At 39.8% G+C, this 72,089-nt stretch overlaps 2 protein-coding genes across 7 annotated transcripts; both read right to left on the bottom strand.

The window, feature by feature from the left end:
- Nucleotides 1-21,076: 21,076 nt before the first annotated feature.
- impg2a (interphotoreceptor matrix proteoglycan 2a) lies at nt 21,077-47,191 on the bottom strand. 4 transcript variants are annotated; one of them, XM_026145621.1, is made up of 23 exons: nt 47,107-47,191; nt 46,861-46,971; nt 46,530-46,760; nt 45,268-45,434; nt 45,154-45,179; nt 45,008-45,040; nt 43,445-43,491; nt 43,058-43,122; nt 42,815-42,970; nt 41,717-41,775; nt 41,568-41,588; nt 38,800-39,011; nt 36,609-36,652; nt 34,559-34,730; nt 33,447-34,387; nt 33,065-33,352; nt 32,739-32,958; nt 31,759-31,969; nt 30,163-30,351; nt 28,037-28,238; nt 27,473-27,552; nt 26,822-26,885; nt 21,077-23,611 (listed from the first exon to the last, which is right to left on the bottom strand). In XM_026145621.1, exons 1-22 carry the CDS (start codon nt 47,171-47,173, stop codon nt 26,843-26,845), a joined length of 3,585 nt encoding a protein of 1,194 aa, XP_026001406.1. In that variant the 5' UTR covers nt 47,174-47,191; the 3' UTR covers nt 21,077-23,611; nt 26,822-26,842. The 4 variants fall into 4 exon arrangements, with proteins under 4 accessions (XP_026001406.1, XP_026001408.1, XP_026001409.1 ...); XM_026145623.1 differs by having other exon boundaries at nt 26,827-26,885; XM_026145624.1 differs by having other exon boundaries at nt 38,800-39,008.
- A 1,259-nt stretch (nt 47,192-48,450) lies between these two features.
- On the bottom strand, nt 48,451-68,789 carry LOC113007854 (sentrin-specific protease 7). Of its 3 annotated transcripts, none has more exons than XM_026144854.1 (23): nt 68,549-68,789; nt 64,446-64,530; nt 63,538-63,603; nt 63,344-63,459; nt 62,317-62,571; nt 61,807-61,931; nt 61,362-61,462; nt 58,832-59,162; nt 57,344-57,492; nt 56,190-56,324; nt 56,068-56,101; nt 55,268-55,495; nt 54,740-55,149; nt 54,458-54,585; nt 52,519-52,635; nt 52,286-52,402; nt 51,818-51,913; nt 51,534-51,721; nt 51,379-51,425; nt 51,248-51,291; nt 50,217-50,285; nt 49,954-50,104; nt 48,451-49,870 (listed from the first exon to the last, which is right to left on the bottom strand). In XM_026144854.1, exons 1-23 carry the CDS (start codon nt 68,758-68,760, stop codon nt 49,715-49,717), a joined length of 3,360 nt encoding a protein of 1,119 aa, XP_026000639.1. In that variant the 5' UTR covers nt 68,761-68,789; the 3' UTR covers nt 48,451-49,714. The 3 variants fall into 3 exon arrangements, with proteins under 3 accessions (XP_026000639.1, XP_026000640.1, XP_026000641.1); XM_026144856.1 differs by having other exon boundaries at nt 48,452-49,870; nt 68,492-68,616; XM_026144855.1 differs by lacking the exon at nt 63,538-63,603.
- Nucleotides 68,790-72,089: the final 3,300 nt, after the last annotated feature.

Here is a 72,089-nt window from a genome sequence, read left to right as displayed (position 1 = left end):
TTAAAAATCACAAAACAGATGTGCACGATGGTAAAATCATTTTCAGGCTGCCATCTTTTGAGTAAAAATCCAGCATCACATTTTGTTTTAAAGTTAAGACACATGATGAAATAATGTTTTATGGTGGAACATTGGCGGGCTATGAGGGTCCTGTACAATACACAAGTCCTGCAGAGTAGGTCGGTGTGCACACAGTGGAGCAATAACAGAAGGCCTTCAGAAATCAACAAATAAACTGTTTAGATGTGTTTATACACAGTACACGGCTGCACAGCTTCATTGCATCTTTCATTGTTTGTGAAAGTTAACACTGCATTTTTGTGTTGCAAATAGTCATAAATTTCACAAAGATGAGACTGTGGCTTAGAACAAATGTGAAGAGTTCAAACAGACGTCTCAATTCAGATGTATTTGATTATGTTTCACAAAACAAATTTGCTTTGAATTCTGGGTAAATTAAACATGGCCGGGTTGCTTTGTCAGCCATTGTTCTTTAACTGCTCAGCTGTTGTTTTTCTAACTGAAAATACTTCATTTTTATTGTTTCAGGGGTTTCTACTGCAAAGATTCAGCAAAGACCTATGCATCTATACAATAAAGCTTACAAAAAATGTTTGCTGAGATGAGGTGGCCTTTTAGCTTGGCTCAGCACTTGAGTATATTGAGTTGAGTATATTGTCCTTATGACTTAATCTTATTTTGTTGAACTTGGATTCGGTTTGACATTTCTTTGATAAAACGCCATCTTTACATTTGTGAAAGTATTTAACTTAGATTAAACTTGTGTCATTGTCACTTCATCCTTATGACCTCCACTGTGTGATAACCTTTGCCAGAGACTCAAACATCCTCAGCATCCACTATCTCAACCAGGAAATTGTTTTCTTTCTGCAGACTTTGTTATAATGGTTCTTTAATGGTTCTTTTTGATCACAAAGTCACATCATCACCATGATCTGTGTTAGGAGACACCTTGAAATATTTTACAGCCTCTCACTTGCCATCAAAAGGAAAAGGGGGGAAAAAAGAACTAAAAAGAGCTTGAGCCACCAGAGAAACAGATACAAAATACAAATAAAAAATATATAAAAATTTTAAAAGAGAAGGATGAAGGAGACATAATTTCTAACTGAAGTAAGTTTTTTTTTCCGGGTTTGGTGATAAGACTATACTAAAGCCGTCTTTTGTCTCTGTGCTGTTTTTGCTGCTTTGAGTTAGGAGAAATAAATCACAGGATCAAACTAAGGGAAGCTTTAGCAAATGCCTTTGGTTGGGGAAGTGGAAAATAATTATCCACTCCACACCACATCATCAAATCATTGCTGAACAGAACATGAAAACCACAGTTTACACTAAAGCCTGTGACACCTTAAGGAAAAAAACAAACAACCAAATGCACCCTCTTTCCATTTTTCTGTCCATTTATCTGCTAAACTGTCTGGACTGCAAAGCAGAAAAATAAGAGAGGCTCTTCCAATAAAGAATTTAGCTGGATACAACCCAGAGTAAATCAACATACGGCAGATGATGAAGTAAGACACACTAAATGGATACACAGTAGTACTTGTTCAACCTCACAGGAGATGCATATAACTTACCACAGGTGTCCCTGTAGGGTTTAATCCATTTGTCTTCATGTCAAAGGGTTGAGGGTTGGCGCAGGAGCAGTGCTGGTTACGGCATCGTTCACTGGCAGGGTTAAGGTTATAATTTATTCACAGAATGATAGATCGAGGGAAAGGAAGAGAGAAAGATAGAAAGAATTGGATTGTTTAAGCCACAGAAAACAATAGTTAATAGACAAAACTGATTCTGTGCCCAGGTTGAAACAAAGGCAAAGGCATATTTTGTCTTGGAATGCATGGAATATGAAGGAAAACAATCAGATCTGAAAGTCCAGTTTTCTCTTTTCAAACTCTTTTCCCACAGTTTATTCTAACTGCCCTTGTTTAGGCTGTCCATGTGGCAGATGGGAAACATGAATTGTATATTTGAAAGAAATAAAGAAACAAGAGGTCACATGATAGATAAGACCTAAGTTTATTTTTATGTTTCCACCTGAAAAAATGTTCCCAGTTCAGTCATTGTCAACTCTGCAGCTGTGAGGGCGGAATGGGCAATCTTGGACTGAAAAACAAGTCTTCTGGTCCCAATCACCACGGAAGAGTGAGACGGGAAAAACATTACTGCTTCTTAATCAGCCAATCAACAGTAAATGCCAACCTTGTAAAAACGTCTGTGGATGTTAATATTACCAAATGTGAGGCAACAAAAATGAAACACAAAAATGCATTTTAGTCATAGTATTGAGGCTAACTTCAAACTGGCATGCTCCGTTTCTCGAAATTTAGATGTACAGCTTTGTCCTTATACATAATGACGGCCATTAAGTCGTCATTATATATAAGGTGAGCACATTGGAAACGTAATCACACAACAAAAGTGAAACTGCAATTGCAAAAGGTCAGAATTAGCCAGAAAGTCTGTACAGCAGTTAACTCACAGAGAAAAATATCAGCCAATCAGAGCACCATATCTTGTCCCCAAAAGTGATCAGTTGTGAGGAGGTGAAATAATATAATACACAAAAGATACACAGAAAACGATCATCTAAGTACACCCTGAAAAACTAATGAAGCAAAATATCAAGTTGCAATACCTGAATCTAGAAAATCTATCATCTATTATCTGATGCCAGGACTTCCAGTTTAGCCAGCAGATATTTAAACCAAGTGCGACAGATTTCAGGCAATTCTGTGCTGCGGGTTTCCAATGAGCCCTGCGGCAGACTTGTCCAAAGATTACCCCAACTCTCGCCCTACAAGCTGAGCTCCCACCCCAACCCTGGAAAAGATAAGCAGAAGAAAACATGAATTGCTGGGTAGGTTGTCTAATGACAACCAAAGCTTTTATGATTAGATTTTAGCAAATGCAAGCCCACTTTTGCACATTACATAAACCTTTTACCTGCATATTACCAAAGCTTGCTCAAACGCGAGAGCAGTCAGAGTACTATTGGCAGGCTAAACAGGCTAAGCTCCTTGTTTCTGTTTTAAAAATCTTGGCCTTCACCTACATAATCTACACATTCTTGTCCAGAAACCTTTATAAAGATAAAAACCACAGTCACACATGACCATGCAAGAGAAAGTGAAAACGCTTTCCTATGTACACCCAATAATCAAAAAGCAGCATTATCATTTGTTTATCATAAAGAATATTAATTATAGCCACTTTCTATGATCACATTAGCTTTTCCTCACAGTTTTGGTGAACACTATCAGATTAGGACAACTTCTTTAAACTGTTTAGAACACATAGCACACAGAGGTCTGGCCATGATGAACCCAATCAGTACAGAGTGGTGCATCTAAGTAAAACACTCTGTTTTTCCTCAGGAGCAGCATCTGAAGTGAATCTAAGAGACAGCTGAAGATGGGCCAGTAAAGCAAAGTTGTTGCTTGAAGCAGAATTCCTGGTGAAGAGGGATATCCTTAAATTGCCAGAGAGAAACTCATGAGCCAGTGGTCTGTGTTGTTTACTATGTTTTCAATCTTCTCCAATGGTAAAAAATTCACATTGACTCACAGTGTCAGTTTTCTGCTCTGAAGGGGAGGATTATAAAGCATACTCTTATATAAAAGAAAAGAGATTTGGCATTTGAAAATATGTTTAACATGTAATTAAAACTGAAGTATTGTCACGATCCACAGTGGCAGACCGAGTGGAAAGTGTGTGGAGGACTCAGGTGCAGACACAGGCGAAGACACGAAACTGAGTTCAAACGAAAAGCGAGCCTTTATTTTGGCTGATGACATGGAGGTCAAACAAGGCAGAAGCACAGTGACGAAACTAAACTATAACTAAACTGGGAAACTGGTACTATGATGCCACAGAAAACTATGAATACAAACATGGTGGGTGAGAACACAGACGACGCGACACTGAACACAGCAAGGCTGAGGACTAAATACACACATGAGGTGATCAGGGAAAGTGGAGACACATGGGGATACAGCTGACTACAATGAAACATAATGACAACACAGGGGAGAGTAAACTAGATGCAGTGAACAAAGAACAGACTCTTTCAAAATAAAACAGGAAACACGGAGATGCCTCGTTTATTTGTTATTTTTCTTCCAAAACTTCCAGACTTTCATATAATTTTTTAAAACATGTTCACAATTTCTCTGGTTTTTCTGAAGAGGTTTTCTTTGGTCATTGGGTAGTTTTTCACTCATTTTCAGTCAAGTCTCTGAACCTGATCATTTTCAGAGGAAAACCTCGACCATCAAAAAAAAAAAAAAAAACCCCTAAATGAGAGAGCACTTGGTTTTGGGGGGACATCTGCTGTGACTGGTTTGGGAGAGAGGAGAAAGACAGGATAAACCAACACAGACCTATGAATCATTCATAGAAAAGGCACCTAACTCAAGAGATGAACCAGTGTTCTGTCTACTTACAGCAGACAACTCAACATTTTTAAATTGTATTTTTAGGCACTTTGTTACTAGCAGCACATTCACTGAATTCATTTATTCCCATTTCTTTAGTAATAATTGAACAATTCCTTAGATAAAACAAGAGCTTTTAGTCAAAAAGTTGGGTGTGCAGTGTGTCCTTAAAAAACTGGGGAAGCTGGACAAAAGGAGGACAAAGGAAGAAGTGGCAAAACTATCTACAACAGACGAACAGTATCTAAAAGCCCTGTCCTTGGGAAATAGGACAAAAAAATCAGCAAGGACTTGACATGGGACCTTGGAGATACAGCTGGACCTTCATTGGATCTACTATCTGCTGATCACTGAATACTCATCACACATGGTCTCAGTGGAAGGGTGGCTGTCAAGAAGCTATTCTAAAGGGAAACAGTGAGAAAAAGATGAAGAACGCCAAATTACGCAAGAACTGGAATGAAAATCAGCAGCAATAGGTCTTATGGATCAAAATTTGAACTTTTGGGTGAAATTGTCATCAATATGAATGAAGGAGGTCAGAAGAAAGGTACAACAATGAGCGTCTACAGCCATCTATAAAACGTGATGGAGGTAATGCATTTCAGTTAGTGATGCTAGAGATCTTGTCCAAAACTGATGGTATGGATGCAGAACCATCAGACTTCACCCATCTGGAAATCATCTGATTGGCAAAGGCTTCATTTTTCAGGGTGACAATGAGAGTGTAGAAAGATAGATAAACATAATGGAACACCATCGGTTATGGATTGGCATCCCCAGAACCAAGACCTCAACATTGTTGAAGCACTGTGGGATCATCTTGATAGAGAACAGAACAAAAGGCAGAAACATCCATCTTTGAATCTCCTTCAAGACGTCTCGAGAACTATTCCTGAAGACTACTTAAAGAAATTGTAAGAACACTTCCCTAAGAGAGATTGTGTTGAAGAATAAGGGAAGTCATACCAGATACTGACTTTTGTAAAGTACAGTGTGAAATTTTGAATGTCACTAATAGTAGAAAAGCACTATAAAATTCCAGTCCATTTAGTCTATGTTCCTGCCACAGAAACATAAACATTATTCTCAGTCACACAAACACTGAAAACCATATCAAACATCCATAAAGGTTAAAGCATAAGGATAAATTAAATGAGCACTTCTAAATCAGTGAGCTTTAACATTTAGATTCCCATATGTCCTTGCACTTGCCTTTGAGAAAAACTTTCTGCTGTAAAAAACACAAGTGAAAACCATTAGAGAGTTCTGGCACAAACCCTAACATCACCTAAAAATGAACAACTGTATCCAGCAAAACGAACTGTGAATAAATACACACCAGAAAGGCCCCTACGTAAAGTGAAGTACAGTAGATTGCAATGAACTGCAGACAACCTGACAGCATGTGCAGCATGTGGGAGATATTCTCCATGGCAGCATTCAGATCCAGGTCTGTAACGACCATGCTAATGCTTGATTGTGTTTAATTTGATACAAATGAGGACATTATCCAGCAATTTACCAGGAGCAAGTTCTACACAATATTTCACTTCATTACCAAACGGGATAATATGACTGGCAGGTCATCTGTAACATATGTGAAAACTGAACTGTGAATTTCTTTAAACCTTTTTCTTTCCCGCTCTCTCAGGGGACTGTACTCGAGAGATGTGGTGCCGGTGTCATAAAGTATGCTTCCCTGAAAAACTGCTGAAAGATTTCTGACAGAAACAGGCCAACATCTAATTGGGCCTGGAGAAGAGGAGAATTCTAGCTCTTAACTCTTTTTTTTATTCATCCCTGTGTTTCCCATTAAAATAGTTTCCAGCCACTGAAAAAAGGATTTGAAACAGCCAGCCTCAGGTAGTACCTGCTAGAGCATTTGCCAGACCATTGGGATGAACTCTAGACCTGGTTCTGACGTTTAACTCTTTCCAATAACATTTAAAACCTTAAATTAAAAAAAAAAAAATCCATGCACATTCAACCACTATTTTTTAGGCCACCACACACTGAAAGCGCACATTTTTTTAGAAAATATATAGTGATTATCTTCAAAATCAGAGAGCATAATATATGATATAAACAATAACAATAGACAACACAAAAGTCTTACTTTTATTATCTGTTCTGTCACTTAGAGGTCTAAACATAACGCTTCAGTAAATCTAAATCTAAGTTAGACTAGCAACAGATGTTTAAACGTTAAACAGAACGCGTCTCATCGTATCTGAATTAGTCTTAGTGCCGTTGATAGTCATGTGGAAAATGTGTTGTGTGTGAAAATAGGACATTTGACAAAGGAAAGAATGTACAGTAAATGGTTCCAGTTGTGGGGTGGCTCATGATTTTGATCCAGCTGTCAGAAGAAAATTATGTTTATGGGGCCATTTTTTCACTAATTTGAATCAGCACATTAGAAATGCAAATAAACAATAACTGTAGGAAAAATGAAAAGTAAAATAAAATTAGAAAGTAAAAGTGATAGATTTCAGTCTAAAATGTTCAGGTAATATCCTGTCCCTCACAAAAGTAAGGAACCACGGACCTTTTATTCTCTTAATGTGTAGACATCTGTTTCATTTCAGCTCACTGCGAGAGTCTCTAGTGTGGTAGCAAGCAGGACATAAGGGTAAAACATACATGTTACCCCTCAGCCCCTTGCAGACACACCTATGGTAGCAATTTCAAAATCCTAGGTGACTTCCTTCTTGAGTTATCGCATTCACAAGATTTTCAGCAAACTTAACGTCTGACCTTTAATAAGTCGAGATCAATGAGATTCAAACTCGTCCCAGATTTTTGGTAGATACACCTAAATTATCAATTTGAAGTTTGAGGGATTCCTCTTTCGCTCTTTCACACACACACACACACACACACACACACACACACACACACACACACACACACACACACACACACACACACACACACACACACACACACACACACAGCAAAATTGCATATTTGTTAGTGTACCTCTGTGTATCATCTTAGTTTACTTTGTTACAGAAGCAGCAGTTGGAGACCCAGTGTGTCTGTTTACTTCATCCTCGACTTTTTCCCCCACCCCCATTCTTTTTTCTCACCCTTTACTTTTTTTATTTCAATAACGAGGAGGCTACAGAAAGTCTTCGGTGTTCCTCTTGGGAAAGAAAATATGTTTCGAACAACAAAGCAGGACAGGACAGGTTAATAAAAAATACATAAATAAATTTTAAAAAATTGAAGCTCCTAACGTCACCTCTTTTTCCAGTTGTCGCATTTACAAAGTGGGTCCACGCCACCCACCGGCTATTTAGGGCTGAGAGGTAAAAAGGAGTGAAGCAGCTGAAAGAGAACCAGACAAATTTTATGACAGCTTTACCGTCAACTGAAATTTCCCTACTTCTTTTCACAAGTTAAAGAGTCAGAGTACAGAGCTATTTTAGTGAACTCAGCTTTGGAATATTCTTAAACTACATTTGCAGCATGCATTTTGTCCTAGTAAATAAAATATTAAAGTCTCTGTGAAAAGTTTCAGAGAATAAACAATTTTAAACCGAATATGTCCATTGTCTGTCTAAAAGTACATTTAGTAGTTGACAATGACAGTGAGGTCACTGTACTGATTTAATGGAACAGGAGATTCACATCACGGATGTGCAGCTGATGAATCTGCAGCAACTGTCTGATGCTATTACATCAATATGGACCAAAATCTGTGAGGAATGTTTCCAGCACCTTGTTGAATCTGTACCATGAATAATTAAGGCAGTTTTAAAGGCAAAAGGGGCTCCAACCTGGTACTCGCCTGGTATGTCGCTAAATGACTTAATATAAAAGTTTAATTCTTTGAGTTAGTATGGTTAGTAGTTTCTGAACACACAGAAGAAGAATAGAAGAGCAAATACATCTAGGTCTAATTGTAAGCAGGCGATTAATGTGCAGACTGGAAAAAGTGTCTCTGCTTCCAAGTGCCACAATCACCCCAGCTGGCCCTTCTCTCTCTCGCAGGTCTCTTACATTTTTCATAACATTCTTTAATCCACCTGGCCGACTACGCACACAGCATATCCAGACACATGCAAACATATGTACGCACACACACACAGACGCAATTACTTACAGTAAGTTTGCACTGTATTCCCAGTAGATGGATCCATGACCTCGCAGTGTCAACAGACCATAGAGAAAGATCCTTCAGCAATCAGTGAATGAAGGACAATGAGGACACGAAGAGGTCGCACACATAAATATATTGTGTTACATTATACATGATACATCACACAAGTGAGTTGTTTATCTCCAGCTGACAGGTTGGTGTGCAAGCTGCAATGTCTTGATTTCACACACACACACACACACACACACATTGGTTGAAGACTTGGAAAATGTATTTGGGCACAGGATCATCTGGTTTCAATATGTCTGTCACAAACAACTCTTAATATTGGCCAGATAGCAAAAAGATTTTTTAGCACTGCTAAGATCAGCAGTTGGCCAAAGAGCTCATCACTTCCTAAACCGAGCAGAGAAAATAGAAATATATGCCTTTATTCATTCCGCATAACAGCACATGTATCATATCAAATAAAAATGTGTATTAGCTTCAGGTACTTATTATACATTCAAGCTTTTTTTAACTCTTAGTAAGATATGAAGACGCTTCAACTCTCATTTCTGATGGCGCATCATTCCAGTTACTGCTGATTTGGAATAAACAAGAATGATTTGATTTCTATGATGCTAGTAAAATCCATCAATATTTTTTCAGTTTTTCTCTTATTTCAGTAGGCCATGCATCTATAGTATTGACCACCCATGTATATTGTGGATCAATATTAGATTTTTCATTTTAATATGTCAGCGAACAATGGTATTTGTCGCCGATTTACTTGTTTTCTATCCTTTCACTCGAATTTTGAATGTTCAGTCGCTTACCCCTGGCCCTTCTCATCTTGTGCTTTCCCTACTGGCTGCCTCGCTGGCTATGTTGTTATTGTTCATATCCTTAAAATCAGCTGCTTCCCCAGAGAGCATCTCATCCCACCATCAGATGCACTCCAACTCAGCTGCCTTGGACAGCAGCTGGAGGCAGCAGTCGTTCACCTTCTTCTCTGGAGATGTGCTGAGAGCTGGAAAGCCACCCTAACGTCATCCGCTGCAGTCCAAGACAGTGAAGCTGTTAAAATAAAAGCAAAAAAGAAACTTTAATTTAATTATTTGATAATTTATTCAAGAAAGCATGTACAGCACAAATAAAAATATATACATACACCACTCCCTGACTTCCTACCAAAATCTAAATCTGTGTGAAATAATAAAAGACAATATTTTTTTTAAAAACATAATCCACCACATAAACCACGTGCTGGCTTCTGTTTAATTATGTGTTATGTTCTGGCACTTCTCCTGGTTATCTACCAAGCCAGCAGGAAGTCAGTGCACTCAACCAAAACCCAATCAGACACATAATCCCCAGTAAAACCACAATGTGTCAACTTCAGTGGAGAGACTTTATTTTTATTTTTTTTTAAATGCAAAACCCTCAGCCTGGACGTTAACATGTACTGTTAAAGCAGATGAATGGTATCTAATTGTTATGACAGTTGAACATCTGTTAAAACACACCTGAAAGTAATTCTGCCTCGCTTAAGGTTAAATTGTCTAAGGTTAAGATCAGATATATTCTGCAGACACTTTATGTGCCACCAAGCCACCATGCCTTTATCACATCCTTTTATCATGTCCTTTTTCACAAGGGGGTGTAGACAATAAAAGACAAAAGAGACTTGGGCAATTACAGGAGGCAGAAAAAAGGGCAAAAGTTAGAGGGAAAAGCAGATCTGTGAGGAAAAAGCTACATGAACCATGATACTCTTTCAAACGGTTATTGTAATCACTGCTAATGTAAAACATCCCCTCCTGTTGAGCCCAGAATGTCTTTTTATGTGTTAGATTTGTAGGTAAGCTATGGTTTCCTCCACAAAGCACAATGTATCTAAAACATTATCACTCTTGACCCCAGATATGATAAGACGTACCTTAACAGAAGGGCCAAGCAAAAAAAACTAAGGGTCTGAAACAGAGCAGTGGTACAGAATCTGCTTTCCTTCACCTCCCCTCTGAAGCGCTCCGTAAGTGAGATCGCATGTCTTCCTTAATGCCTCTGCTCTTATTTATTAAGACAGAGCCTGCACTCAGCTACCTTAGCTTAGCATAACAACTGGAAACAGAGGAAAAACAGCCAGCTTGGTTTTATCTAGAGGTAACGTCTGACTAGGAGACACTCAAGAGCTCACTTTATATCTATATGCAGGGCTAATTATGTGAAGTAACTTCCTGTCAAACCATTTCTTCCCAAGAATTCACTTTCCAAATACTCCTGGCAAAAGGATTCATTTTGTAATACACAGGTTTTTGTTCTGAGGTTTGTGGTATTAGAAACACTGATGTTATCACCAATTTGTTGATTAGTGAACTTAATATGTCAGGACTGTTCCAACCATCAGCCATCAGTCATTTCCTAATTTTTTCATTAAAAGAACAAGTCTTGACCACAGTTCTTGCTAGGAAGCAAACAGAGGTGTCCAGGTAACTGAAAAACACATCAGCACAACTTTTTCTTTTTTTGAACTATTTTTCACTTTTGCAACCATGCCTCATGGTACAGATCGAGGGAATATGGCAATTACAAATAGTGGAAAGTGCCTAGTAAAGAACCATGATTGGCTGGTCCATGCATGTCTAGAACAAAAGAAGCACGAAACACTAAAAACTGACTGTAATGTGACATGCATGCTTATTTTGTGTTCAGAGTAAGAACACACAGTAGTAAAGGAGTGTGAGTGCAGTTTTCTAATAATGAATATAGTTCTGTTTTTCAGACTAAGAATAAATTCATAATTTTAAGTGTTAGGTGCCTATACAAAAACAAAGAGATCTGCTTTCTATAACTATTGTTCATTGTAACACTGGCCAATAAAAGATTAATTCCTTATGCACTTTTGGTGGACGTGAATAAGAACTCAATGTGAAAAAAAAAAGAAAATACTGATAATAAACTATAGGGAGAAACTTTATCCTTTCAGAAATAATGGTTTTAAAAAGAGAAGAAGTGAATGGAATTAATGAACCCATTTGACCCTGAAATAAATTTGGCTCTCGATGGTTTTGCGTGAGTAGTCAACGTTAAAAATCTGTTACAGCAAACAGAGGCTCAGCTTTGGCTTTGATCATTGTTTGACTTTAATTTTAAACACAGTTTTCTCACAGATAAACTATACTCAGGACAGACATTCATCCACTGATCCACTTTCTGCCACTTATCCTAGGCTGGGTCATGAGGGCAGCAGTCTAAGCAGAATACCCCAGTTCTCTCTCTCCCTGGCCACCTCCTCTATCTCATCCAGGGGGACATCAAGCAGTTCCCAAGGCTGCCAAAAGATATCATCTCTGCAGAATATCCTGAGTCTTCTACAGGCCCTCTCCCTTTATGGACATGTTTGAAACACCTCAACCAAGAAATACCCAGAAGACATCTAAATAAGATGCCCCAACCACCCAAATTGGGTCCTTTCAATGTGGAGAAATACCAGCTCTCCACAGTGACTGAGCCTCTCACCTTATAGCTGCTTGTATTGGCATTCTCTTTCTTTCAGTCACTACTTAAAACTTGTGAGTCCATGGAAGCCAGAGTTTTGTAATTTCACTCAGAAAGCTGACTAAAAAAGGAGGAATGTTTGAAACTTTGATCTCACTTTGAGTGACCGTCTTCCCTCATTAACAGTACGGAGCAGACCGTTCCAACCAAAAACAACAAAGATCCAGATGTCATAAAGCCATTGCTTTAAAAAACTATAACCTCACATTCAGACATTATTAAGGAACTTTGTTACTTTGTTATTAGGGATTTTTCCCCTATTTTTAGGATTTAACAGTGTTGCTACTGAAATCTAAATAGGGTAATACAGTGAGCTCAAAGGCCATTCAAGCAGCTTCTTCCTAATGCAAACAAGCAATACATGTCTCCCTCTATAAGCTGATGCGCCAGAGGTTTCCCTGCGGCATCCTTTTCCCTATGAACCATTTGTTCCCACTCACCCCGAGGAGGACTCTGCTGACAGAAAGTCTGGAACAAGATAGCTGAGATCATGTTTTTCACACTCTTGTATTTCCAGTTCAGTTATAAATAATGCAGTCTCCATTACACACATGTAACTGAAAAGGATCATAATTGGAAAAAGTGTTGGAAAAAAGTATTCACTTTGCATTTTTTATGTCACTGGGGACAAATCCCTCACTACATCAAAGGTTTGTTGTTGTTTTTTTAAACCTGTGACTATTCCAGCCTATGACTGAACCTTTAGTGTTTGAACAACATACCAACAATCACCAAAACAAAGGAACAAATGGTGCCAACAAATCAAACTGATACTGAAAAATACTCAGCTGGTTAGTGCTGCTGCCAAAAATCCTGCTCCGAGCCTAACCCTGATTAAAGAAGGATGAGAATCAAAGCTGTTTGTGACAGAAAGACTTGTGACCTAAGATAAGCCTGTGCTTCTGTAGAGAAGGTATAGCGGATAATCTTAAAAAAAATCAGTTACTACATGAAAATTAATAACACCAATCAGTGTTAGCGAGGAAAAATGACTTCCTGCAAGCTCCACACCACCTGTGTGGGCAGCTGCACTGGAGCATCGGACTTGTGAAAGGTCAAGCACAGGTGAGGAAAGCGCAAAACTACAAGTCAAGTATTTTCTGTGGGGACACACCTCACTCAGAGTGTAGCTTGAGTTCATCTGACAATGCTATACATTTGTGATAAAATCTTTGACTCTAACAATGCACAACCGCACAAATTTGCTTTGTCTGGATGCTTTTAGAATGGAATCGCATTCCTCTGAAGAAGAAAAAAAAAAAGAGTAGAAAACAGTATCCTAACTGTTTTCCTTTCCGACTTCTTTAGACACCTCTGTTTCACAGCTAAAGGCATTACACTCATCACACAGACACTGAACTACTTCCCAAGAGCTCATCCCTGAACATCTGTGTCGTATAAATCACTCGCAGAGAAGTTACCTCACAAAACACCAGGTCTCAGGGTGACAGAGTGAGAGCGAGAGAAGCCCTAGGCTGTGACTGCCAAGCAAGAAAAGGAATCTAACACGCAAAATGCAATACATCATTTTAATCGCCAAAATACTGGAATTATGCTCAGAGAGGGATTTGTGGATAGATTCAGGCTGAAAAATGAGGGATGCAACAACAAAATGAAATCAACACGCTGTTGTGCTAAAATGTATCTCCAGACTCTAGTGCAGAGACATCCAAGGCTAAACTCTATAATGAATTATATCAAGCAAATATTCTACCTGACTGATACCTGGATGAAGCCCATCTACTGCCTAAGATTTGGTGTCAGCATTATGATCCAAAAAAGTTTTTATGGAAAACCAAATGCAGAATGACACACATTTATGTGATTTCATGGGCCACAGAGCAGAGGGGCAATACAGAAAAGAGTGAAGAGTCTGATGATGGCTTACAATATTATTATTATGATATTATTACTCTTATTATTGTTTGTTAAACAAAAACTTGACCAGTCCCGTTAGCAAGCAAACCAGGAAAACTGGCACATTTTTAGCATTTATGCAAAGCACATTTTAAAAGCATTGTATCATGCTCAGAACAACATCATCTACTTCTTTAACAAATGTACTTCATTAAAAAGATTACCATTCAAATATGACACCATCATGTTGTTTGTCAATGGACTAAAATGATATTTTTATAGTAGAGCAGGACCTATGCATCGCAGGGGACACATAAAAATAATATGTATAAAATCAGTCCCATATTTATCTCCTACTTATTTGTATAAATAAATAGGAGAAATATAAATATTAAACGACTGCAACAGCTATTTTTCCAAGATGACTGATCACTTTGCCAACAGCACAAACAGACCAAACAATTCTGCAGCATGTTAATTTCAGATACTGTCCATGTCTATTAGTGAGCAATCTTCTCTCTTTTCCTGCCTTTCTTGGCACATTAACTCCAACTCATGGTACCACCAGTAGGACACTGCCTCATGTCAACAACATATAGCTAAGATACAAACAAAATAAAGAAGCGCTCATGGAAACTTGACTCCAGAGCGCCACTGGATATATTTTTTCTCTTTTTCTTTTTTTAAATACTGCAGAAATAAAAGGCCAATCGTTTCCCAAAGTTCAGCCACACGTAAAGTTTGTATGCTTTCACAGTGATTACAGAGACGTGAAACAGTGAGCTAAACAATGCCAATTCACACAACCATCTGTTGAAACTGAGCCGCTTGGTCTAGTTTTAAAACTGAGAAGGCTGTGGCCTGTGGCAATGTCCATCAACTCAGTGAGACAGCTAAAGGTGACATAGATGCATATGAACCCATTACATGCAATACACTGCTGGTGAAGCACGTGGACTGAAACAGAGAAGTACTAAAGCCATGTGCCTTTTCTGACTCTTTCCTTGATCTGATTTGCTCTCGCCTTCCATCCCTCAAACTCGCTCCCACAAGAGATACACTGGAAACAATTATGGGTCTTGATCAGGCATACAGAGAAAAAAAAGTAATGACAAGGAGGGACCTGGTGAAAGGAGCAGGAGAGAATGAATAATAAGAAAGACAATGCTATTAAAAGTGATAAAGTTCTAATACAACTTGATCATAAATGTCTAGGGCTGACCCGAACACCATTTCTTTGGCTCCAGAGATTTTCGCACAGCAGGATCGCAGACTGACAGGAATATAAGTGTCCACCACCAGCCTGCATGTAGGAAACAACTTCAGCTAGGAGGAAACTCTTTTTCACATCTACAGGAGACAAAATGCAACATGTTTCATAACAAGGTTGTTCATGTTTTCCAAAGTTTCTAGTGGGGCTCATTTGGAGTCTTTGCTGGGCTAATTCTGGCCCCGGGGCCTTATGTTTGACACCCCTGACCTGACTGTAGTACTTCACTGACAAGCTGCTAATACCTAAACAAATTGATGCAAAACACCTGTTTATACTTCAAGGAATGCTGTGAATTATGGTTCGACACGATGGATGCTCATGCGCTGTCCCTGTTTGATGTGTGTGAAATTACTGATCCAAAGATAATAGAAATTGAAAAGAGGTCCTGCAAGTAGTTAAAACTGCTCTGGAGTCCAGCTGCTCTGAAGGCCAGCCACTTTGAAGTATAACATACAGCACAGTACATTAGCAGGCTTCCTCCTGCGGTACTAAAAGAGGCCAACACAAAGGAAATTGTTGGATTTTAGAAGGAGGCTTAATTTGAACACCACTCTAGAAAAGGTAGAGGTGGTGAAGAGCTGCAACAGAGTGGACTAGAAGTGTAACACTGAGGCTGTGTACAAAAAAGGACAGAGCAGGCTCTACTTGACAAAGTTCAGGTCTTTTAATGTGTGCAGCAAAATGTAAAATGTTGCATATTTTCTCGGTGTTGCCAGTGCAACTTTGCAGTTGTGGTAGCATCACAAGAGCCAGTGACACCAGGAGGCTAAACAAGCTGATTAGAAAGCCTGGCTCAGTGTTGTGTAGCCCCTACAACACTTGAGAGAAGGATGTTTCAAAAACCGCTGAACATACTGGACAACACCTGTCACAGCACACCAGTCAAATAGAAAAACTTTCAGCAGCAGGCTCCTTAACCTCCTAGGACCTGGCTTCCACATATGTGAACATCACATTTTGGGTTATTTAGACTAAAATACTAAATTTTGCTCTACATGGGCCTGATATCCACTTACGAGGACATAATACTGCTACTGTTCTATCAAAAATTTAAACGAATATCCTCATATGTGGCTCTTATTTTTCTTAAAAACAAAAATAAGGTTAAAAAAATCTGGTAATTCTTTGTTTTTACATTCATCGGGCCCCAATATGCCCAAATATCAAAGAGAAATTACAAATGCATGTCGTGGAAGAGTTCCTGTCTTAGGAGGTTAAACTACAAATAAGTACAGAAAATAGGAAATCTAACTTAACTATGTAATGATTTTAAGACACACTAGTTCATTGGGAAAGAAAGATGTAACTCACTGTTTGATGTTAAAGTCCGTTTTCTTCTGTCGTTGATGGCCCTGCTGCCCTGGTTGTTTGTTATTTAGGTGACAGCATCCCAACACTGCTAGCTAAAATACAAAACAAAAAACCGAAGCTAATAGCTGCCCGTTTCTGTTTTTGTTAGTTTTCCTTTGGTAATAATGTATGGCCACAGACTGACTTATTTCACATTTAACGTTTTAACGTTAACAGTTACTTTGTTGAAATAAATGGATTACACGGCGGTATTTTCCTGTTTCATATTGTCACGGGTCAGGACTCTTTGGGTTTTGTTTGACAGCTATGTTCTGTTGTTGCAGGCGGCAGCGTTACGGTTACCACGGTTACAGGGTGACTGTGTGTTTCCTGGGTGAGAGAGCGCCTTTTTGTTGTTGTTGTTGTTGTTGTGCTAAGCTAATAGGCAGAATGCTACAGGCATATCCCTAAAGAATGTAGCCTCATGGGCAGTATAGTCCGTGCTGCAGGGAGAATGGACTGCCATACACGTTATGTGTCTGTGAGCGTGAGGAGGGAGAAAAGGGAGAGTGGAAAAGTACGAGTTGTCATCGAGCTGAAACGGGAGCTGGAAGCATGTAAGTATAATAATAACCACTGCAGCCAAGAAGAGTGCCTGACGAGCCCAGTTGTAAGTAAGCTATTAAGACTCGACTGTACACTGTGTTCGTGTTTTCCTCCGAAAACAATAAGTTCCGTTGGAGCAGCCTTTCAACGCCTCTCTCTGTCTCTCACTAGCAAAGTTGACCCAGACAACAAGCTATTTTTTGGCTAAGAGCCCAACACGGAACGACGTATTGACCAGAGGTCCCTTTACTATGGTTCGGAGCTGCGGACCTTCAGTAATAGTAATAACTCACATTCATGTAGTTGTAAAAAGCATGATAATATATTAAGTAATTCAAAGTATTCAGAATACGTTACTCTCATTGAGTAACGTAACAGAATACGATACAAAATACATTTTGGGGCATGTATTCTGTAATCTGTAGTGGAATACATTTTAAAAGTAACCTTCCCAACACTGACCACAGAACACCACCGAGCCACTGTTCCAGGCATGCGGATGACACTTATGTGAAAAACAAGTCATTGGACATGCCACAAATCACTGAACACATTAACTCAGTGGACAAACATATCAAGTTCACCAGAGAGGATATAAAAAAAAGACAGACTTGCATGACTAGAGTGTGAAATTACCATTTACCATTACCATAAACCAATGCGTACAGTATTTGAAATTTGACTCTTATAATCCATTGGAGCACAAACTGGGTGTCATCTGGACACAACAACACAGAGACACAGTGGCAAGGGAAGCAGAATATCCTGTCCAAAAGGCCCTGAGTAAATGTGGTTATCCCAGGTGGCCATTTGTCAAAACTGAGAAAATGCCTAAAGAATTCTCCAGGCAATCCAGGAGAGAAAAAGGGCAACTCCAGCCTAAGATATAAACTGGGGAAACCAAACAACTTCTGGCTAAGCAGATATCACAACACAGAAAAGCTGCCTCATCAGAGCCAGTCTTTCAATGATGAGGATGTGCATTTCCTCTTGGACAGGGAGAAAGGCTGCTTTGAGCAGAGTCAGGGAAGCTATCTATGTGAAAAGGGAACAATCATCTCTGAAGCAGGGAGAGGGCCTAAGAGTACATCTTTCCTGACTTTACGGTGCTGTGATTGCTGCCATTCCACAAATCTCTGTGAATAGTACTCATAGTCAGTTAGGCAATTTGCATATTGACAATAACGAAGCTGAGCTCGTTGTTCGTTGTTAGGCAGGGGTGCTAGTTTGAGTCATTGTGAAACTGTAGTGTTCATATGGCTGGGAAAACCTTCAGTAAACCGAGACTGAAAAAGTCAGTTCTTTGACTGATGAAGCTTTTCTCCCACTAAAATCACTGCGTCCAGATGAACAAAATCAACTTTCTGGCATGTGCCCAAACAATATAATACATGTACAATAGAAACATACATGCAAATTATTTCAAAACTGATGTCATGTTTAAGTGAGCTCAGAGAAACTATGAAACAGATAAAATACACAAAAAGGCCATCTAGGCTAAAGACTGAATCTTATATTTTCCTGTTTTCACATTTTATAGGCATTGACACCCACTGATCTTCACCCAAAGCCACCAAATGGTCCGAAAATGATAATTTATTACTCCTTATTTTACTGTGATTACTCATACAGCAGGGTTACAAGGTTTACGAAAATCCAAACCTTTTTCTGAAGAAATTGGTTTGTCATAAATTAGAGACACCCGCATAATTGGCAGTAGGTTGAACAGACGTCAGCCACAGCAGTTCAGGAGTTTCCCCTCACTGCTGGAACTTCATATGTGTTTGTCAATCTTCTAATGAAATTACTTGGTGTTTTCCCTTTTTCGCTCATGTTGCCCAGCTATGAATCAATGTCAACCTGATAAACAGTCCAAACTGGAAATGATCAAGATTCATTCAGTGCTCCTTCCCATTTTTATTAATATTTAACACTCTGAGACCAAAAGTAGGCACACCCTCCTGCTTGATTACCATGGTGATTCAGCTTTTCTAATATTAAAATTAAGTGATGTTATTGCTGACAGCTGGAACACCCACTGACCTCACCAAACCACACCAAATACAATCCAAACCTCTGGAACAATAGCTCATACCAAAAACATAACAAAAAGAGGGCAGCTGCATCCAATTTTCTATGTATGCAGCACATTGACACACTGTTCAGATCTGTATTGTTTCACCAGACTAATGGTATGTTTACACAGTGTCCCAGGCTTGTGCATAGGCGTTAAATTACGCAGCCAGATCCTGGATCTGTATATATGTGTATGTCACAGACTGATTACTCATACATACTAATTTAGAAACTGTCATGTAGTAGACAAACCTGCAGTGCTGAGGTTTGTCTGCTCTTCAGATTATGTGGGATAGCCTCATACTCTACAGGAGAAAGTAAAATTATTAGCGAAATCTTTGTACAAGCAGCAATGGGAGTATTAATATTTAAGTGTCTGTTCAGAACTGTACTAATATATTCAAGTTCTATCTCATTTTTCTCAGAGTCGAAAGAGACTAAAGTATGGTGTTCAGAATGTCGGAGAATTATTGAGTCTGTTATAGGACTGTTGCTATTTCAGCTGTGTCAACATGCAAGCAGTATTTTTTAAACATACTCCAGACAGACAACATCAAACTCACCTCTCAGTCCTGGCAGATCAACTAATAAAAGCTGGTCTCAGTGCCAGCACACATCATGTAGTCATTCAGCTTCTTCTACATTCCTTCTTCATATCCAACTGGCAAATGCTATTTAAGGCACACAACTTCAGCTGCCTTAGACTGCCTGCCAGCAGTCGCTGCACATATGCAAGCCACTTTGCAACCCACCTCCTCCTTTTGATGTCATGTCTGACACCTGCAAGGTCCGCTGAGCTCAGTATGTTTGGATCTTGCATCAGCTGCTGTTCTGTCTAACGACAGAGCAATGCCACCAAATATAAATGAAAGCAGATATTTACTCACTGCCCACTTGAAAAGGTACATTTTGCTAGTACTGGGTTGGACCCCCTTTTGCTTTCATAACTACCTTAATTCTTCATAGAATAGATGTAACAGGGTGCTGGAAACAATTTTTCCTTAGTGGTATGATAGCAGTAGATAGATGTGTCAGCCCCACAAGCAGCAGCTTGAACTGCATAGATCCATGCTTTTTGACTCATCAGACCAGCCAACGTCTTCTTTGACCAATTTTGATGAGTTGGTGAAAATCCTTACTTTCCTGTTTTTAGCTGACAGGAGTGATACCAGGCGTGCTCTGCAGCTGTAGCCCATCTGCTTAAAGATTTGATGTGTTTTGATACAGTGATGCTCTTCTGCATACTTGTAACGAGTGGTTATTTGACTTACTGTTACCTTCCAATCAGCTCAAAGCAGTCAGGGCGTTCTTCTCTTACTTCTGAAATTAAAACATTTTCAACCAAAGAACATGTCAGATAAGTATTCCCTTTTAGAGCATTCATTGTAAACCCTAAGATGGTTGTGTGGGAAAATCCTAGTAGATCAGCAGTTCCTGGTATGGACCTATGGACCAGACCATCTGACACCATGACAATCTGACAATCATGTCACGTTCAAAGTCACTGAAATCACTTTCCTTCCTGATGTTTGGTTTGAAATTCAGCAGGTCATCTTGGCCATCTCTGCTTAGCTAAATGTACTGAATTGCTGCCATGTGACTGGCTGATACACATTTTCATTAACTGCAGCAGTTGAATAGGTGTACCTAACAATGTGGCTGATGAATATAAATAGCAATGTTCTTTTAACAAGATTCCTGCTGACTGAAATGTAATATTTGCTGCTAGGTTTATGCTTAGCAGTTGCCAACATGACATCGTAATTTGCAGACAGTGTGTAAATAATGTCCAGTACCATGGTGGTAAATGGAAAGTAAAATTTTAACGTAAATGTGCTTCGTGATTCTTCACACAGGAGTGGATTCTTCATTTTATAATAAAATATTTTATTTTTGTACTTGTTACACCTTATTAGTCCTTTACACAGCTGCACAGCATGATAACACTGTTAACATGGTGTCATCAGTATAAAAAGAAAATGTTGAAACACTGCAAACACACACAATTTACATCCTACAGGACAACTGCTATTTTAATGGCAGGACACTGTATGTGATGATTGGCTTGTTTGTCCAGGTAGCGGATGTTATAAATGGTGGTGGTAAAAACTGTATGCAGACAAAAAAAAGCATACATATACAAATTGAAAATAAGTTGCAAAAGGCATGACAATATCATAAGAGTCCGTTCCACCAGTGTTGTTTTTCTCACTTGTGTAGAGCTCTAACAGAAGACCAAAGGATGGGATATGTGCTATGTAAACAAGAAGCTAGGACATTATTTATATCCAACATTATAATATTGTGGCCTCCTATAACAGAATCAGCGGATAAACTGGATGACGATAAAAACTAACTGGGTTGTAGCTATTAGGGTCCTCTAAAAGGACCAAAAGGGTCAAGTCCAACAAATCCAGGGAGGAATGGATGGGAATGCCAAAGAAAGCACTGGGTTTAGTCTGTCAGAAGGTTTCAGATTAAAGAAGAGTATCGTGGCCAGATAAGCAGACAAAGGACAGATCACTTTTTTAAAAAATCGCTGGTAACCGTACAGCTTCTCTCAGCAGAAGACATAGCTTGAGGTCATCTTTCCAAAGAGCATATGTTGTTTATCAGTTCGCTCATCCTAGTTTTTCCTGTTCTTCCAGTTTGCATTGCATTTTACATCTGAAAGCACATCATTTGGTCAAATCCCTGGGCCGCTTGCCTTGGAGCATTTTTCCACTGAAACGTGTTTTCACTTATTTCTGAGCTGTAGAAGGTTCATGCTCTCTGCCTTTCTTCCCTCACCAGCATTTTTTTCACTCTTGTCTGCTTTGTCATACACTATAAACAAACACCAAAGTTTGTCATTTATGAAGAGAAACAGAAACAGTCTAACACTTAACAAGTTCGCTGCTTTTGGCCACCTTAAAGGAATAGTTTGATTTTGTCACATACATTGTTCCTGGAGTATGTTTAGAGGAAGATGAATACCTCTTCGATATCTGCACATCCAAACGTACAAAAACTGAATATAAGCAGAAACTTTATTGCCTGGCTCTGTCTGGAGCACCGCTAAAGGCAAATCCACATATAAAGTTTTTCAAGTGGCGAAAACCCTCTTTTTATGTTTTTGTTCTTTGACGCACATAGTGAAGCATATTTTTGTACAGACGGCTATAAAGATGTAACAAATCTTCAATATTTATATAACACTATATGTAGAAAAGTACTTGCCCACCTACACATTACATCTGGACGACCTGCTCAGCCAATGAGACCTATGACACGAAGCTCTTGGCGCACAGTTACGGTGCTGATGTTAACAACAGAGGAGGTTTGGAGTTTTTGTTACACCAATTTCAGTTGATTGTAGTGGGAAGAAATTTTATGAAGTGATTTGTTGTACGGTGGCATCATATCCTCAAAATCAGAGAACTCATTACAAAGACCCATTCTTTCACAAATGCTTGTGAAGGCAGACTGTGTGGCTATTTTTCAGCTATTTCACCTGTCGCAATTGGACTGAAGACAAATGAATTCAAAGATTAATACTGTTCTCTTTACACATAGTTGTAGTTGTGGCCTTTTAGCTTTTTTTCAGGAATTACTGATCAGAATTCCACTGCCAGCTTTCTGGTTTCACTTTGACAAGTAAATTTCCCAAATAAAACTAAAAAAAATCTACATAAAAACACGCTCGTCTTGAGTTAATATGTTAAAGCCAACCTGACAGACTCTGTCAGAAACTGAGAAGCGTACATCTGAAAATGCTGAACTATCCTTTTAATGTAGGATAATATCCAAATATACATAATTGGTTTATTGGTGTTGCTTTTAAATTGTAAAAGCGAATCATTGCAGACCTACATTTCAAAGAGCATTTAATATTAAAATAGCACCATTTACTAAAAAAGTTGCTTTCTCAGTATCTCTCTGAGAATCCCTACTGTAAAGAGAAAAATCTTCCCTACCAGACATCAGTTTAGCTATATACATACAATACATACATATTCACATGTATTTATGTTCTTCCCTTTTAAGAATGGACAGGTAGGCATGATGAAAAGAGCCCATACTAAATAAAAATACTACTTGATGCAGTTCATCTGTCAAAATTTCAAGTAACAGGATGCGGTCTACTTTTCCTTGCAGGGAAATGTCCGATGAATAAGCAGCAGACGCATCCCCTGATGTCACAACAAGCTCACCCTGTCAAGAGAAGGCACTGAGGGCGGAGGAAGAAGCATCAGCACCTCTGCCCTCGCACAGGCAGAGACGGACGCAGACTTTTTGTGGAGAGACGTATGCTGTGAGACAGTCCAGTTTAAGCAGTGCAATCCAGGCTCTGAGAATTGTGGCAAAGAAAAGATGACAGTCTTGACGGGGAGCTTGACGTTGAGAAACACAGGTGCGTTTCTGTGAAGGGTGAGAGGAGTGTCTGTATGAAAGTTACAAACAAAACAAAATATACAGTATGGTACACACTCAAAACTATATAGTTACTATATTTTGCCTTTGAATGTATTATCTCTAATGATTGAGCACATGCTCTTGATTCAGCAAAATGAATTTAACATTAAGTTTTAGGAAATGTCTTATTTCTCTGTGATTCATGTGCAATATGCTGTGAGTGCACTGGTGAGCCAGGCTTTAATAGTTTGGAATTGTTGGAAATATGTAAATTTGGTTTTTGGGGACAGATGAAAAGACTGATATCGATCTTATTTCACCATATGAAGCTGAATCCAGCAGCCACTTAACTGCTCCTATACTAGTAATAGTGCTGTACTCAACCACTCATAAAAACAAAGAAAACAGTCCGATGTTTTACATTTTGTTTTAGTCTGCACTAATTTAAAAAGAATATAAAAAGCATACATTAAAAAATGCTGAACAAGTTGTTGAAAATCATTTAAATCCTGAGTGATTTTAATTTCTTCCACATCTGCAGAGAGCCAGTAACCCATGGGTCATTGAAAATGGAAAAGCAAAATGGAAAAGTATGACGTCATTTATCATTATCTACTGTACTTTATCTACTGCACGCTCAGTTTCTTCCCATCTACGGTGCGGTTTACACCAACCTAGGCAATCTGCTCTGGTAATCAATCAATTCGTTTGGAGTATTAAACCCCCCTTGTCATTTACTTGCCCTTTATCTTTTTTATCTTTTGTTTTCCTGCTCTTATGTACAAAATAGATAATAATCAGCTTCCTGAATTCTCGTTATCTAAATTTTCTTTACTGAAAAAGATAAATTACAATAAGTTAAGAATTAACTGTTGCTGTTCTTAAATGTATGAGAAATTACATTTCTTTTCTTACTTGATCACCATTCTTAAGAACTATATCGAGGAGTATTGTTAAAAGGAGTATTGTTTGCTTTCAGGAGCAAAGTGAAGGAGGAGATGAAAGCAGCACAGCGGGAGGTGAAACGCTGCCTGAGGGAAGCAAAGGACACCTACAGGAGGAAGGTGGAGCAGAAGTTGGAGAGGAACAATATGAGGGAGGTCTGGAATGGTGTGAAAACCATCACAGGCCACAACACCAAGAAAAGCACAGTGGGGGGGACTGTGGAGAAGGCAAACGAACTCAACAACTTCTTCAACAGGTTTGACCAGCCCACAACCCCCCCACCCTCACCCTCACCTTCACTACAGAGTCCAATCCCCACTCTCCTACCTCCCTCGCTTCCCCCCCTTCCTGACACCATGACACCCCCCTCCTCCAATCCCTCTCTCAGCAGCAAGACATCTCCCCCCCTCCCCTCCTCCCAAACATCTCCCAGTGTCACAGTGGATCAGGTCAGGAGACAACTGAGGAAGCTTCGCCCCAGAAAGGCAGCAGGCCCAGACAAGGTGTGTCCTAGGATGCTAAAGGCGTGTGCTGCTGAACTTGGGGAGCCGCTACAACGAGTCTTCAACCTCAGTCTGCGACTGGGGAGAGTGCCCGCCCTATGGAAGACATCCTGCATCGTCCCGGTCCCCAAAAGGAACCGGCCCAATGAGCTGAATGACTTCCGACCGGTGGCACTGACGTCACATCTTATGAAGACTCTAGAGCGGCTCTTCCTCAACCACAGGTACAACATGCCCAGGACCCACTACAGTTTGCATACAAGGTGGGTGTCGGAGTGGAGGATGCCATCCTGTACCTCCTACACAGAGCCCACTCACACCTGGATGGGGGAAAAGGCACGGTCAGGATCCTGTTTCTGGACTTTTCCAGTGCCTTTAATACCATCCGGCCCTGTATGCTTCAGGAAAAACTGAACAGGATGGAGGTGGACCCCTGCCTGGTGGCTTGGATCTCCGACTACCTCACCGACAGACCACAGTACGTCAGGCTGAAGGACATCACGTCTGACACAGTGGTCAGCAGCACAGGAGCACCACAGGGAACTGTGCTGTCCCCTCTTCTCTTCACCCTGTACACCTCTGACTTCTGCTACAACTCTGAATTATGCCATATTCAGAAGTTTGCAGACGACACAGCCATCATGGGGTGTATCTGGGATGATCAGGAAGAGAAGTCTGGTGAGGAACTTTGTCGCATGGAGTCACACAAACCACCTGCAACTCAACACCTCAAAGACTAAGGAACTGGTTGTGGACTTCGGGAGGTCTAGAGCAGGTCCACTGCCGGTTCAGATAGAGGGGGAGGAGGTGGAGGTGGTCAACAAGTACAAGTACCTCGGGCTGTGGGTGGACAATAAACTGGACTGGTCATGCAACACAGAGCACCTGTATAAAAAAGCCCAAAGCCGACTGTACTTCCTCAGGAGGCTGAGGTCTTTTAACATCTGCAGGAAGCTCCTGAGGATGTTTTACCAGTCGGTGGTTGCTGGAGTACTTTTCTATGCTGTGGTGTGCTGGGGGAGCAGCACAGCAAAGAGGGACTCATCCAGGCTGGAGAAACTGATCAGGAGGGCTAGCTCTGTGGTCGGCATGAAGCTGGACACTCTGGTGACAGTGGCAGAGAAAAGGACATTAAAGAAACTGATGGACATTATGGACAATGCCAGGCATCCTCTGCACACAGCCATTAACAACCAGAAGAGTCTGTTCAGTGACAGGTTGCTTCTCCCAAAGACAAGAACTAACAGACTTAAAAACTCCTTTGTCCCACACGCCATCAGACTGTTTAACTCCTCTCTGGAGGGGAGAGGGAGGGGAAACAGGAGGACAAAGGAGGGGGGAACAACTAAGCTGTAGTGCCTCTTCACCTCACTGTGCAATACCTTTTGTGCAATACTTTTGTAAATAGTCAACAGTGCAATAGACCTCAATACTTGAAATGTGCAATTCACTTGTATTTTTATTTTTTATTCCTATTTATTCTATTTATCCCCTTCGTATATTTTATTTATATTGTCTCTGTATTTATATATATGTGTGTGTGTGTGTGTGTGTGTGTGTGTGTGTGTGTGTGTGTGTGTGTGTGTGTGTGTGTGTGTGTGTGTGTGTGTGTGTATTTATATATATAATATTCTGTAACTCTGTAACTTCTGTCGGTGCTGTGCTTTTTTGGAAATCGAATTTCCCAGAGGAACCCACCCGAGGGATTAATAAAGTTCTATCTAATCTAATCTAAAAAAGAACAAGCGTTCAGATTAAGGCAAAATACCTCACTGTTCACAGGACGGCTTCATATCTGTGTAGAGGAGCTCTCTCTCTGGGTATCCAGGACACTGTAGTACATGCAGAGGCATAGAAAAAGCATATATTAACCTTTATTTATGCAAGAAGTGAAACTCTTATTTTTGGGAAAGTCTTGGGCTTGGATGGGCAGGATTACATGGGAGAGAGCACACACACTCCACACAGAAGTGCCCAGCTTGGGTTCAAATCCAGGACTCCTTTGCTGTGAGAAAACAGTGCTAATCACTGAGCCACCATGCTGTAACATTAGATAATATCATTAGATACTTCTGAGGTTGATAAGTTACTTTATTACATTCAACATGGAACTACAATTTCACTCAGCTTGGTTTGGAGGTGATCTATTACCAGATACGGCTTAAAAACAATCAGTACCACGGGGAAACTGCTATCGCCAGGCAAGCTGGCAGTGGAATACATGTCTGCATCTTGTAATGGTTTCAACCTCACTGTATCAGTTCCAGGTCTGGCTGGTGACAATTTAGGAATGATAAATGTGTCCTGTTGGCCTCCTGTATCTCAAACTCGCTTCCCCTTCTCCTCACAGCCTGGTTTGTTTGGCCCGTTTCTTTATCTGATCATAGTCCAAAAAGAGGATAACAAGTGAGCCGCTTACGCTTGGTGCTGCCGTACAAAGTCTGCAAACTGCCGGTCCTTAGCGTAGAGCTCAATGATGCGTATCCTGTCTTGGATTTCCTACAGAAAAACAGGATATATGTCCAGAAGGAACATTACATCACAGGCAGATAAACAGTAAACTCAACAGGCTGCAGCTTAGTGAAAACATGACATCAGAAAAAAGCCACAAAGAATTTTAAGTCAACAAAAGGCAGATGGCAATAAAAACCCGATATTAATTATTTTTCATCATAGACAGGTAAAACGTGTAATTAATATGTATTGCTCTTGGTGTGTAACTTCCTCAAAATTCCCAGCTGCACTGCACTCTTTTTTTGTTTTTTGGCCCAAACAGCAACAGCAATTTTCTCACAAAATTCGAGCCAAACAGTCTTCTGAGTGTTGTATAAACTTAAGCCTGGTGTTTTATGTGTACAGAGTAGACAGGGTGACTTGGGAATTACTTCTGCTTACTAATCCAAGAGTTAAAAGAAATAATGAGGTAAAGAAAAGACAACCCTCTCTTCTAATTCAACCACTGGACTGTAGTTCTCTCACGAACCTCCCTAGTCAGTTCGCTGTTCTCATAGATGTGTCGTATCTCCTCGCTGCTGAAGTCAGTGGAGGCCTCAGCGCTGGCACTGCTGTACACGGGAGCTTCAGGGTAGCGGCGGTAGTAGTGACTGTAGCCTGTGGTCGCTTCACTCTCATACATGGGGTTGTACTTGGTCGCCCTCTCTAAAGATGGGAGACTCTCTGCTCGCCTGCAAAATGACACAAACAGTGAAGTCAGTCGCATGGTAGAGAAAGGGTGGGAAACAGAGTCACACATCCAGGAGGAAGAAGTCAGGAAAAGAGCTCCGCGGCCATGAAAAATGTTATTGTACGTTTCATCAATAACTTGTGCCCATTAGAAAGTAGTACATGGGAATAAGAAGTTGTAGCACTTATTGATGAGTGGCTATGAGAAATGCAGTCTGTTGTTGACTCACTATAGCAGCCAAGCTCCATAGGGCTATTATAACACGTAAGGCATGGATGAATTTGACAAATGTTGTTTAGCAGAAGCTTTAAATAATGACAAAAACAGATGTGGACCAGATATGAAAATATTGCATGCAATATGCTGCAGTTTTACAAAGGAGAAATGAACCTTGTCTACTCCTCGCTCGCTGAACTAGCACACACTCTCTAATGAGGGTGTTCTGATTGCTCTGTATAGGATCCAGTGTGTGCCAAATTCAAGCGACTGCCTTGACATGTGATAGGGTAAAATGAATTCAACAATAAAGCCTCTCAAAATCAAAATATAATGGAATTAAAACTAATTTATCCATGCTTCATGCGTAATAATAGCATTATAGAGTTCACATAGTGTGGCCAGTAAACAACAGACTAGTTATCTTGAGGCCACGCATTATTAACACACACACACACACACACACACATTTTTATTCATCAGCTACACAATGATTTACATCCTCCGTAACACTGTGGGTCTCAGTAAATAAGATGTTATTGTGGAATAGCCTTTATTAGGCTTAGATAAGCCAGCCTGCTTGTGCCAGAAAGTCAGATTCCAGACTAGTAGAAAGCCTAATGTGTTATGTGTTTAAGGCTTTTCAGCAATAGATCAGCACCATATCTGATCAGTTAATTGGCTGAGGTCAGCACAGTCATTCTCCACAGACAGGTCCGGGATCCATGCCAGACAGATCTTTGTGTGTGTGTGTGTGTGTGTGTGTGTGTGTGTGTGTGTGTGTGTGTGTGTGTGTGTGTGTGTGTGTCAGAGGAATTCAGGAAAGGAGCAAAGCAGGACACTCCAAACATCCAGGCAGCAGGAGACGATGGCTGTACCACTGTAAGTTTAGAAGGATAAAGAGATGGTACAGTGGAAACTTTGACTGTGGCGACTGGCCTGGGATTTCTCAACTTAGTCTGTCCCCTCAAGAAAATAACCACGCTGATTGCATGGAAGAGGGTTGGTCATCAAACAGACTAAATTTAAGTATTTCTCTTCACTATCAAACCATAAAGTATGGTTTCTTTCCATTTAAGACTGACTGACAAAAGGATTTAGTGTTAATTTTCCTATTTTAATCAAATTTAATATCCATTTAAAGACTGAACCATGAAATAATTGTCAGAAAAAAAATTTCTGGCAATTTTTTTGAATAAATAAATAATGATTTGCATATATGATTTTTAATTGGTATCACACAAAACTCAGGTATCAAATACGATAGACCAGGTGTTAACATTTTCCACTGTAGCATGCACCATACGCACTAAATACAGCTCCAAATCTTAACTGAAACTATTTAAACTGTTAAATGTGGCTTCAGTGGATGAATCTGTAAATGAAAAACTGAAGTTCTGTGAAATATGCATTATATTGATACTCAGGTGTGGAGTGCACTGAAAAGCTGGTTTCTCAGTCGTGAACATGCCCTTGAGCCTTCTGAATGGTTTGCCCACTGTAGAAATCTAAATCCAACAGCTTTACAGAGAGGCAGCGAGATTAAAAGCACAGTCATAATTACTAAAGTCAAACAACATTACAAATATCCTGTAAACTCTTAACTGCAACAGAAATCCAAATTCTTTCATTATTAAACCATCCCCATGTGCTCTGTGGTGTTGAAATGACTCTTTGGGTACTAACAGCATTTGACGTGCACTCCTTACCGTATGGGGTCCTCTGACTCATCCTTGTCATACTGATCCCGTAAAGTCCTGGCCAGGAAGAAGATGACTCCAGAGGCCACCAAGAGGAAGCCAGCTACAGAGGCAATCGCTATGCCAACAACCAGCGGCTCGGACACATACTCCTCGCAATGTTCTCCTCTGTACCACCAGTTCTCCCCGACGCGACACCTGGGGATGACGTTGGAAATTTTTCAAAACCGCGATAACATTTTTTTCCAGTGTTCAAAAAACGAAAAAGACGAGAAGCATTGGAAACAGCAGAAGATGAAAATGCTGCATCCCACATCATGATTCATACATACACGTCATGCGTCATGTTGTAACGTCTCTTTCTTTCACTGAATAACAAAAATCTTTAAAAAGTCATCACTGACGACAACAAGTCATTAAATCATTAATACTTTTGGAATAAAGAATCAACAATTCACACCACTCGTTTGGAGCACCACAACACTTTTGTTGGACGGTGTGAGGTAAACAACGATCCAACAGCATCTGGAGCTGCCTGTGTGTTTTACGATGTGGTAGTGGGTGTGAAACAAATGTTAAGCACTCATCTTGGAACAAAGGCCCGTCCTTGTTTGTTCATAATCACTCAAGTTAAGCACACCACATACAAAATCGTGAACATAGCCACTGGACATATTTCTGTCACTGATGTTGGATTGTTCTTGGCACGTCATCTTGTGCACAACTTACACACCACATACAAATTTGCATGTTTGGATATAGATGCATATGCACAGATCTTTAGTCACACAAAACAAAGCCTGTGATCATCAGGAATGTCTTGGAAAATATGTAAAAGCATCTAAGGTAGTATAAAATTTAAGAAAGGGTTTGGACCATATCACATTAAACTGAAATCTTTTATCCTGGAGCAGAGAAAATTAATCACCATGTTAATCACATCTTAGCGTTACTGTTTTCAAGTATGTACAGGGCAACAAAAATAAATGTCTTCTGGTGTAGATAACTGAATATTAACTGGCAAAGTTTTGAGCCTTTGCAGATTTACTAAAATCTAATACATTTTATTTTTAGGCACCTTTAAAAACCCTCAAGGACAAATTACATTAGTACAGCAAATTAAAGACATATACACAACAGTGATCAAAGTAACAATTGACTAAGACTATGTTACAATGAATGGTATGCATTTCTGAACAGATGGGTTTTGACCCATGATTTAATAATAGAAAGAGAATTTATGGTGGAAGTGCACACCAAAGTCATGGGGCAGGGCAACAAAAGGCTCTGAGTCACTAAGTCGTCAGAAGAGCAGATGGAATAAACAAAAGAGAAGCTGAAGCGGAGTATGGGAGAGGGTAAGGTCAGAAAATAAATCTGGGCTGGTCTAATTATATTTTGTACCCAACAAAGATATAAAACATAATCTTCATTTTATTTACTTATTTATAATTTGCAAGGCCAGCTAGATTTATGGGGAGACCCAGCTAGCACTTGAAAATCTGTTTATGTGATGGAGTACTAGCCTCACAAATCTGCAAACTCAGACACACTATCCAGCACACAATCTCAGATCACTTCCCCTAATCCCCGCCTGTCACCCACCTGCAGATGGCTCCCTGGCCAGGGATGACGTCGCATTTGCCGTCATTGAGACAAAAGTCAGTCTGCAGCTCACAGATGCTCTGACAGGGCAAGCCATCCACGCTGAAATACCCAGCATTGCAGACGCACTCTGCCTCCCCAGACCACTTGTTCACTTTACACTCAGCGTACTCGTTACACGCCTGGAACTTACAGGGATCGGCCTGGTCACCTGTAAAATAAAATAACCTTCTCAAATGTGCATGGTCAAGAGAACTCAGACTACAAATGAACTACAAATTGAAATAGCTAACAACAAACGGACACGTACTAGTTGGCTTATGTAATCCAGCTGAACCCTGGAGTTAGTTACTATACCGGGATATGTCATTCTACTCACACTAACCGGTTGGTCAGAGTGAACAGTAGATAATGATATGTGTCAACATGGCTGCAGTCCAAGGAAGCCTGATTATCTCATTCCAGCTTATCTGTTTGTGACGCTCAGCTCTGCCACAAGTCACAATAATTCAATTCAGTTCAATTCAATTCAGTTTTATTTACGGAGAGCTAATTTTAAACAGGAAGAAACCTTCAGCAGAAGCAAACTCAGCAAGGGGGAAAAGGGGTTGGCAAGGTTTTGTAGGCTTTTGCGCACTGTGCTATACTTTGCCTTAGAATACCTTAGAATACTTTGCAAAGCAATATTCTAAGGTGACAATGAAGTAAGTGTTTAAAATTTATGGAAATAAGCCAATTGCCTTCTTTTCATGAGTTTGTTATACAATGCTAGCATGAAAGCATTTAAAAAGGCTAATTTAGATCCCCAAATACATGCAAGGAAGTAGCTAAAGATAGCTGGTGACAGGTGAGACTTTCTCATAGAACAGTGGTTCTTGGCAACAAGAACAGAAATAGTGATTTCTTTAGGAGACCTTTGACAGGGATCTCAAGAAGAAGTGCTGTCCTTATGACAGCACTGGTTGTCAGTGAGAGCATACCTGATTCAACATCCAGTGAATACTTGTCAATGGCCAGGTTCATGGTCTGGTAGGCTGTGTTACAAAAGTCCTCCAAGATTAAGTAGACAGTTGTTGTGACGCCACGAGCCACAGGCTTCCCGAATTTCATCCGGCTGTTGACTACAATGCTCCCATTTCGGAAGTTCAAGATCTCCAGGTTCTCAAAGTGACTGAGGTTGGATTGTAGGTAGGGCACAAGCTAGGGAACAGTTGAAAAATGTGCAGTTTGATGTTACAAGCAAAAGGATTTTACACAGGATTGTGAATAATGAAAATAACAAATACTGCAAGACGCAGGCATTTACCAGCTCGAGGAAGCGTTGCTCCAGAGCTTTGTACTCTGGGGAACTCTTGTTAAAGAGATCCTCTGAGAAGATCATGTTGGTCACCCTCAGACTAAAGAAAACCATTAGTGCTCGTCCAGGGTTTACAGGCATGGCAATACTAGCCTGGTCTGTGCCGTGGCCCACACCTATTGGGAATCCGGTGCTGCCCTCCTCTGTGTGGTTAATCAAACCATAACCATACTGAACCACATTATAACCATGGTCTCCAGTGGTGGTATCGTCCAAGCCATCATCAGTAGTCTGGATCTAGGCGATAAGAAAGTAAAATGATTTGATTATCAGATGCAGACAGCATACATTTTTTGTTCAAAACAAATCTTGTTTGATTCTATTGCTTTACCTCCACCAGTAAAGGCATGTCTGTGTCAGGCTCATCATCAAAATCAGGGTTTACATAAGAGATACGGGTAAAGGGTGACTCCCTCTCTGGAGACAGAGCAGTTGGTTGGGCAGGGCCCAGAGAATCTGTCACTGGTGGTTCAGGAACATCTTTGTTAACCAGTAAGATTTCATCATCTGTAAGATCTTCTCTAGAGATCTCTGGAGTTTCTGGAGGCTCTTCTACTACAACTGGAGCTTCAGACAGAGCCTCTTCATTTCTTTCGTGATCCTGATTTTCTACTGATTCTTCCAAGCCATTCTCTTCAAATACAGGTTCCTCAGGGCTGGCCGACAGCACATTAATGGCTGAATTTTCTGGTCTTAGGGTGTTAGCCTCCTCATTATCAGGTGGAATATCTGCAGGGTTAGACTCTTCTGATGTCCCCTCAATGGAGTTATCGCCAACAGGAAGAAGACTCATCTTCGTTGGCTCTGGCTGTGATGCTTCACTAGTTATATCTACAGCATCTGGAATTGGTATTTGGGCAGGTAAACCCTTTTCTTCCTTGGTTTCAGTTATGACAGTAAAGATTTCAAGTTCCTCTATAATCTCAACAACATCATCTGGATTCTCCTCTTCCATAGGTACAGCTGTAGGTCCAAATGTCTCTTCCTCAGCTCCAGATGTAACATCTGCATTTATGGTGATTTCTTCTGTTTTCACCTCTTCCTCTGAAGCAGTTTCCCCAAGGGACATTTCCTCCTCTTCTGGAGTGATTGTAGATGGTTCAATTAGCCCCTCCAAAACATCTGGGACTGAACCAGAGGCTTCAATTTCTACTGGGGGTTCAGGCAGTGTGACGCTTCCTGGCAGTTCAGCTGGAAGGTCTTCAGGTGGAGGAGGTTCTACAGAGAAAATCTGCACAGTATCCTCCAGCAACAAACCCTCCTTCTCAATCCCTGAAAAAACAAAGATAAGAAGAAACTCACTCTCTATTATAGAAGATATCTGACATATGATATCTTATGATATTATGATATAAGAACTAATGAAAAAGGTAGTCTTGTATAGCTGGAATGCTATGTGGAAAAATAAAGCATCATATGTAAAATTGCCCAAATAACACTTACCGGCAGCTTCAGGTATACGGAAGGTCAGATCAAGAGCAGGAGATGCAACTTCACTCTCCTCTAGAACAATAACATTATTTTCTATTGTTGCCACTGTGTTGGTTTCTGAAGATTCACTTTTGATGTCCTCTTCCAGCGTCAGGACCTCTGGCGGCTTATCAACAGCACTGATCTGCATCACAAACAGGAGCTCTGATTGGCCAGTCACCAGAGGCAGAGATTTTTAATCTTATCCCCAAACACCCTTTTTACTTTGGTGACAGTGGGAAGGAAAAACTCCCTTTCAACAGGAAGACACCTAGATATATCATGAAAGTTAATTATAGTAAATGCCTGACTTAATGCAAAGCCAGACACATCAGGAGGATTATGTGTGAGCCATGGCAGAGAATGGAGTGATTGCTTAATGCCAACTTTAAGGACACTGCTGGTATGTTAACCAAGCTTTGTTGTGAAATACTGCTTAATCATCTTTTATTAGAACCACATCTAGTGTTGAGGTAAACACTGTGTGTGTAATTAAAGACTGAACAAAGTTAGTTGAGAGTTAGTTGATGGTGTTGCGGTGTTTAACACTGTTGCCTCACATCAAGAAAGTCCTGGGTTTGAATCCATTCTGGGGCTTTTCTATGTGGGTTTTCTCTGTGTCTGTGTGGGTTCTCTCCAGGTACTCTGGCTTAGGTTACATGGTGATTGTAAACCAACCTTAGGTGTGAACGCAAAAGTAAGTGGCCGTCTGTCATTCTGTGTTAGCCCTGCAACAGATTGACAGCCTGTGCTGTGACAGGTAAGACAAGCTCAAGCCCTCTTGCAACTCTGAATTGAGTAACAGGAAGAAAGTGGATAGTTGGAGCTTTCAATATGTATTCTAATGAATGTGTCTTTGTGTTGCATATACTTGTTAACCAAGAGGAAATGTTGGTGCCTGGTTAAATCACGTTACTTTGGTGAAGTGTGTGATGATTGAAGACTGCACAGCTGAAACTTGAGCTACCTTACAATAATGATTGTACCGTATATATATATATATATATATATATATATATATATATATATATATATATATATATATATATATATATGTATGTATGTATATGTCTGTACATCTATGTGTCCTATCACCTCCTTATAGGTTGGCATATCTCAATGAAAATGTGCACAGACATAGTCACACATACAGCTATCATTAATATATTTTTTTAGAGAATTGCATACAGTTTTTGTGAGTTTTTGAGTGCGTGTGTGTGTGTGTACTCTTTCTATTAACTGCTGCTAAACCACCCAAGTCTTTCTGAATAACTGCAGAGTTTTTATTTCAATAACTGTATCAATCTATATTTCATATAGATATATAATTATATGTTCTTGTTCCTGTGCTTTCACATTAAGTCTTAGTGGTCCAAGTCTTAGTTTTGCTCATGGACCTTGTGTTTTTGTAGTGCATTAAGCTAATTCCCTAATTCCTTTTTATAGTTAAAGAATTTCTACTATACTACTTTTGCTATTGTATCTATTTAGTTTGATGGCTTATCATAAGATTCATATTTCTCATAACAACCAAATGAAATCTTTATTTAAACCGTTCCAACTTCAAATCAGGGTAGAAACTCTCCAACCTCATACCATGTGTCAAATTATCAGGCTATGCTGAAAATGTGACCAAAGCAAACCGAACTGTGATTATCATTAAAAGCACACTCAAACACAAGAGAGCACGAACAGAGACATACTTTAGATGGTATTGCTTGTCTAGATAAATTCTCAAGTGCAGTCTCTGTTGACTCATGGCGCTGTGGTGCACTGCAGTCTCTGCCCAAGAATAGCAGTGGATTATTACAGCAAGAACCAAACTAATCCTCAAAGCTTCACTTCATCCTTGCTAGTGAGCTCATCCCCTACCTGCGCTGGTGTAGTCTGGATAACATCTCAAGGCAGTTACGGGTCTTCACCACGGTGTCTTTTAACAAAAGCGATGTACAAATTCCAAGCAGCTGGATCGCCTGGAGAGAGATTGTTTTCATGATAGCTGTGGAGGTAACTTGTTACTCACCATGGCTCCGTCTTCAGTGTTGATAGAGTGAGGAATCTCAGACACTGTGGAACCACAGAAGAAACAAACATTAACAAAAACTGACATACAACACACAAACGTGCCAAATAGCCTAAATATTTCTGCCTGCCGGCGTATTCAAAATTCTGTTAACTGTTAGTGTTTCAGCACAGACTGCCTGCTTTTTGACGGCGTCACCTCCAGGGGTAAATATCTACAAATCAGTGCTAAAATCTGGAATAAATATCAGCCACTGTGGTCCAAGGCTATTATTGCATCACCACCAAGGCAAAAAAAAACAAAGCCAAAGCTGTGTCTTTAAGTCCCCAAGCCACATGTGTCAGCCATATGAGAATGTTTAGCCATCATTTTAGATGTCACAGCCAATAACTAATATGGAAATGAGAGGGCATCCATCTTTAAAAGTGCTTGCCTTTGCAGTAAACTAATGACCTGCAGTCTTTAAAAACACAAGGCTGAAGAAATCTCACAGGAGATTTCTTTAATTATATGTTAACGTATAATTAAATGACCAAAGTAAAAGGTAGGTAGGATATTGACTGCCTGAGTTTTTAGGTGGCATATTTAAAAAAAAAAAATCATTGTGTAAAGGTGTCTGTGATTGGGTGAATGGGATGAGGTCACAGGTGAGGCAACGTCTGTTTGGCTAAAGACAAAGATTTCTCCATTGCAGTGTCGCCAACATTTAGACATGTTGACTACTCAGTAGTAGTTACTGCAATATTACCATCTGCAACTTTGTTTTCACTTTGTGAGTCTGTTTGCATCTCTATGTTGAGATCATTTGGGGAAAATGAACAGCTCAAAACACTTACTGCAGCAGAAACTACCACAAAGCTGGCTGCACAGCTGGATCAACTCCTTTGCAAGACGGACTGTAGTTGTATATGTACTCATGGATTGGAAAGAGACATTAAAGACAGACACAAGGGATTCAAACAGCCTATTATTGAAATACAGTATGTATTGTTTTGTTTTCTTTTGTTTTTAATCAGACCTGACCTGTGATTCTGTATATGCAGTTTTTATATCCCACTGTAGTCTCACAGGACTGGCTTATAGTTTCAGTTGGACCAACCAAAGTTTGTGACCCAGTTTTGCGCTGTTGTCACATCTTGGCAAAGTCTACAGAGAACATAAAAAATTGCAAAAGTACTCAAACAGTCTTTGAGATAGTTCTTGCCACAGAAGGTGTCTCCAGGAGCATATCTTGCATGGATAACACATTCACAGACTCACAAGGTTAAAATAATCCCCGCTTCAGTCTCTCAAAACTCAGACATCTGCATAAATATGTAGAATCTGTAGGCAAGGGACAGGATTTGGGGGGATACGTAAAGTAGTGTGAATGCTATTGATCAATATCTATGATAAACTTTAGAGGAAAGCAGGTAAACAGTCCATGTGGAGAACAAAACAGCAATGACATTATTGCAAACGCACTGATTAACAATGACTGTATGTTTGTATTCTCTTATTGTATTTTCAGCATCATGGTGCACTGTGGGCAATGTTATTATCACATATCGACACTTCAAAAAAACATAGGGAATAAAATAAACCATATCTTTGCTTTGAATATGCCTGCTTCCAGTCTGACCATCTTTAAAGGAGAGCAATGCTAAGTAGGTGAAGTCAATTTTTAAGAGTTCACTGTGAAATCCAAAATATGTATGCCCAAAAAAAGAAAGGATTACAGTAAAGCCTAAAAATCTAAAGCTCAGATTTCAAACATCCTTTCTGCTGAGTTCTCCTTTGCTGACCATTTAATGACGAGGATTTAACTGACACACTGAATAAATACACAGTTCCTATAACTGATGACTGTTATTTGTCCATTAAAAATGGCCCAGTTGTGGGACTGAAACTTGTCTCTGTCCATTTGACAGAAAGAGAGTCAAATAAAAAACAGATGAGACTATTAAAAGCCTGGAATGTTTTCTCAAGTGACGAACGGTGTGTTTTAATATCAGTGCAATGTCAACAGCGTCTCTATTTGACATGACACATGTAGGTTTGCCCTGCGATGCACGCACCACCTTTTCCAGTGCATTCCCAGTGACTCCACTGCCATGCTGGCAAAATAAATCTCTGCAGTATAGTGGAAATATGAGCGTATCAGTTTAGGGAATATCTTTAAGAAGACTGGCAGTAATGCACATCATCTTACCACTCTCCAGCTTTTTGTCATCTAGGTCTTCAATGAAAATTTTGTTGTCCTCACTGATGGTGAGGACCACAGTGGGGTGCTCCTTGAACTCCCGATAGGAGTTCTCCACTTGGTTCGACTGTAGGGTCAGGTAGTTCAGTTGTTCAGCGGTCACTCCTGCTCCATTCACCACCACTGTGACGGCATAGTCCACCACCAAACCACCAAACCTGCTGACACAAGTATGCTGTTGTTATATTATATCAAGTTCATATAGTGATCCAGGTTAGGCCTAGGGACAATTTTAATATAATTTTCCTATATTTTGGGCAACTGCACTCTCATATTGTACTTATGTTATGCTAATTATGATTGAATTCTTCACTATAAATATATTACATTATTGATAATCCCCACCTCTAATCTCTCTCCTTTAAAGCTCCCATTACCGCTCCACTACAGCAGCGAGTTTAAATATTTAATTTAAAATAAGCAGAGAGGGTTTCTCATGCATTTTCATGACCAGTATATTATTATCCCATTCAATAGTTTACATTTATCCTTTGCACACAATTACACTAAAGGTATTAGAGGGAAAGAGGAAGAAAATTGTTCAGGCATTAGCTTGATTTAATGATAAACCTTTTTTTAAAAATTGTAGAACGCTAACATATAACTGATGAATCGTGTGATTTATTCTTGCTTGGAACGCAGGAGTGTGACTGTATAGCGCTAAAGGAGCCGAGTCAGCAGAATGATCAATATCATCATAATAAACATGGAAACCTCACAAGAGATTCCAGAGCCTGGAAAAAGCCATCTATCAGGCTTCATTTGACTACTGGGAGCCCTCCATGTCCATGCTGACCTAGTTTGTTGGGTTACTGGCAGACAGCTGAGCATGTGCTGACCCAAAGTCAGCCCCATTTAGAAGGAGATCCAGTTCACAAAAGGGCAGTCAGGCAGCGCTCTGCTCCTGCTGTGCCTTGTAAGTTGGAGTTAGAAGTTGCATGCAAGGTTGATTACAGCAATAAATTCATTTCTTACTCACCTATTTAATGTATAGCCATAATTTCATGAATAAATAATATTCAGAGTACAGTTACCAAAAAAACTAATGACTGCTTCTAACTATTATAACTATGTTTATTCAGGTATTGAATGTGAGCAAACATACAAGGTATATAAACGTTGATTTCATTGCACCTCAACAACAAACTTTGTACCCTACAACATTTATCAGGCCTTTTGTATTTACAATTTTCTACACAGATTCATACATTGAATAATAAATGAATACTTCAAACAGACGACATGTGTTGTTTTCTCTTGTTTTCCAGAGGTTGTGAGAAACACATTACTCTCAAATCTTACTGTTAAATATGAAGCCCTGACCAGTTAGCGTAGCTTAGCTGTAAACAGCAGGGAAGACTGTTTTTATACAACCCCTTTGCAAAAAATGTTTTGGCGCTGCGTAAAATGTAAATTAAAAACAGAATGCAATGATTTGCGGATTTCATAAACACAAATTCACCGCTGTGTAAACAATCTTTAAAATGCCTGTGAACTGAGATCATGTCCACGTATGGCTTCTTTTGTGGATGGCAGAGCTTTAACCTGCATTTGTGGATGGTGCTGAGGAAATGTTCTGGAAACGTTCCCGAGCTCTTGCATTAATTTCCATGAAAGAAATGGGCTATTTTCATGCAGTGGCATTTAAGGGCCTGAAGACCAGGAGCTTCCAATACAGATTTTTGGCCTTGTCCCTTGTGCACTGCCAGTCTTTTTATCTTTTGGTGGTATTATTCCATCAAATTCAAAATTATTTAATATTTGTCATGAAATAGCCTCACTTTAAGTATTTGATATGTCTCCTGTGTTCTGCCATGACTTAAATATGGATTTATGGATTTTTGTGTCCCAACCCTTTACACAGCATCATAAATGTTGTGGAATTGGGTTTATATGTCCAACGATAAAATACCAGCACACCTAAAGCTCAGTAATCAGTGCATAATAGCCAATGTGTTTATTCTGCACACACAATAAAAATGTCTAACAAAGTTGCATTTTATGAAAAGTTATATCAAAGCTTCTAGGCGCTGCTGGATTTAACGATTCCTGGAAGTTCCTCGTTCCAGTCAACGATCCAGCACAGCATATTGCAAACTAAATTCTTAAACTGTCATTTATCCCCTTCTGCTTTTGTTCAGCTCAAACAAACCAGTTCAGTTTAGCTTTCCAAATAGCCATTTCCCTCTGTTTCCAATTTTTGTTAAGCTAAACTAACATGGTGCTGGCTGAAGCTTTTGTACCAGTCCCACATAAGCATGAGACCTCTCATCTAAATCCCCATGAGGGAACGTACAAGCAGATTGTTTGACCCTGCATTCTGTTTGTTGTCCATTCACTTGCCTTTTGTAATTCCCTTATTTTTCTCCATTTCACCACACAAACAGGTTATTTTTGCCGATAACTCCACTCATTTCCATCCTTCCAGGTAAAGCTCAGATTATCGTCTCTATACAGGAGCACCTGCTCACTTGGTTCGACCCACCCTGATCCCACTTAACAGGTGAGTGACTGCGTTAAGTCCATTAACACAGGCAACTAGTGACACAGCTTAACACGTGCCCACGCTCACAGGTAAACACAGTGTGAGATGAAGCTGGGGTCACACACATACACAGCTCTAGTTAAGGTTGATAGGGATCTGTGGGCTTAAACACAACACAGGATGGGGAGAGCTATTCAAGGTCGAAGTACCAGAGCAACTACTGATGACTCACCCCTCTGCGTCATCTTGCGGCCTGTGTGAAACAAGCGAGATCTGTTAAACTTCTGCCGAGAGCTCAAATCACGATACAAGTATTACAAAAAGAGGCGGCTTTAAAAGGCCATTTGTTCTGACAGCCATAATCATTGGAGAGAAGCTGACCTGAAGTCAGTTACAGACACACTTTTAAATCCAGGAAGCCCCTCCAGAGCGTCTTCTATCTGCAAAGACAAAGTTGACCAGGCATCAGAGTGGAAACCGCAGTTAATTTGTTTCTTATTTCGAGTGGTTTACAATGAACTTGCTTGCCAAAATAAATCTCATTTATTGTTCCAAAAGGACTTGTTTCGTTCAAAGTACTCGAAATGTCGTCCCCGGATTATTTTCCTTAAAAGACAAACTGCTCATAGAAAACAGCTTGTAGTGGTTTTCAAGGCCTTGCTTCACCACACTAACATGAAAAAAGAAATAGATATAGTCGTGTCGTCCTGCAGACTCACTGACCCAGTTTATTAAATCTTCCAGAGATGAAGAAGTATGCGTACAGGTCTCCAGGGTCTTTCGTCTGCTGACTTCTCCTCCACTTCCTCTTTCTTTACACTCATTTACCATCAGTCCCTATCTTACCCTCCACTCCACTTTTCTTCTTTATCTCTTCAAGGCACGCAAACTTGCTTGTATGCATGACGTTTCTTGCTATAGACTACAGTATGTCAAGGTGTGTGCAGATGTTAGCTGTCCAGGAAATCCCCGCAGAGAATAAAAGCAGCTCAGAAATCAAAAGAAAAAAAATACTGAAAGCATTCATCAAATGCAAAACACATACACGTGTGTGCACAAAAAAATGCACCAAATTGTCTGTTTAATGTTTTCATTTGCAAGGTTTTGTGCATCCGCTGCCAGGGAAAAGGCCTGTAGGCATGTTTACTGAATCTTCCAAGTACCTGTAAAACCACTGGATACCTGTGCAGCGGCGTGCATGTGCGGAAGTTTATGTATTCCCAAGACATGAGTCATGAAGCTGGATTTTCAGCACATTATTATTTCACCCTAACCAACTGTGTATCATAAAGTCAGTGTGTTTTGAGCCCTTGCCTAACAGTTTGAGTTTAACTACTGCTAAAGTGCGAGTTATTAAAACTAACAGTGCTTCAATCACAGACCATAAACCAGTAGATATAGAGAGTCCAGGCCAGCGCCAAGGCTCAGATGGGAGATATAAAGGGAAACAGACATGAGGAGCCAGAGCTAGAGGCAAACCTTTTCAGCGAGCTGTCTGCTGAGTGTTTGGTACTGGAGGCTGGCCGGATCAGCAAGGCTCTCGTTGTACATTTCTCCTGACAAGAGGATGCTTAGCTCCACAACCTGCTCCAGCGGAGCAGGAGTAGGCGGTTGTACGGTTATATCATTGTAAAGCTGAGTAGTGAGAAAGAGATAAAGATGCACTTTAGTTAAGGGCAAATGATCAATCCCAGTCTGCAAGCAATCTGTGTTTACACTCACAGGACTCTCCTCTACTCCTGGTGAAATGGCAGGGGAATCCTCCTCCTTGTTTTCAGCTGTGTCTTCTAGGTGGTTAAGTTCATATGCAAAAGAAAAAGGGATTGTCGGTTTATTTGAGGTGGATGTCAGCTTAAACGTTTGGCAAGTGCCATGATTAGTGATAGTTATATGGATTAGACTGTCCTTACCCTGACTTCTTGCTAAATCTAAGGGTCAGCTGACCTAAAGCCAAGTTCACATACCGAGCACTTAAGGATGCACACTCCAAAATACAAAACTGCACACTAGACACGGGCCAGACACAAAAACAGCAAATCTATATCAGGGTGGTTAAATAAAAGGGGGATTTTTGCTACAGATGCCAGTATAATCAGGTAAAACACTGACCTAGCTCAGGAGCTTCAACGGATTCTGGTATGTCTGGTGTTGGAGTGCTGTGAAACACAGGAGGATCATGTTAGCGACGCCGATACAACGTTACACAATTATGATATAATAAAAAGGCAATAAGCACAACTATTAATGGCTTATGCACACTGCATGTAGGGTCGGAATAAGAAGTTAATGGAAGCAAATCCAGTTTCCCAGTGTCTGAAAATTATTGAAGGTTAGATTTTTGTCTATTAATTTAGTTTGTTAAAAAAGATTTTAAAAAAGAGGCAAAGACTGAGATCCAAGCAAGTCAGAAGCAGTCAAGCTATTTGTAATTGTTTATTTAAATTAGATAAACTGTTGCACCATTGGCTAACAGGACTCAACCATATCGATATATAATCACTACACTAAAAAAATAAATAAAAAAATTATTTCTTAACTTCCTTTCAACTAATTTAATTACTTGTATATTTTGTATGCAATTTTGTTACAGAAGTACAGAGTAAAATGTTAAATTTGTGGAATCTTGTCAAATGAAATGTACTGGATTTGCATAAATTTAGAGCATCTGAATAAATAAACCTTTGATTTTATATATTTCACATGAATTTGACTTTGTGTTTATTGGGGGGTAAAAAAAAATATTTTTTTAAGTGTGCTGTTCAAATGAGCTGTAAAAGATAATAATTATATTATTCTGGGGGGAAAAAACATGTGATTCATGTGTTTACCAAATACCTTCAAACATTTGGTGAAATCGATGCTGTTTATACAACTGTGAATGTTACTGCAGACACATTGTTTGGCATTTCTGGGCACGATGGGAAACATGTGATATCCAAATCATGTGCATGTTGCTAACATTTGATTGAGGACTAGGGGAGATGCATGTATTACGAGGTCCTAACTTTCAAAACCAAATTTTGTACCAACTCAAACTCACTAACCAAGAAAAGGTAAACATGTTCCACGTTCAGTAATTTCAGGTTGATTTCTCAAAGCCTTCAGCAGATACGTCAACGATTTTTTTTTTTTTTTAATTCCCAAGATAATCCTGAGTCAGTTTTAGGACGGCTGGTTTAGTGGTTTCTGTTTAAAGCGTCAAAAAAAATGTTTTTATGAACATGGTGAAACAAAATGGGTTTTTTTAATAAAAATCTCATATTCTTTAAACATCAGACAGCAAAGATGTAGCTGGAGTAAGAAAAAATAAAATGATGGAAGACAGCTGACCTCAGGCCAAGCCATTTTACAGAACACTGCAAAGACAAACTGGAGTTTCAGAGTCTGAGTCAAACTTCATGTTTCCACATGACATGAATAATAAAAAACGATGAGAATTATAACAGGTACGGTTGTATCTCAACAGCTTCTTTGCTTGGACCCCTGTTAATATTATCATTTAAAGAGAGAACTCAAACAGACAGTGAGCATAAAGACACATACCTAAATCTATGACACATAAATGAAAAAAAAAAAAAAAGAAGCCAAAACAAATAAATGTGAAAAATCATGTTTGATAAGTGATGAGTGGGAATATGAACAGGTAAGGTTGAAGAGCTTTGACAACCTTACCTGCACATATGTTGCCAGGACCTGGTGGGCTCACTACAGATAGTGGTAAAAGTGACACATTTACAAAACACAGACTTAATAATGAGATCATGAACGCATCATTAAAAGGTCACTTTGGGGAAAACAAAGCAGAGAGTTTCTTTTACCTCTTCAAACTGGGCAGCGACATTCTCTGGAAGTGGAAAACAGTTTCATGAGCCAGCTCCAGAGAAAATCATGTTTTGTACTAATCGCATATCATTTTATTGTTATTTAGTTACCTTTTTAGCCAGAGTCTGATGCTCCTCTGACGTACTAAAGTAGCTGCCAATATCCCGTGCAGAGACTATGCCCTCCTGACATCGACTCATCCAGCTTTGGTACTCTTCTTGCTCTGGGAGGCGGTCCCAGAAGATCTTAAATGCCTCCCATATGGTCTCCTGGCACACTGGTTAGACCAGAGAAAGACAGCACCCTCTTAAAAAATTTATCTGGAGAACTTTCTTTCATAGTAATGTTTTCCAAGTTATTTTTATTGGGGTGAAACTTGAACCCTAACTTAAATGTATGCTTGTTTGACAAGGAAACCACGACACACGTTCATTAGCTGAGAAATAAGATCATATTTTATGAGTTTGACTCATTTACAATCTTGATATCATTAGTTAGAGTTTCTGGGGGCCCAAGCTAAATCATAAATCTATCCATTTCCACGTTGATGTCGTGATATAACTCTCATACTGGGCGCTGATCCAAAATCAGTGCACAGACATATGCTCCAATCTTCTTCTCTAATTAACAGTGTCCACAAGGCTGCAGTGATCACTTCTAAATCCATATCTAACTTGCATAACAAACCTGCCCATGCACACATATAAGAAAGAGCTAAATGTCTGTTTTTACTGTAACTTTTGGCTTTTTAGAAAAAATCTTTTTTGTTGTTGTTGTTGTTTGTGTAATATTTGTATTTTTTGTCTGCGTGAATTGCTAATTTCATGAACTATTCCAAGCGAAGTACTTTAAAGCAGCATTACCTACTAATATGCAACTTGGCTGTCAAATTGCATTGTGGGTTATTGGTAGATAATATAAAAATATATAATGCAGTGCTAAATTGTGCAATAATCCTTTAAAAGCACACCAGAACTCGTCGGCAGGGCTGGTAAGATGCAGTGTAGGTAACAACGGCTTCTTTTAATGGAGACCTGATGTTGTGTAGATGCTACCAGTGTGTGTGGTGTAATGTTATTTCAGTAAATGAGCCCAATAAGTGGAGCAATCTGTTTTGATACAAATCTAATGAAGTCTAATTGAGTCTGATGGATCTTATTGCGTAAACACAGCAAAGGTTAACTCTCTCGTCCACTGGAGAATTAAATCTTTTCACACTGTAGACACGCAAAGGGGAAGATACAGAGGGGGCAATCTCTCAAAATCAGTTTGTTTGTTCTTTTTGGTGCCATCTTCACACCTTGGTGTGACAGTGACAATGAAACTCCATTTACAATATTCATTTTTAACACCGATTCACACTGGGTCTTACCTCTGAGATGAAAGTAGCTCAGATGGTTTGCAATGACTTGCTCGGCGGTCTCTTGCGCGCACAGTTTGACTCCACTTGGAAAAAGGATGTTCCTTTTCTGTCGAGAGATAACCGCGTGGCTCTCACGCGATGGCTTCACCTCAGATATGTGAGTGATGCGTGGAAACACCACAGGCTCCTGAGTATAAGGCAGATCAAGGTATCCCATAGAGGAACCTTCCATCATTGCATCTGGGGTGCACAACAACAACAAAGTTTAAAATATAGAGTTTGTGTGTGCATTTAGGTAAGTAGTGAACGCTTGATTTTTAAGTCAACTAATGCCACGTACCTGTCTTTAGGTCCAGAAATATGACCATTAAACCAAACACAGCAGGGTAGAAAACACATTTCCACGAGAGGATGCTCATGTTAAATCCGTGATTGTGCTTAGATCCGTGGCCTTGGGAAAGGATCAAGGAGATACGTGTTTCGTCTCAAGTCACGCAACAGCAGTAGGACAAACTGAGTACGAGTTTGCATATTTCAGAATTCTCCAAAGAAGACCCCAAAGAATAAGAGAAGCCCAATCACAAACCATTTGCTGACACAGTCACACTGTGGGCTCGCGCTTTCCTCTGTGCCCGGGGAGAGGTGTTTCCCATGGTGCTGAGAGGACAGCTCCTGGCTCAGGTAGATAGGCAGATGGCACTTGAGAGAGAGGAGGATTTTTTAATGCTCTCTAATCCTGTTTACAGTAAGTCTTTTAGGAGAGCTCACCAAGAAGTTACTGGAGCAACACTGGGAGGGGAGGGTACTTAGTGTGGAGGAAACGTGGTCAGAGAGGAGGTAACAATGGCTACATAAAGGCCAAAGAGCAGCCACATGTACTCTATGTATGTAGAGGAATGTGAGGCAGGTCAAGGATTGAGTTGGCCATTAAGGTCATTTTGGGGAAGAAAAAAAAAAAGAGTCCCTTTAACTGGCAGTCACCCAGTTAAATGTGCACTCAGACTCATGAGCTCAAGAGATGACATTTAGCCACTTGCTATTTCGATGGGGTTTAAACAGTTTTCAAACTGGAAATCTGCTTCTTCTTGCCTTTGAGTAGACCAACTTTTTGTAGCATTTACAAAGAGTGTTTGAACACACATTTGGAGGTTGAAATTAAAATAATATGATCCTTAAGCAAAAGTAAGTATATTGTTAATTATTGTGATATTTAAAACGTGGGTCATGTAATCTCTCATATAATCTTAGATTTGCCTAAAAATGTGAAATTTTAGCTTCATATACCAAAATGCTTTGGGGTTTGTTTTTTTTACATTTTAAAATCTGAGGCATCATCAAAACAAACAAGCAAACAAAAAATGAATAATAAACAATCTTTAAAAAACTCACATTGCTAAGGACATTTAGTGATACTTTCTGGGACGCAGGTAAATCTCAGAATAATTTGAAAAAAGAAAAAACATGAAATTCTTAGTCACAAACTAAGATCATACTGGATTGAGAAAATATGTGCAGCAGATAGTTTAACTCAAACAGAACAGAATGTTGGAGTTTCCAGAATTTCATATCACAATTCCTAGGTGACGTCTTTCTTAACACCTTCAGAAAACCTCTCTGAAGATTTTCAGAGTTTTCAGTTTGAAAACTCTTACGTTGCCTTGTTGGGTGACAACAATATCCCATCACCCTTTAATGGCTGTGGGGTAACAAGAATCCACTACTGACAATAACATAGCGTGTGTACCAACTCACCAGTCAAAATAAAACGCTTCACAATGCACCAGTTTGTAAATCATTCTTCACAAGGACCAGACTGGGCTTATTAACTTAAGCAATTTAGTTTCAAATATAAACAGCAACAAAAAAAAGACACATCAGAACAAGCATCATTTTTTCTACAAGTTTTAATATACAAATGAAACCAAATGTATTTTGGAATCAGTTTCTGTACATTCATCTGACAAAATAAAAAATTTAAAAAAAAAATCCCAAAGAGAACACCATAAAGGTGTTACACAAGAAAATGACAACTGAACAATCTGGCAAAAAGGGAAAACTGAGAACATTAATAAAGGACTGAATGGGTCTTCAGCAGGTCATTACACATGCTGCGTGTGTGCCCTTAAACTTTTTTTTGCGAGGTGTATTCATGTTAAATTCATAAAGTTATCTATTAACCAGGACTTGAAAGTCATTTTGCAGGACAAACCCAGGCAGGATAACAGCACAGGCCAGTGAAGCAATTTGATATGAAAGCAATGGCAATTTTGCACTTAATTCCTTTCCTACTGTGTTTCAAACAAGAACATCTGTTTATTTTTCACAAAGAAAAGAAAAAAAAATTGGCCGATATATCAGATTAGCAGACTTTTTTCAAATGAAGTATTGGTCGGGCTCTACAGAGAGTCACAGACACACACTGTTATACACACTTTAACTTAATTAGAGAAGTGGGTGACTGCCGGGTCTGTCTGTAGCTGGGAGGGAGAGGCACAGTCCTGTGGTTTCAAATCATATATTTTTCTAATGAAATTCAGTAAGAAAACTCCTGTCTATTAAATACCACACCGACGCTTCTTACATTTTGTCTAAAGTAAATCTCATCTAATAAAACTTTGATACAAAAGAAGGCAACATCAGGGACAACCTGGATAAGAAAAAACACACAACTGAGATCTGAGCTGAACTGAACTGTCAGTCGGATAATACACGAAATGTCTACCAGATGCCAGCAAGCTGAATTCAAACTACAAAAGCTTAAAAGAAACCAAAGATCAAAGCAAGGGGGATCCTAATAGAACTTTAAAAAAAATTTTTTTTTTAAATATATCACTTTGCAAACTAAGTTTTACCACTGTTATGCTTTCACACATTATCTGCTTGGGCATACTACATAGAAAATTGAATTTTAATATTTCTTTATAAAATAGTTATCAGTATAAAAACAAACAGTAAAAAGTCTGGATTGATTTGTGTGTCTAGATATGCTTTTATTTTTTTTCTGCCCTTTATTTTTAATTAGCCAATTCTTTTATATTCACTAATAGGACCCCCAGGTAGTCAAAGGTTTACATTTTCAAGTTAATGCATAAAATAAAAGAATCTGCTTTAAAAGAAATATTTTCAGTTCACGCTGAAATGACCGTTGCTCAGTATGAGCAGTGATTTTTAATGGCTACAGGAATGTGATGTGCTCAACCGCTCAGCTGCTTTCCTAGTCTATTATCCAGGTTCTGATGTCGGTAAAGGTTAAGTACAAGATCTCGGATTTCATCTCGCTTCCTTCGCACCTGCTGCCGTGAAAACCATTGTTCTAGGTGTAGTGGGAGGTCAAAGTGCACCACGGGGTCCTGAAAGCAGAAGCAGAATTATTTATGCTGTCCTTGAACGCATTATTAGCTAAACTAAATGTGACGTTAAAAAAGTGCTTTACCTTCAAAAAGCACTCAACGTATTGTAGCAGGTAGAGGCCACAGTCGCTGCTGTTATCCTGAAGGGGGACGTGGCAGTGTGAGCTTTTCATCTGATCAGGACCAAAGTCCCTCGGTGACCCACGATGCACCTCCCATTCTGACTGCAAGTATCTGGCAGACAAATGTGTCATTAAAAAAAAATAAAAATACAATAACATTTCACACAGACCCATACCCATGCATACCCAGCTTCAGAATTGTGGGTTTAAGGTGTCATACTTACTCCCGCAACAGTTTGAAGACTCGTTCATGAAGAGAAAGTTTAAGGGAATCCATGATAAGAATACACGGCCTACAGAGAGGACAGACAGCTGCAAGTCAGTGTTTACTTTTATATCAAGCTTTCATTTGTAAAGTCTTTTTGTTCAGATGTGTTTAAATACCCAGAGACCAGGGGGGAAACCACATAAACTTCCAAAACACACAAAGACCATTGCCTCTTTTCCGCAAGTGCCTACTTGGCTCAGCTCAGCTGTTAGGGGTTTTACATTAAGTTGTAGTGCCTTTTTAACCACTGTTGTAAATACATAAATTCCTGCACCATCTCATAGTATAAGAGCCATATCCCTATTATTTAACTGTGTTGTTTATTATTCTGGATTGAACACTGTACTATTTTTACTCTTTATCATGTTGCTGTAGGACAAAGATTTCCCTTGTGGGATCAAAAAGTATCCAACCATCTACCTGGTAGCAGGTATTTATTAGTACCTGCTCAGCCAGGGCTCCAAACAAGCCGAGTCGCTCCAAAGATGTGACATCATACTGCATGCCACCGATTGGTCGGTCAAAGGCATCACTCGATGACTCATGAGACCAACTCCTTCACAAAAATCTAAACCACCATTTTTGAAGCCCAGCAACAAGGGAAACCAACACATTGAGCGGCATGTTGAACTGAACTCAACGGGTTAAATCAGCCAGTGGTGGCTGACCAGTAACTGTCGACGATGCTTATGACTTCATTAGACGTATGTTGGAAGCAGCTTTCTGCTTAAACATATGCGCCTAATACATTTTGGATAGAAGTCATGTCAAGCTACACAAAGCAGATGAGCCTGGCAGGAAGTCACACACAGCCACAATTTAGAGCATTGGGCTGCTTTTCCTAATAAAACACCCCATCTAGACCCACCCTACTAAACCATTATCAGTGCATGAACATAAATGGTGTTAAGAGGTCAGAAAACAGATGATCAGAGGACAAAAGGAGTTTCTTTTTAGAATATGGACTAAAAAGGTGTAAAAACTCACCTTTTGCAAACTGTCTTCTTTTGCCACGTCAGCTCTGTACAACTCTACAAAGACAAAAATAGACTGAGCTGGTTTGCAGGAACAAACAGACACTTTTAAATATTCTTATATGTAACTGAATTATATCTTACTACTGGATTAGGTGGTGAATCTTTGGTGAATTCTTCCTGGGTATTTTCTAAAAGACACGAAACGACACACAATGATTACCTTCACCTTTCTGTCGTCACTGGTATAAACACCACATATAAACACCAAAGACAAAGAAGGCATGAGTCAAAAATACCTGTGTCTGTGTCTATATTGTCACTGCGCATATGTGATTTCTCCACATCATCATTAAAGCTTTTACTTCCTTGCGCATCATCTTGACTCTCAGACTCCTCCGTCACGTCGCTGCTCTTTCCTGTCCAGCCCTCGATTTTAGGCTCACCCAGTCCGGGAAAGCAAATGACAACTAAATACCAGTGAGCTCTAAATGGAGAGAGTCATGTGATGTGTTTAACAGATTTACTGAAAATTAAAAAGAGAAGAAAACTGTGCAAATAACACCTCCTGTGCTGAACTTACTCCTGATTGACAGGTACAAACAAGAAGTCCTTTTTGAAGATGTCGACGTGTCGTGTCCATGTCTTCACGCGTTGGTGCCGCCTCTGTCTCTGACAGCTGAATACAAACAAAAATAAAAACAATAAAAACATTTTTGGAGTCGTGCCTGTAACATGAATCTTGATTACAGGACATATCAGGTCTAAATACATTAAACATGCAATCTATTAAGCATTGCATTTTGGTCTTTGAAGCTTAGATGGTGTAGATGTGGACATCTACACTAATGACCAATGCATCCAACTCAAAAGGTACTGCAGGTTATAATACTGTTTAAGGAGGATGTAGTGTATCTTAAACGGCTGGCAGTTATTGTGCTATCTTGTTAAATCCAGTAAAGCGTAAGAAGGTAAGAACACTTTAAGTGAAGACATTTCACACAATCAGTACACCCCAAAGCAGACTGCAAACTCTATCAGGGTTACTTACGAGTCGCTGTTGCCACCTTCACTGGCATTGTCCCGCCGCGTCAGCTGCTTGTAGAAGAAGCTGCTGAAAATGTGGGAGCGCTCGACCACTGAAGCAGATGCGTTCTGGAGGAGGTATCTGGTTTTAAAAACACAAAAATCAAAAACGATCAATTTAGAAGCATCTCTATCCCAAGACTCAGAATCAATTAATGCCTTTTGTTTAATAAATAAAAAAAATAAAAAAGTTCATACTTGAGGTAAAAATCAATGATAACATCGTTAAGGTATTTCCCACTGTCAAGGCACTGCAGGTCCTCCATTGTAACAGTGATTCCTCCTTTCATTGGCGGAGGAGGAAACTGGATCAACCTAAGTAAGGAAGCAGGAGATAAGAATGAGCCGTTATTTAGATCATCAGAACTTTTAGGTTATACATATTATTCAAAGTGTTTTTATGAGGATGCACTGATCTCATAAGTCAGATTAGTATTACGATAAATGGGGACCTCATAGTAGTATTAACACCCCAAATAATTTGCAGTTTGTTTATTCATTCACTTTTGTGATTGATTAGTGATTAATCTAAGAATTAAGTTAGTCCAGTCAAAATATTCCCTGCTCTCCTCTTGTCGTTCATAAATATAATCCCAATAAGTTCCTCGCAGTGTGTTACAGCTTGAACATTTTAATCATTTTGCCTCTGGACATCACCACAGTGGATCCGAAATTAAGCAATCACAATGTGATCAAAGTGGAGGCTTAAAATTTATTCGAGGAGCTCAATAAAATATTATTTTAGCAATTTAGGATATTACAACATAGCACAATTTTAAAAGGCTCAGAATTAACTAAGAATTATACTTTGCAGTCAATTGGCATCCCCAGAGGTTCCTCCTTTGAGAAGCTCTGACAGCATTTACTGCAGCTGTGTTCAGCTGTTTGTTTGTGGAGCTCTCTGCTTTCACCAAGTGGAAAATAAGCTTGGGCTGAGATCAGTAGACTGACTTGGCCACTTGAGAACTTTCTGTTCCTTGTTTTCAGGTAGTTTTAGCTTTGTGTTTGGGGTCATTATCCTCTTTAATAAAGGTCATCCAGGTTTCCGGATTTTGACTGCATCCAAGTAGTAAAGCATTTTGCAAAGAATTCATGCTGCTACTTCTATCAGCAGTCACATCATCAATCAGCAACAATGACCCAGTTCCACTCGCAGCCATACATTTCCATGCCATCAGATTGTCTCTACTGTGTTTGACAGATGATGTGGTATGCTTCAGATCACGAGCCCTTCCTTTTGTTCTTCATACTCTTCTCTTCCCATCACTCTGGTTCACGCTCATCTGGACTTAATCTTTCTGCAGAATCCTACTCCACAGCTGGACCAGATGTTTTTTAGATGTTTCTTAGCAAAGTCTAACCAGTTTGTTCTGTTCTTGACCAATACTAGCTGTTTGAATCTTGCTGTAGCCCCTCTGTATTTACTGTCACAAAGGCATCTTTTGATTATAGCCCTTGATGGTGATACAGCTACTTCTTTATAAATATTCCCGAATTTGCTAGATGTGTTGTGAAAGGGTTTTCCTCACCTATGAGAGCTTTACGATCATCCACTTAACCTGTTTTTCATGGTCAACCATGAGTTTTTGGTTTTCCTCAAAAAATAACAAGTAGCAGGCCACAACTATCCACAAAACTGCTCCAACCTCCCTGAATTAACACCTACATCAGCCCATTGAAGACTTCATTCATAGTACACCAAAGTAATGAACAGATAAACAGTTAAATAACACAAAAGTTCCTGGTTTTCCACTATTTATACTGGGTCCAGTTTAAAAATATAAAAAAAAACATTTCTATGAATTAATCAACTCAAATTATAAAATCTATTATAATAATAGGACAGTCTGTATAAGGAACTACCCAAACTTTTCCTGTAACTTTTTAACATTTAGTCTCACTTGTCCGGGCAACTTAAAATCAAAGTACCTGACATACACCTTTAATCACAGCTTAATTGCTGTAGTTCAAATCCTCTGTGTTGGCGTAAAGAAGCAGAAATTATAAAATTTGTGCCACTGTCCAAATACTCAAGGACCTGTCTGTACAAATATTTTAAATATACTGGTGGTCTGTATGAACAGATCTCAAACCTCCACTGATGAATCTCATAAGCATCTTAGCTTAGGCTACTTGCCTGTGAGCCAGACCCTGATGTTTATATTTAGTCCAGCTGGAGCCTGGTTTACACAGTGACACAGAGTAGGATCCTCTGGTTCTACGATGGCACATTGTATACACAGGAGTCGGTTCCTCTTTCTCCTTCTGTGGAGGGAAATGCACATCACAGACCAGTGGCTGTCAGGTGATTGTGAAGTGGGCACAAGCTAAATGTGCAGGCTTGCAAGCTGAGTACCAGTAAAGAAAAAACGGTTTGGGGGGGGGTATACTCTTACTGAACCACCCAGTAGACACTTACATCAGAGGGACATTCAACCCTTTGTTCTTCCTGATCAGGCTTTGGTTTGAGCAAAGGTGCTTCTGTGTCTGGCTCTGGTGCAATCTCTGTCTCTAAAACTGAGTCTGTCTTTTGTGCTGTGGGCTTTTTGTCTTCTTCAGGTTCTGTGTCCGTGTTTGTCACACCCAGCATGGAGAGCAGGAAAGAGTCTAGTCCAGTTCTTCTAATCAGCTCTATGCTATCATCCAGAGAAAGAACAGGAGACAGAACGTCTCCCAACTCACTAAATCTGTCTGTACTGTGCCTTAAATTGGTTTGTTCATTTGCCAGAGTCTTGAGACAGACAATGTCCAGGAGAGAGCGCAAAAAAGCTCCCTCCATTCCCTCCAGAGGTTCTCTCAGAGTCAGCAGGATGAAAGGGCTGGCTTTCCCTATTAAAACAGAGCGCAATATGAAATAATGCTGAATGCTGGCACTATATAACAGAAACCTTCAGCATTTTTAAGTTTAAATGACCAAAACCCTGAACTTGTCATCCAGCAGTCTCACCAGTGTTCACAGCTCCATCTTTTTTGGCCGACAGCAGGCGGAGGTCCTGCTGTACCGAAGCGGCAGCAGTTTCTGACACACAAAATAGCAGCACAGCAGCAGGTGTGGGCTCCTCATCACCCTTAAAGTGCAGCTGTCGTTCTTCCAGTTCCTGTCGCTCCCAAACACTGTACCTCCTCAGCTCCAAACGCTCAAAGGTCAACTTCACCTCCAGCTCCTCACTGGTGTCTGAACACAAGATGCGGTCGTAAGGACAATACATTTTTACAAACAGCTTTACACTTTATTCTTGTTTCTGGTATTTTACAATGTTTGTCTTGTTAAATTGACAAACAGCTTGTATATTTTGTGCAAGTATTTTTAAAGTATAAGGTAACAATTTTGTTCTTGCCTTTTATAAATCTTTTTCTAGCTAAGTAATACTTTTGTTTTTAATGCTTTGGAAAATAATGTTCAACCACTCTTCTTTAATAGAAACAAGGGTTACGCACACAAAGGCAGGCTAAAATGTCATTAAATGAACCCATAAATTGACTGAGTTTTACAGATTCAGAGGTGAAAGTCTACTGGGATCTTGAGGGTTTGACGCATTAGCACAAAGAAGCTAAGCGAAATAAGTGAAAAGCTAGGAGAGGATACTGTGCCAAAACAAAATGAGGTGACTTGTTTTTGTGTCAAAGCTTATACAACCCTGCCCAAAGGCACAAAAAATGATCAGAAAAGCTGATGGAGAGAGGTTCTCTTTAAAAGTTATTAGGAAAAGGAATTACTTAAGATCAAAACATATTTATAAATATTACCTTTGAGTGGGATGATGATTTCTTCCTCCTCTATCTGTGAACAGAGAGAAAGATGCATTAGATTTTCAAATTCTGTGCATGCTTACGGCAAAAAGCCCATCTTTGCATTTTATTAGGGTTACCGCGATGGGTCCATTTGCTTTTCCATGATAAACTCCACAGTGCAGACCACAGAAGGGCAACTCCATGCAGGAATAGTCTATATTGAAACTGGGAGCTGAAGTCACTGGAAGAGTAGTGTTGTGCACAACAAACACCTGCAAAACACAAACAGACACACACATGCAAAGTTTACAGGAAATAGAGCAGGCTGCGAAGCCGCACAACGATGCAAACAGATTAATACACGGTAATGTCAGGATAATAACAGACTACAAAGATAACTAGTGGCATGATTAAAGGGCAGCATGCAGAGGCTATATAAAATTGTTGCTTTGGCACCATCTGGTGGTGGTTAAAAGAATGACATGGCAGTTTGCAGGTATTCCGCTGTCTATTGAAAAATAGCATATCGAGATATTTGTCTTGATATGTTGCTCAAATGAGAAAGAAAGAGAAGACGCAGGAGGTCACCTGGTGGTCTATTCTGCAGGAGTTTGTTCAACCTTTTTGTGGCACTAAATGAAACTGATCTGTGATACTGTGCTACAGCTAAAGAACACACACACACAAATATTCTTACTCACTGCATGCACTGCAAAGCTATTTAAAGCTGAATTCAGTGACTCTTCCTGCCAAAATTTGATGCATGTGTTAAATGCATTGACTATAAACCATTGTTAATGTACCAGGTTTGAAACTCGATGTTCTCCTTATAATGCCACGATCTTACAATGGTGGCAGTTTTTGAAAGCAGCTGTAGAGTGATCTTAGTTCACGTGACTGTGAAATCGATAACATAATGGTTTAGAAAAGAACAAGTTCTTCCTTTTATTATATCCAGACATCCACGTGCATGGCTCCTCTCTCCCTTCATGTCATTGGGTCAGATACAAGACTAAGTGGCTGCCGCACAGGCAAAGTATTGTCTTTTAATTAGCAGTTGGTGACTTGGACACCCTGGGGTGAAGTAAAACCTTAGGCCCCCGGATCATGTCTGTAAAACACCCTTTGTGATGTCATGTTAATCTGGGCATTAGCTCAGCTCAGTTTAGAGGCATGTGCGAGGCTGTTGTCTGCACAATATAAAAAAGGAAAAGAACATATATAAGGGGATTATAAAAACTGAGATCACATATGAAATGTGTTTGTGCTGGACTGAACACACTCTACCAACCTGCATGTCAGCAGTGTGTTGCTGTTTGGCCTCAGCTTCCTGTGACGACTGACCCTTTATTACTGCGTCTTCCACAGCGACCAGTGTGCGGACTTGGCTGCAGCCCCGAGAAACGTCTCCACCCTCCTCATCGTCACTGGACAGCACAACTGAAACACAACCATTAAGACAACATGAGGCCAGAGTGAACCTTTTCTTTGGAATTCTCTAAAAGTACAAAACGCTTGAGGACACATAAGCCCCTATCTGATACTGTATAATGGAAATGTAATGGGCTTTAAAGCCACAGTGAGGACAGTAGTAATCCAGGAAAAGGCACGTGGGTAAGCTAAACAGTGAAAACATTGTAGCTGCTAATTGTATTTTCACGTGCTCCCGGATGGCCCCTTTTCCTGCGTCAGTCTTCAGTGTGTTCATGTGCCTCATAAACATAGAAAGAACATGGATGCTACAGAGAAGTTGTATTTTAGTGTTTAAGGCATTAAAATAACAGCTTGTTAACTTGATAAATAAGTAAGTCCTCAGGGTAGCTGACATCTTTGACATTTTTAGTAACTTTTCAAACTAATTTTGGTGAATGTATGCAAAAAGCAACTAATGGTTACAACCTAATAACATCCTGCTTCACACTCAAAAGAATCAGCTGAATTGGTTCAGGCATCAGACTCCTAGGATGCCTCCTAGTAGGGATGGACCCCAAAACCTGGTTTTGAATGAACCCTGGGAAAAAAATTATTAAAAAAACTGGAGAATCAATAAGCACCAAAATTATCAGTACTGCTTTCAGCCGTGGAGAAATAAAAAAGAAAGAAATTACATGTATTTATTGCTACATAAACAAAGTTATCATTTACATTTTATCTGACCACCATTACTGATTAAGAGATTAGTTTAAGATGCATTTAACTAGTCCAACAGATAGCGCCCTGTGTCACACATACGCACACACAAATCCTGGTCTTTGTGAAGAGGGCTGAGAGAATTAAACGCTCAAAAGTATAGCTGTACTTTGTTAGAGTGAAACGGTTCGTCACCACAAATGCAGGTCTTTTAATCTGTTAAAACAATCAGCAAAAGCCTATTTCTCCATCACATGCTGTAAATAGGCAGTAGCTTTCTCTCTCATAATCGGGAATATTGGTTGTGCAACTTTTCTGACTAAGAGCCGCTTATAACATGTATGACTTAGTAACACACTTTATTTTGATGGCCGCTATTTCAAGGTGAGTCAATTTCAAAGTCACTGAGCAGATGCAGCACAATTAATTACTGAAGTTTTGTTTAAATGAGGCCCTCTCTCTCACACACACACACACACACACACACACACACACACACACACACACACACACACACACACACACACACACACACACACACACACACACACACCACAAAAGAGCAGACTGGTATTCATTTGCCAGGTTCTGGCCTGCTCAGACACACTCAGCAGTGGACTGAAGCCACACGTTTGTTGGGTGTACTCACTGGGCTCAGAGGGACTGATCTGATTCCCGTTGTCCTGTGTGGATGATAGGCTTTGTCTTGGGCTGCCAGTAAAATCTTCGTGTTCTAAATCAGGGTTGATGACTGGGACAAGAACTTCTGTTCCATTGTCTTCACCCACCGTGAACTGCACTATGCAATGCTCCAAGCTCTCCAAATCACCATCCTCTCTACTGTCCTCGTGACAAATGGGTGCAGAGAATGCTCCTCCATCTCTTCCATCTTCTTCTGTGAGCTGAAGAACGCTCTCGCGGTTGCGTTTGGGGCTCTCCGTTCCATTGCATTGGGACGCCGAATCCCTTCTTTTCCTCTTCTATCACACAACATAAAGTATAATGTATCACTTCTGCTGTTTACTGAGCACACAGCATAAACTGAAAGATCACAGAGCCATTTTTAGAATACAGTAAAACAAAATAAATTTTTAATCTCACTTTTTAGACACGGAATAACAACTGCTGAGTAGGGGTGCAACGATACACAAAATTCACGGTTCGGTTCGGTTCGATACTTTGGTGTCACGGTTCGATATTTTTTCGATACAAAAAAATTTTCATGCCTTTTTAATTTGTCATTTATTAAAATTATAAATATATATTTTAACTCAAAAGTACAGTTTTTAAATTTAACCCTAACCCTTGTGCGTGTTTTTTATTTTGACAGCGAATACGCACCTGCGGACCACTTATGTGCAGCCCTGGTTATTTAGCTCGTCATATTGCAGCCACAGAAATTCTTTTGTCCATGAAACCATAAAGCTGCACTTTCTTTTTGCCTTATAGTCTGATTTGTCATAACTTCTCCGTTTTGTGGTAAGCTTTTCTTTGGCTGTCACTTCTTCACCCTGACCTGTCTTATTTGGCTCAGCAGAACTGAAATGCTTTTACACGCACTCACATAAGCTCAGCGATTCTCTGCGCGATCAACCTCTCACATGTTTAAGCTGCGGGAGATTTCACTTGTCATGTTTGCATAGTAAGCTAACGATTAATAAGACGATGTCAGAGGAATTGGTGCACAAATTATCATCACTCACAGATCAGTGCTGTCGCTCTCTATACACAGTTTGCGCGATTGCAAAGTGAAAGCAAAAAAACAAGCGCAAATTCAAACGCGATTTCAATATGTCACATATTGACAGTGGCTCACCGATGCCAATGACATAATTACCCAGCTACATTTCTGAAAGAATGCAAAAGCATTGACATATATTTTTCCTTCCTACAATAGCCCGACGGGCAGGGAAGAGATAGATTTTGGTAGCCCGACTGAAAAAAATCGCTAGCCCCGGGACGTCGGGCTAGCGATATTGCAAGCCCTGTATCTGATTGAGGAATCACTCATCTTTGGAAAAGAGAGTTTACTACAGAGAAATGTCTCTTTCCAAAATAAAAGCTATACTATCCGCTTCTTCTGGGCTATATTCTCAGCAGCATAAGGAGAATCATGTGCTAACAGCTGTCTAAATGACTCGGCTAAAGTTAGTAGCATGCTTGTTGTTTTTGTCTTTGCACTAGGATGATGTCGGCGTAAATGTGCAGTCATATTCGTTGTGTTCCCACTAGTGCTTTCAGGTTAATCTCGTTGAAATGACCTTAACGCCACAACACGGCAAATCTCCGTTAACGAGCTACCGCCGATCGCCCTGTGCATGGGGCTAGACGGCCAACACGTTAACGAGCTAACTGCGCTAACACACTAGTTCCCACCCATGTAATTGAGCATTGCATGGCACATCCAACATACTGTTTTACTTTAGTCCATGACTCGCTTACCTTCAGGGTCATACGTGACATGAAAACCAAAATAATTCCAAACGCGAGATCTGAATGAGGGTGGGGGAGGTGCCCTGCGCTCTTCCTTCTGTCTATGCTGTCTGTGTTGAGGCAGGTTACTCGTTTCCCAGCTTTTGTTCTAATCTAGTTAACTGTAGCACTAAATTCACTAAAACGATACAGGGGTGGAATTCATGCAGTAACTCTTAGGCTCAGGTCACAACATGCTAACATGTACTGGGAAGTAAGATGTGCCCCGTCACTTTATCTCCTGAAAAAGTTCCTTATATCACTGAATCTCTTAAATTCAAAGAGGAAGTGAGCTTCTGTCTCAACCTAATCTGTCCAACAGTCACATTTTCTATTGGTTTGCCAACACCTTTTCTCTTGTCACCTGCCAGTTCTTGATCACTGAGCCTGCAGTTGGTTAGGACGCGTCTCTACTTTTTATCTCTAACTTTAGAGCCAGAATCTCCCCACACATGATCTCAATTGTTATGGCCAGGAAGTATGCCAATCAACTTTGGCTTTCAGTTTCTGTTTTTCCAGTGTTTCAGACTCTGACTGCTTGCGTGGAAAGGACTCAAAGCCTTATTCAAAGCACAAGGCTGACAAGAAAATTTGCTACCATGTTTGCATAGTCTGGTGCACACCTGCTGAGCTCTCCGGGGATTGGTTAAGTTTAATCAAGGTTGATTGTTCCTGGTTTCATTTTGAGTTTTAAAAGTGGTACTCACCAGACTAGGCTGTGCATCTTTTTCTGAATCAGTCCACCTGTCTTTGATGTCACAGGACACTATATCCTCAGCAGGCTCCCAGCTCAAAGACAACCCACAGTCTGCATGACAAACATATAAAGTTAAAATACACTCATACACCACTGACAACCTATGAATGGAATTCCCTGTCCTCAAAGCAGGTCAAAAACAGGAAAACGATTACTAAACTTTAAACACTGATAAGTAAACAGAGTAACATGTGATGTCCTTTGCTCTATATAACTTTTGTTTTTTTTAAAGCTACTCTGGAAATAAGACCAGCGGTGGATGGAACGGTAATGTCTCGAGTACACGATTTATTCACAGTTAAATCCAACATTGTCTTTATGACAACAAAGTCAGTCACAAAAGAGCGCCAGCAGCATTAAACCAACAACTGCATCAACTCTTCATGTTTACCCACCTACAACTTCAGCAAATCTGTCATCTTCTGTGTTGTCCTTGCCTATTATCACCTCCTCGATATCTTTGCTTTCTTCTTTGTCCTCTTGGTTGTCAACATTTTGTGGTCTTCTTCTAAGGCTCAACCTGTGGAGAAAAAGACGGGAAAAGATGTTCTGATTATGCTGTACAGTTTATTCCTATTTTTAGCAAACTGTTAAAAATTGGGCGTTTCCATTCAGGTCTGGGTTGAAAAAAAAAGTATGCTGGCTTTAGTGTAAAGTGTGTTGTATGTAAATATGTTTCCCCAATTAAAATGAGCTACTGCAGATTCTACAAGCCTCTAAAGATGTAAAATTAATGAAAATGGCCAGAAAGACATACACTTTTTAACTTCCTTTCCCCCCCCTTCGTCTTATTGGGTTGGTCGGTGTTTACCAGAACTTACTGCTCGTAAGGATATTTGAGAGAGACCGACTGCTTCATCTAACTAATAGTCCTTCACATTACTTCTTTTACAATGCTATCCCACCTTTGGGAGGTTGGAGTGACAGTCCTCTGGTTGCGCTTGGGTGTCACACTCTTGCTCCTGTTATTCCTGGCTTCCCTCTGACTGGATCTAGTGTCTCTGTAGGTCGGTGTTTCCTCTCTACACTGACCGCTCTCCCTCCGCCTGCTTGGCGTTTGTCCTCTGTTCTTCGCACTATGAGTCTTTTTTGTCCTTTCCATATACTCCATGCCGAATTTTGTCTTCAGGACATCTGTCAGGATCAGAAGAGGCTTCCTCCTGTGGGAGAAAGCAGAGAATCGTTGATTCACAACCTTCCTCGAACGACGTCTTCTCCGCATATTGTTCCCATCAAGCCCACTGAGGTATTCAGGCTTAAAACTCATCTATCTCTGCACGTGAGACTTTATGTGTGCCAGCTGATCAACAGGGTGCGGTCTAATGGTGTAGATAAGTCACATGTGCAGAAATGATAAGCTTGGCTTTGAGTCATGGTGTTTGCAATGTTTCCTTTATGGACCGCAACTCTGACCACTGTGCAAAATTTATAAAATATATACAGAAAAGGCAAATATGCCTGGGTGGCCCAAACAGGCATTTTAATGGACGTATACTAACTGTGCAGCACCTGTCTTAAAGAACAATGACCACCTCCATCTATTTAATTTATCAGCACTCTTTACCCTTCTTCTCCCATTTCTGTTGCTCCTGCAAGTGCTCTGCAGAGAAATGATATTACTCTAATTTTGAAGAAATACTGCAGTGACACTTTTTTATTTTTGTTGTCCTGGAGTAATGAAGGTTAGATTAAGAGAGACCTTGGAGAACTTCATTATTAATTGTGAGCGCCCCATTTTGTGAATGCTTAAGACTGCAAAAAAAAATTTTTTATTTATTTATTTTATTTTATTTTTTTTTTACAGAGAACATAAGCGCAGTACGCTTCAGTGTAGACAACAGCACATATTTATGAGTTTTAAATCATAAGCAGATATTTTAGTCCGCAGTTTAAAAAAGTCAAATCATCACACGACACTTCTTGCCTCCTTACCTGTCCATGTCCAGTGCGATCATAGCTGCATGGCTGTGATCAAACTTCGTGGATCCGTTTTTATGCGGTGACTTGCGATTTCTGAATTTGCAATCTGCAAACGCAGTCCAGGAAACCTTTCAAAGAGGAGGCAGACACTGTTAGTTATAAGAATAACCCAGAATAACCATGTTAGCATAAAGATAACGCTGTACCTGTCTTTCTAATTTTCCATACTCTGATGAAAGACATGTCATGGGAATTCTGAGTGGATTTTCCATCTAAAATTAATATGGTTATTAGTGACCATGCTTGTATAAAACACATTGCAATGCAATAAACAAAAGCGCAAGATTTCTTTCACACAACTAAGGAAATATGCTAAGCTTGTTGCATGCAGTTGCAACTGTCAGACCAGCTGCTGTTAAAGCGGTGTGTATAAGCTAGCGTCTATAATTCCAGTTCAAATACAATGATGGGTAGCAGTCAAAGCTCCCTAACCCATGAATTGTTGGACGAGTCAGCTGACACCTATTTAAAAATGTTGACTCTCGGGCAAAAAGACCTGCATTGTCCACTTTCAGCTGTTTCTCAAGAAGCATCTGTTGCTTCTCGTTTTGTCATTGTAAACTAAATCTAGACTTCTGTTAGGAGAACTTAGCATTGTGGTATCTTAAGAGGTGTTATTTTTGCTAGTTTTCTGATATTTTACAAACACCAGCAATGAATAAGTTCACCGAAGACATAATCAGCAGCTTCAGTGGGAGTCAAAGTAACTCTTAGTTGCAATCCTTGTAACAGCTTTTAAGCGTTGATTATGCAAGGAAATCCACTAAGTACAGCTCCCTATCCTCAATCAGTCAGGTCTCCAGCCCTTACTAGGAAGAGAGTGGGCTCACTGATTATCAGACTGACAAGAGCAAACATGTGAGAAAGTAAAAGAATCCCAATTTGCAACGTGCTTGTGATCAGCAAAGGATATGAATGCAGCAATGAAGCCATCAGCACCACAGGATTGGGCCAAGAGGAAATACAATTAAAACGGCACACTCACACAAGCTCACAAGAATGAATGGATGAAATGGAAAGTGGGTATTTCATAAAACATAGGTGATATATATACCAGGTTATCCTTGCCCACTGTAAATGGAATAGTTAAGGCTCTCCTTTGCTCCATCATGGTCCACGGGTAAGGCACAGCAACAAGACTGCAAGAAGCAAACAAAAAGACAAATGTGAAAAAAGCCATATAGTGTGCCATCATTATTATTATTATTATCATCATCAAGAACAGTAGCATGTAAAATGGCCTGCATGTGAATGTGAAAATGGTATAAATCTAACAAACAACAAGTTTTGTTGGAAGAAAAACTCCAACTGGGTGGCTCAGTCAAATAACTTCCAAAAGATGGACATGCTAACAGATTCCTGCCAAATGTTAATAAAATTTAGACAAATGTGATAAAACAGAGAAAAATGTGCGTAATGGGAAGACTAATGACTTCCTAAAACAGGAAATACTTGCTGACATATAGTTTTATGACCTATAGTTAGCTGTGAGACAAATATTAACACAGGAATACAACATAACTGCTTCCTCTTGGGATATGTTTTCTGAACATTGAAACAAAACACATTTTCCAGTTTTTATGGAATATTTTATGAACAAAAATGACTGAGCCTGATTTAATGAAACGTGACATAACACTGTGTTTTTTTTTATTTGCTCAGGCAAAAACATCAGTACTTCATGACTTGTTGTGGTCACGCACACATGGTTAAATAAACAGCAGTTAATCAGCTTGTGTTTAAAAAAAAAGAAAAAAGAAAAGAAAAATGAGGGGGAACATGGCAAACCACACATTCAGCTAAACACTCAAACATTATTAAAACTGAATAATAACCCCAGAACATTACCACAATAAGCTTTCTTTAAAAATAAATAAATAAATTGAGTAATACATTCATTCCCCGGACACTTTATTAGATACACTTTGTTACTATCAGGTTGGACCCCCACGTCAGAACTGTATTAATTCTCCATGGCATAGATTCAACAAGTTGCTGGAAATATTCCTCAGAGATTTTGGTCCACATTGACATAAAAGCCTCACACAGTTGCTGCAAATTTAATAACTTCGCATCCACAACCCACAGGTGGTCTATCGACTGAGATCTGATAAACTCATTGTCAAGTTCAAGAAACCAGCTGGAGAAGATTTGACCTGTGTGCAGGGCTCTAGAGTGCGACCAAATTTCTCCATGGTGCGACTAATAAAAAATACTTGGTTGCACCGGTGCGACCAAGTATTTTCTCGGAAAAAAAAGTTTCAGCAACCCTGAAAGTCTCCGTGTGTTCAACAACAGACACACATTATGCCCATGTCGTGTTCTAAACCAATCAGAGATACTCAGAGGCGGGGACCTCTGTGATTGGCCGTGGTCCAGATATTCCTGCAGACCTACTTGTGTTTACGTTTGAAAGTGCGGGCAGATAGAGAAGGGTGAGTAGCCCAGGTCAGAAGTGTATGAAGTTGGTATTGAGAAAATATGAAAAGAAAAATTGATAACTTTTTCGTTAAGTTAAGGCCTGATCAGTCCAAAATTCTGAGCCAGCGCTCTGACACGGAGCCATCAACCTCTCCGTTTTTGTCAAACACTGGTCCGGAGACGGCATCAGAAAATGAGCCACATACGATCGACTCCCAGCCGGAGTCCACTGAAAGTAAAAGTGAGAAAATGTATAGATTTCGAATCGAGTGGCTTGACCAGTTTCCCTGGCTAAGATACAGCCAAGCTGACAATATGATGCACTGCATTTATTGTCGCGAGTGTGGAAAGACCATGGCCGGCAACACAGCATTTGTCACTGGTGCTAATACGTTTCGAATTGAAACGCTGAAAAAGCATACAGCATCGAGAAGACACATTATATGCCGCGATAAATGCTCTGCCAAAATGTCCCCGCTCCTCACTGCCTTTCAGTGGCAGGCAGGAGTAAACAGGTCATCGGAGGAGGCCGAGATGATCATTAAGTTTAACATCGCCTACAATATTGCAAAAGAAGAAGTTCCGTTTACTAAGTTCAAGTCAGAAATAACTCTTCACAGGAAAAATGGCTTGGACATAAACCCCACATACAGCAATGATGTTGCGTGTGCCCAATTTATAGGTGTAATCGCTGACACACTGAAAAAAAAGACGTCAGTGGAAATTGCGAACAGTACATACATGGCCTTCCTGATCGATGGAGACACAGACATCGATTCAAAAGAATGTGTCATTGTGTACGCTCGTATCTTGCAAAAAGGAAGACCAGCGAATATACTGATTGGACATATTGAGGTCCAGCATGCCCATGCCCAAGGTAAGCCATGTCATGTCACGTAGCCTATGTATATGATTAATAATATTACGTCGTGTTACTGAATTAACCATATCTAGCATGTTCTTATCATTGAAAATTAAACATAGCAATAATACATGAATATAGAAACTCAAACTGAAAAAGACTGCATTGTAAACTCTTGATCTGAGAGGTAAATGGTTTTTTTTAAATTTGTTTAGGAATTTATGCTGCCTCAAAGAAAGCATTTGCTGCTCTTGGGGACCAGTGCAGTAACTGGTTGGATAAAATCATTGCTATGGGGGCTGATGGAGCTGCTGTTAATTTGGGCAGCAAAGGGGGTGTCAAGTTAATCATTTTGAAAGGTTGTTAGTTAATCATTTACAAATAAAAAAAAAACGTGAACATGTAAAACTGCGGTGTTAAGTAATGCAGTTAAAAAATTTGGGTACGCCTAACTTTTGTGCTTGTACGCCTAAATTTTGTGCTGGTGCGCCTAAATTTTATTTTTAGGCGCACCAGTGCAACCATGGCAAAAAGTTAGTCTAGAGCCCTGCCTGTGTGACATAGTGCGCTTTCCTGCTAGAACCAAACCTGAGATGATGTTTACACTCTGGTCATAAAGGGATGGACGTGGCGAGCAATTCTCAGGTAGGCTGTGATGTTTAAACGGTGCTCAGTTGGTACTAAAGGACCTTAAGTGTGCAAGAAAATATCCCCACACTATTACACTTCCACCACATGCTTTCATGTTGTTTACCTTAAATTATAATGCTACTAACAAAATGTTGCAGCAGAAACCAGACCAGAATCGGACAATAGAGATTGGACGATTCTGGTGAGCCTGTGCACAATGTGGCCTCAGTTTCCTGTTCTTAACTGCCACTCCGCTGTAGTCTTCTGCTGCACCTTTGTTCCTTATTCTGATGCTCAGAGTTTGAACAGGTCCTCTTGGCCATATCTACATGCCTCAAATTGATGCCATGTAATTGGCTGTATTTGTTTTGAGTTGAACGGGTGTACCTAATAAAATGGTCAATGGGCATATGTCATTATGCATCTGACATAAATGTCTCTCAGAGTGTGTCAGACTGCAGAATATTGCAGATACATTGCCCACGTTGTTATCCTGGCCAGCATATCACAAAAGTATGAGTATTTCCAGGGTATTTCCAGGGTTTGAAGTCAGTTAACTGACTTCAAACCCTGGAACGTGTATTATTCAGTAAATAAACCCTCTCCAAAAGGAAACTACATCACATGTTGCTGTAAAAGGGGAAAAAGGCACTTGGCAGACCACACGAATTGCTGCCAAACATGATCAAAAGAAAATGTACTTCCTATATGTTTAAACTCACATGCATTTCCTATTTTGCATCAACCACCATCGACAGATCTTATGAAGTTAAATGAATTATAAATCAGTTTCTTTGTGGACTCTCATAAGCCAAAATGATGAAATGCAAACTCAGAAATATATATAAAACTCAGTGTTGTGACTGTAACAGTACCGACTTGCAGCTAACCATAAGCGACCGACACTGCCAGTTCAGCAAGCAACACTCCAGCTTTCTTTTGTAATTGAAGCTGATGTTTAGCGCACATGCTGCTCCCAATCCAAACAGCCAACCTTTATTATGGTTGTAACACGGCACATTGTAACCTCGGAGGTCACCGTGCAGACCTCGTGTTTATTTATGTTTATTTTCTCTGCCTGAACACACCAGAAAGACTAAATCTGATTAGCTCTCGGCTACAGCTAGCAGCGTTAAAGCTATGGCTTACCCATGATGCTAGAAACACGCAGGAAAGCTAAAGCTTACCCCAGGCCACAGCCGCTCGCAAGTGCAACGCACAGTATCAGGAAACTGGAAACCTACTTTCCCACGGACGTGTACACCTGCACCTTACAGTCACAGAAGGCACACATTTTCCACAGTCCGATAGTGTACCCAACGGGCGCTGCAATATTCCTTAGGAACATCCGGTGAAACCCGGAAGTGCATCCAGAGCAAAACAAGAGCGTGAAGAGCAGTTTGTTCCCAGGCGGTGTTGTAGCGCCGGTGTTCTGAGCGGGCTGAGACCAGGGCATTTGCCCGGTGGGGCGCTCGTGATTTTTCGTTTTTATGGGCCGATGGGGGTTTATTTCTTTCTTTTTTTAACGATATAAATGAATGGTGGTGGATTGGCCAGTTGGTCATGATCGAATCTGGGCTTGACCAGTTACAGCAGAGGAGGTCGAACCTTAAAGTTGAGGTGAAAAGGAACGGGATTTCATAACTACTTAAGCTAGAAAGTTACTAATTCAATCATGAAACTGATCAATGATCAGCTGATCGGCTTTTCTCTCTGCGCCAGAAAGAGGGAACCAGCAGATGTAGCGCTAAACAACAGCAGCACGTTTAAGCTTGATCAGCTGTCGGTAGAATTTATTTAATGTTAATTTCTAGTATCAGCTGATGTTTGTTGGAGCCACAGCTGTAAAGCTGCTGGCCATGATATCGGTTTGGATATGTGGTGAGAGGGAAACATGAAGATGAAACCAGGAGATGTCCTTACTGAATCATCAGAGCTGAACAGGTGATGGAGAAACAGGTTTACCTTTTAGGTGACATGAATGAGTTGAAGGGAAGAAATGAACTGTTTCTGAGAGACAAATAACACCAGGATCCATACTTTTCTTTCTTATTCTCATTTAAAATGTCTAGTTTTTAATAAATATTTATCTGAATCTTACAACCAAAGTTTTCATCTGATGTAAAATGTGTAGAAATACATTATTGTATTCAGTAAATATTAAGTATACTATATTAAATAGTATGTAATATCTAGTATATAGTAAGTTATAGTATTCTTTCCTTTGGGAAGGTACCATCTGTGCAGTCTGCAATTCTGTTGAAGAAAGATTTTGAATCTATTTGATTACAGGAGAAAAGTAATAGATTTCTGTGCATTTGTTTGATACGTGCATTAAATTAAAATCAGTTTTGTCAATTAAGCATCTTGAAACAGAGGGTGGGGGAGTGGTTCCCTTTTTTTTTTTTTTTTTCTTTTTTGCTGGGAGTTGGCAACCCTGTTAGTTAGGTATATGTAATTATAAATTAGGTTGTTTTATATTTTTGCTGAAGACCGTTTAGAATACCAGAATGGGGAGGGTGGTGTAGGTTTAAGTTTATTATAAAGGCTTCATGGTGGGCTTAGTCTTTCTCTCTTTTTTAGCCATACCCTACAACTCACCACTACTTCTGAGATATAGCATACCACAGTTGCAATAACGCAATAAAAGCTAGATCATGCTCATCAATTAAAGGAAAACTTAGCAGCTTTTGTCTAATATTTAAAGTTGAAGTCTAGTTTTGAAATAAAAAAAAACAAGAAACAGTTTAAATGTACACAGTCAGCTTTAATTCGAGGGGGCTGAACAAAAATATTCCATTCACAGTTGAGGAATTACATTTACATTTATCTTTTTATGAGTAGCTCCTATTGTCAGAGGCTCAAATATTATTCTACAATTCACTCAAGCGTTATAACAGATGTATGATCCCTTCATTATTTCTTCATAAAATAAGCAGGTACTTCTGTGCAATGACAATAAAGTTTTACTGTCTTCTAAAAGGTCTAGAGTTGATTCCAAGTATAGTATTTACATCTGCTAGTTGTTTATGTGAATCCACAATGTGTGGACACAGGATTCACACATTAAGTCCAAGTTAAACAGTCAGTCACTAAGATGAAAGCCAAAACAGATCCATCACATTTAACTTTAGGAATATTAGGACATTGGCAGTGGCTAAGTCAACAGCATCTGGAACAAAGAAAAACTGGAAACATTTTTAAGTACAATATTATGGTGTTTTAGAGTCAGACAGTCAACTCAGTTGAGGTGCATTTCCCATGGTAAAGACAACTAATGAACAAAAAACAACTGAAGACTGTTGCAGTAAAGCACTGGGAAACATCAGAAATAAGAAAAAAAAAACATTCTTTCCCAATGCAAAGACTTAGGTGTACAGTAGGTGTGGTCTTCTACATCAGCAAAAGAGCACATTGGGTGCAGTTCCTGTCAGCTAAAAAAAAGGCAACAGAGGCAACAGTTTCCATGAGGTCCACAAAGTTCGACAAAGGGTGACTGGAAAACATTGCCTGGTTTTACAAATCCCTCCTTGGTGCTAACTGAATATTGTTTATTGTTGCTGACCGTGTTCTGACCATGACTCTGGTGTGCACAATGAATCTTCTGATAAAACACCAGAGTCACAAAGTTCAAATCTGGCTTGACAGTGAGTTCACTGTACTCAAATGGCCTCAGAGTCACGAGATCATAATCCAATAGAGGACCTTTGGGATGTGGTGAAACAGGAAAATTCCCATCATGAATATTTAGCCAGCAAATGTGCAACAACTATCTTATGCTATCACATCAAATGGACCAAGAAAATGTTGCATCTGTGCTCTGAAGGAAAAAGGAGGTCCAACTTGGTACTAGCACAGAATACCTACCAAGGTGGCTGGTACGTGTCAATAAAGCAATTAAAACAACCAAAACTGCCAACAGTTGTGTAGATCCCCTGCAAAAACTCTCCCTCATTATGAATTCTCATACTGTGATGTTGCCGGTAGATTCATCTCATTTCAGCAAATCTTGTAGTTGATTTTATTGGATTTGTGTCTGGGAAAACTGATGGCTGTTTCCATGTTTCCACTTCTTCCAAGTGGAAACATGGAAACATGTTTCACTATCACATGAAGATGAATTTCAAGATGCATCCCAGCAAGTATCCCAGCAGAACAATAACTAACTTATAGTTTAATTGGTCTGCTACTCCAGCACCCACAGGACCCAAAATTCATATATATAAAAAATATACCATCCACTTTTACAGTCTTTTTGTTTTTTGTTAAACTGCATACCAATTACCAGGGGCAATAAGCATACCAATGTTAGACCAGCAATAATACAGCTGTAAGTTTTACAACAGTTTCAGCACATATGGTGCTTAAACTTAATTATCTACCTATCTATCAAGTTTTTTTCCACAAAAAGATTTTTTACAAAATCTCTCAGGATAAATCTGTACATACAGCAGAAAAATCCATGATGTAATTATTCACAACTCATTCAACAGTCAGTAATCCATGCTTTCTCATCAACATGGCTGTCATGGGACATTATAGTATTCCCTGAATGGAGCCAATAATGCTGCCATTTCTATCCTGTGCTTTTCCAGCTTGGAAAAGTCAAAAGGCCCAGCACGAAAAAAAAAAGTAATTTTAAGGATTAAACTCGGATTTTCACTTCACCATTATTCCATCCATCCATTCACTTTATTCCACTTATCCAGGGGAACACCAAGCCATTCCCATGCCAGCCGAGAGATATAATTTCTCCAGCGTGTCCTGGGTCTGCCCCAGGGCCTC

The sequence above is a fragment of the Astatotilapia calliptera genome, chromosome 16, assembly GCF_900246225.1.
Source record: "Astatotilapia calliptera chromosome 16, fAstCal1.2, whole genome shotgun sequence".
Lineage (NCBI taxonomy): Eukaryota > Metazoa > Chordata > Actinopteri > Cichliformes > Cichlidae > Astatotilapia > Astatotilapia calliptera.
Note: the sequence above shows the minus strand (reverse complement) of the source record. Positions and strands in the feature narration are given on the sequence as shown.

Coding starts and splice junctions, on each gene's coding strand:
- impg2a (XM_026145621.1), bottom strand. CDS start 47,173: ATGGGAAACACCTCTCCCCGGGCACAGAGGAAAGCGCGAGCCCACAGT. Junction 45,041..45,153: donor TCGCTGCCCAGTTTGAAGAG/GTAAAAGAAACT, acceptor CACTATCTGTAG/TGAGCCCACCAGGTCCTGGC. Junction 43,492..45,007: donor TCCTGGCAACATATGTGCAG/GTAAGGTTGTCA, acceptor TGTGTTTCACAG/CACTCCAACACCAGACATAC.
- LOC113007854 (XM_026144854.1), bottom strand. CDS start 68,760: ATGCCCTGGTCTCAGCCCGCTCAGAACACCGGCGCTACAACACCGCCT. Junction 61,932..62,316: donor GTCACTCCAACCTCCCAAAG/GTGGGATAGCAT, acceptor TTTTCTCCACAG/GTTGAGCCTTAGAAGAAGAC. Junction 52,403..52,518: donor ATCATTGATTTTTACCTCAA/GTATGAACTTTT, acceptor TTTTAAAACCAG/ATACCTCCTCCAGAACGCAT.